General features: G+C 47.1%; 1 protein-coding gene across 1 annotated transcript; it reads right to left on the bottom strand.

Moving 5' to 3' along the window:
• Positions 1 to 15,914: 15,914 nt before the first annotated feature.
• LOC124973929 (phosphatidylinositol 3,4,5-trisphosphate-dependent Rac exchanger 1 protein-like) lies at positions 15,915 to 61,371 on the bottom strand. Its single transcript, XM_047537561.1, is given in 31 exon segments — positions 15,915 to 16,596; positions 17,258 to 17,480; positions 17,651 to 17,750; positions 18,948 to 19,120; positions 19,972 to 20,038; positions 21,171 to 21,285; positions 21,379 to 21,522; positions 23,186 to 23,281; positions 24,722 to 24,810; positions 24,812 to 24,944; positions 25,788 to 25,856; positions 27,276 to 27,404; positions 28,163 to 28,230; positions 29,205 to 29,513; positions 31,258 to 31,455; positions 33,015 to 33,288; positions 33,875 to 34,085; positions 34,739 to 34,900; positions 35,126 to 35,210; positions 35,212 to 35,267; positions 41,666 to 41,802; positions 43,592 to 43,677; positions 44,311 to 44,324; positions 45,033 to 45,176; positions 45,830 to 45,922; positions 47,189 to 47,331; positions 50,391 to 50,463; positions 59,935 to 60,106; positions 60,283 to 60,382; positions 60,658 to 60,836; positions 61,070 to 61,371. Coding segments are annotated over 30 exon segments (3,993 nt in total). The 3' UTR covers positions 15,915 to 16,596; positions 17,258 to 17,408.
• Between the last annotated feature and the right edge of the window lie 10,718 nt (positions 61,372 to 72,089).

Below are 72,089 nucleotides of genomic sequence, written 5' to 3'. Positions count from 1 at the left end.
AATTAAATGCTGATTGGAAATATTCAAGTGACCAGAAATCTGATTCTTGGTATTTTTCCTTCTCAAAATACTTTAACTATACTCTAGATCTACATACTAAAAATGGAAAGATAATTTTTTTGATAGATCAAAATGCTCTATGCAGGAACCACTGTAGAAATGGAAGTACAACTCTCAAAGTACTGTCTCATGCTGTGTGTGTTCTTGAAATTAGTAGTTTAGTTAGAAAACATGTTCCAAAGAGCAGCAAACCCCCACCTTATTTTAATGTTACTTGACCAGTGTTAAAGTGATATGGTTGAAGTTTATTAGAACTATACAACCTGAGTGCCATCCTCGCTATAGACGTCTCTGGGAGTTGCAGGATTCATAGTCACCCAGGCACCTCTAAGGATTCTGGGCAGTGTTGTGTGGTGTTCTTCCCATGCATCCCTCACCACAGAGACATGTGGCTGGTGTAGGCCCCCAAAGACCATGAACATTCTAGCACAGTGTTATGTTGGTGTAGCCCACACAATAGTGACTCCTTGGAGCTCTGAGACCCCAGGAATTCTCAGTATTGTAATTCACTCTAAGGTAGCACTGACATCAGTGGTCTGGAGACTAGCAGGTCATTGATTATTCAGAATAGTACAGTTGATCATAAATAGAACTCACCATCAAGACTCCCAGGATCTGAACACTGAAAGCCTGCCTCTATACCCTGAGGAGACTGGATAGTGCAATGCAAAGCCTATACATGTAGCCTTCAATAGGAAGTTGTCTAGGAGCTACAGGCCGTGAGGTAATGTGGCCTTCTGCCTGCAGAGCCCTCACTGTGGGGACCTCTGTGAGTGGTAGGCCACACAGGCACCTGAGCCCTTCCAAGAATCTTGGGTAGTGTAGTTTATTTTTAAAACCTGCAGTCCTTACCAATGAGGATCCTAGGAGATTCTGGTCCCTTAGGATTCTGGGCAAGGTAGTCTCAGTGACCTTGTCTCAGAATGAAAACATACAGGGTTGGGCATATAGTTCAGTGGAAAAGTGACCCTGGACAGATATGGAAAACCTAGTACCAAAAGAAGAAAAAAAAAAAGCAGTGCTGTTTTCAGAGATGCAGTCTGGAGGGAATATTACTGTATTTAGAAATCCGTAGGACAGGCCTTGACTGGCAAAAGCTGAGGTAGTGTGTCTGTAAACAAGGCACTGCCCTACCTCATGGCTTGCACACAGCACAATGCAATCCAAGTGACTCTTGGGGTATACCTCTTCAGGAGGAAAGGTTCAGGACACTATGGTGGGGGATGTGGCACAAGGAAGCTGCCTGCCTCTGCTGACACAACACTTGTACACAGACTCTCTTCCAGGTACAAATTATGTGAACTGCTGCTGGGGTGGGTTGGTAAATCCTGCAAGTGAAGGAAGTCCACAATCCATTGGTGGGAGCAGGAGTATGGTCCATGTTTGGCACTACACAGTCTCAAGTGGGGAGGCAGACAGCATCCAGCCCACTATCCTGGGCCCCTAGAGACAGGCTCAGCATGTTTGGCCTCCACCTACCCCTCTCGAAGTATCTGTCCCAACATTGATCCCAGAAGCTTCCTCAGGATTCCAGAGACCAAATTATCATTTGATCCACTGACTTTCAACTGTGTTCTGACACCTCAGTTTCTCTCTGAAAAAGTGCCACTGAGCCAGGATCCACTCTGCACTCCCTTCCACCACCATGAAGATGTGCAGTAATCTTGCCATCCTCCTTTGGCAGGTGCACAGGAACCTGGCCACCAGCCACTAAGTTGTCCATTTTCTCCACTCACACTTGGTCTCTCTGAGGTAAAAACTATCACTGCCTCACCATGCCTCACCCTGTCTTTCTCTCCCTGTAAGATGTGTCTGAGAATATCTCAGAATTTGCTTCACTCTTAAAAAGGAGCTGTCATGACTTGTTCAGCTCTGAGTGTACATAGGTGTAAGAGGAAAGGGCTGGACAAGGCAGGTTTCTCTCCTCCCTAAGCAAATAAGGCAGGGCAATCAGCTTTGATCTTGTGTCCTCAGATATAGAACCCAGGACTTTGGAGGAAATTGTACTGGCCCCTCTCCTGCCACAAATGTGACAAGATTCCCTTGTGTACAGCTGCCTAAGACCTGTCTGATCACCTGGTATGTGGCTCTGCTCCTGCTTTTTCTGCATGCTCTTTCATCAGAATTTGGAGTGTACTCTGAGAGACAGAAGCAGAGTACAACCACAACCTGTAGTCAGGAAGCAGGAGCAGGCCCACAGCCTTGGGGCAGCTGAATGGGAACAATACAAGAAGACACCCAGGGATTAAAGGAGACTTAGTTTTAAGCTGAAAGGTGTAACAAGAAGACAATTCAAAAGTCCAATCCAGGACCTCCAATGTGAAGATTCAGAACAGTAATATGTGTAGGAACCCAAAAGCTCTGAGCAGGCAAAGGCAGGTTTTCTGTCAAGAACTGAATACCTTGCTTAACAACACAAACTTCTTTTAAAAAGTGACTTTTTTTTATATTTCTGAAGGGAAGTGTTTCCAGCTCAGAATTCTGCCCCTGCCAATTGGTTAGTCTAGTTGGAGGGTTAATTTCAGACATTTTTATGACATTCAACAATTCAGAAAATTTATTTTCTTGGTGATTTGTTGTAAAAGCTAAGTTTTCCATTTTCTCCACTCACACTTGGTCTCTCTGAGGTAAAAACTATCACTGCCTCACCATGCCTCTAAGGATGTTCTCTAAGGAAACAAGGGAGTCAAGGAAAAAAGAAAAAGGTTGCATTCAGCAAGCACTGGAGCAAACCAGGGATAAAAACTCCAGTCATTGTGATGCCACCCCACCCAGTCCTGGAAGGTAACCCTTGCAGTGGCAACAGGAAGAGGAGGCCCCATGCAGAGAATTCTCAGAAGGGGTTCTTGAAACCCTGGGAGAGTTTATGAGTGTGATAAAAGTAGATGTGTCAAAATAAAGAAAAAAGGCATATAGAAGGCAGGTGTGATGGTGTGCACCCATAATCCCAGTGTCTGGAATGCAGATGCAGGAGAATCTTGAGTTCAAAGTCAGCCTCAACAGTTTAGAGATACCTTAAGCAACTCAGCGAGACCCTGTCTCTATACAAAATATTAAAAGGGCTGGGGATGTGGCTCAGTGGTAAAAGGAGTGCCTCTGGGTTCAATATCTGGTATCAAAAATAAAAATAAAATAAAATAAAGAAAAGAAAAAATAAAAATGCATACAGAAACTTCATGAAAAGAAAAAGGTAAAGGGAAAATATTATACAAAGGACACTAAGAAATGCAGTTGAATCAGTATTCTATAAGGGAGGTCACAGACTCTATTGGATTTAGAAGACAAAATGCACATGTAAATGATAACCATAAATAAAACTAGAAAAAAATTTCTGCCCTGGGTTGTGTGGGTAAGTGGAAGGAGTATGGACTCCTCTGTGGCATGGTCCTGGCTGGTGAGGCAGATGACTGCAGTGAGGAGAATAGGAGGAACTGATAGGAAGACCCTTTGCCTACACTCTGCCCCTCAAAATAAACCCAAGGTGCTAACACTTCCTATGCAGAACATCAAGGTCTGTGCTAAGGGAACTTACATGCAGTGCCAGGATCACCAATGAAAGCAGTTGCCATGGTGACTTCAGTAGAACTCATCACAGAATGCAGTCCATGATGGTGGAAGTCCTGCCTGTTGTAGAAGCACACTTCCTTGGAGGATGTCAGTGGAAGGTCCAACAGCCACACCATGAGGGCAGTAAGGAAGGGCTACAACCCATTACTGCTGGCAGTCAAAGGGCAGAGACCAGGCCCATGGCAGATGTGAACAAGGGTGGTAGGATAGTGGTCATTTTCTCCTGGTATATCTCACAACTCTCTAGTGGTCTGGAGGGCACAGCAGAGGCTGCCTCAGGCTTCAGCAGCTTCCTAGGAGGAAACTCCAGACAAGCTCAGTGGGTGTCCCAAAATGAGTGGCCCTGAAAGGCATGGCACCCAGCACCCACTTCACTGCCTGGACCCTCCCCTGTGGCTACAAAGGCAAGGGTTGAGCTCCAGTGAGCCAGGAAACAAGAGTACTCAGAGGAGACCAATACTACATCCTAAAATACCTTAGAAGTTTATCTATAATTTTCTGCAAAGTATTGAAAACTGGAAGCATTTAGCAAGAGTCTGAGAGCTGAGTAAATTACACAGAAGCTGGTCATAATGCAATGATTTACACTGGTGACCACTCACCTCTCTGGTGCTGCTCCTGTGTTTCCAGTAAACAGCTATTTGACTTTCTTGTAGCAGCCAGAGCAGCAGGCCCTGTCATCATCCCCATGTCTTTGATAGGTGGTCATGGGAACATACCTGAGGCCACACACCTGGATGGAACTGGGCCTGGATATAAGCATGTCTTGGCTTAACTCATGGGAGATGCTAATGTCACAATCATGCACAGAAAAGGAGAGAAGTGTACACAATCCAGTGACCAAACCAATTGGGGGCTGCCCTGAGCACCAGCTCCACACTGAATAGCCTGGGCTGCCCATGATAACCTTATCCTTATCCTAGATCATGCCTCAGGATATTTGAGCATGGAGGAAAGTGAGATGGCTCAATAATACTGGTGATAAGTAGAACCTCTGGCCACTGCTGACTTCATGAAATAAGAAACTGATCCCCAAAGGGAAATGAGTCCCAGAGACAGCTGGATCTCTAGGTTGTAGGTATATATGCTTTTCTCTCCAAAATTATCACCAGTATCTCTGAAATACACATGAAGCCATGGATATGAGGTCAGCAGCAAGGAGCAAGCATGACAGCAGAGGAAGCTGCCACTTCCAGGTCCCTGATATGGGTTCCTTGTTAGCAACATCCTCACCACCACCTGGGGTCATACCTCTCTCTGACCAGGTGCCAGAGTGAGCACACAGAATACTCATATCCACTCAAAACCCTGGTCTACACCTAAGGAAGGAAGGGCACTGAATAGGGATGATGGTCCTACAGCCTGAGGAGATGACACTCTCTGGCAGCCAGTGGCCTTGGGTTGTGAGGATCCAGGAATATCTTGGGCCAGGGCCAAAGATTCCATAATCCTGGGTTGGTCTCTGGGAACTGTGGAGACTCAGTTTCCTCATATCCTGCTGAAAAGAGATCAGAGGAGGAAAGGCTTAGTGGGCCTGCAAGTCAGCATGTGAGTGCAGCTGTATTGAGAAACAGGAGTGTCCACTGGGCACCTGCACATCCTGCCTTTGTCCCTTCATCTGACTTTGAGCTGATCCTTTCCTATAATTATGAGCCCAGGACCCCAAAAACCTACAGCTTGGCTCAATTCTCAGATCTATTCACTGTCTCTTCCCTCTGGCAACATGATGCCCCTGTCTCCAAACTGACTCCTGAACTCACTGTCACAGTTCCACCTGAGTCCTCCCAATCAGCCTGTCCCTGTAACAAATCAGACCTAGGGTCAATGAGTAGGAACCTTTGGCCACTCACCTGTCCACTGAGGCCTGTAAATGTAGCGAGAATTGTCAAGGCAGCTGCCTGAGTTCCACAGGGGCTCAGAACTCTCCTCATCACTGGAAAGTTCTGTGAGTTCTGCTTGGCCTGTCAGCCTGACAGCACATGCTTGAAAAGTATCTTTTGGTGCCATTGGTAATAGGCAAAACAGTTGTACACATGCTCAGTAGTCAAGCCTGTCTCTGAAGGCAAATTCTCCTGCCCAACAATACTTCTATCTCTGGATTACAGAGATGCACAGAGTTAGCTGGGACAACTCATGTCCACCAAATAAGTGGTGGGAGCCCTGCTAAGCTTTCCAAGGACAGCAAAGCAATAGGTCATGTAGCTTCTCACTGGAGAGAGGGTTGTGTGTTGAGTATGTGCTGGAGAGGCAGAGCAGGTTCCTGTGGACAGGAAACATGGGCCCCAATTCCTGTGCTGACCCACTCCCAGTCAGATGTGGAACCTGTCTCCCAAGCTGACCCCAACCCTACCCAGCTGAACTCCAGAGCACCCAAAGGCCAGGTGTAGGAAAACCCTGCACCCCTGCAGAGGCAGGGCCTGCAGATGCTCCAGGTCAGAGTCACTTACTTGCCTGGAATTACCATAAGCCTAGTTTTCTAAGGTTCATCTCAGCTCTGAGAACCCCTGCTGATTAGCCAGGGTGAGAAGAAGGCACAACCTGTGTGAGAAAACAACACTGGAGGGAAGAGTTCAAGGGGACATGGCACCAGTATCAGGGGTAATTAACCTTTAAGGGAACTGGGGTCCCAGACAGAGGACTGAAAATTGGGCAGGACCAGAGACAGTCCCTGTGTGTCCTGCCAGATGTATGCCTTCTCTTTACAAATCCCTCTGTCTGTTGGATGTACTTAGCAAGGCCCTAAGCAACTTAGTGTGTACCTGTCTCAAAATTAAAAATAAAAATAAATAAAAAGGTTTGGAATGTGGCTCAGTGGTTTAGTGTCCGTGGGTTCAAACCCTGGTACCAAACATATCCACTTTGTGCCAGACATATCACTATTTGGAACCTGCCCTGCATCACCCAGACACACTTTAATCATGTACACCACTGTTTAGAGAGGAGCATGAAGCACAATCCTCATAGTAGATAGGCAAGTAAAGATTACATGTGACTTTCTATCAATAAAGTCAGGTTGTGATGCCAAACATGCTGAGATCCAAGGTACCACCAGATGACTGGAGAGACACTTCTGGTCTTCAGAGTGTAAGAAATGGAAGGTCTGGTAGTTCATTTTCAGAATCTAGTATTCAGCCTTAATTGAATCCAACTGTAACACTTCCCTTTTCCCTGCTCTAATTGTAAAATTATTCAACTGAGTAGACTATAACCCCAAACTCCTCAAGTCAGAGTGAAGGGCAGCACTGCATTAGGTTAGAGATAAAAGCAGGTGGAGAGCCCACCCAGGCACGTGCTAGGCAGGTTTTGGTAGCATAGCCTTCTACCATAAGTATAGGTTTTCCTACTCACTTCTGGGCATGGTTTCATTTTGAGTGGCACCTCCTTATTTTTAAAAAGACTTACTACAGATTGAGATCCTGGGTTTACAAGATAAGGAGATAGCTCTCCAAAGGTGGACCATGTCTTATCCATTGATTTTTTTTTCATTATTTAGCACAGTGTAGCACAGGATGACCACTGAACATGGACTTGATGATTAGGTAGTTTACTTCCTGTTTCCCAACCAGTTAAAGTTGATCCAGTGAGAGTAGGTCACCCTGACTGAGTTCATGTCCTTTTGGGTATAGTAGAATCAGTCTCCAACTCTCTCTGCACCCTACCCCACCACACAGGCTTACCTCTAGAAGCCAGAAGTCTGCCTGCAGTTTCTCCTGCTAGACCAGGACACACGCAAACAACAGGACCACATCCACATTGTCCAGGAGGTGCAGGTAGAGTTGGCTCTCCAGAACAGCTTCAACCAAAGGCTGTGCTTGGCAAGGTCATCCTGCATGTCTTGGCACAGCATGCCTGCTAGGATCACCTGCTCTGATGGGGGCTGTTAGCAGCCCTCACACTCCTTCTGTTGTGCCAGTAATCTCTGCATCCTCTCCATCACAGAGGATAATAAGCCAAATTTTCAACTCTATATCAGGATTTATCAATCTACATTACAAAGAATATCTACTTTTCCAAAAATACCAAGCCTTAACAGAAAGGTACCTTGTTTCACTGTTAGAGAAAGTTTACAAAACTCTGCATTATGTATTCTGTATTACAGGTATATCTTTGCCACTGCTTAACAGTTATTTCACATTGATTTTTCATAGCAAACATTTAAATATGAAGAACTAAATTTTGCAATTATAGGCTTTTCAATAACATGGATGTTTCCTCCATGTTACTCAAGTCCTCTTGATTCTGTTCCATTTATGGTGTCAGAATTCCAGATATCAGTATCAGACACTAGTGCTCCCAATGATTCACAAAGAAATTGGGCTCTGAATTGAAAAGATAAGACTAAGTAGACTCTTGCTTTTCCTTAATTTGTTCCTGTGTTTTCTGTTATTATTAGATGGAAGATATTTACCTTATAAGTTAGAAAACTGAATACAAAAATATATTCTCCCTGGAGAATGGGTGGAAATCATTTCTAGCTACTCCACCAATAGGGTTAAATATCCAGCATACATAACTCAGAAAACTTCATGCACCCCAAAAATAACCTAACAAATAAATGGGTAAAAATACTGAGAAGAAATTTATTAAAAGATGAAGCACGAATGGACAACCATACAAAGAATGTTCAACATCTCTAGCAATCAGGGAAATGATACAATAAGATTTAAGATCACTCCAGTTAGAATGGTAATGATCAAGAATACAATGATAAATGCTGGTAAGACTGTGGAGAGAAAGGAAACTTGTGCATTGTTGGAAGCATTGTAGACTAGTACAATCACTCTGGAAAGCAGTTTAAATATTCCTCAGAAAACTAGAAATGGAACCACAACATCCCACTCCTATTTATTTTTTTAAAATAACAAAAATCAGCATACTATAGTGATACATCTCCTTCAATATTTATAGTAATCCAATTCATAAGAATTGCATTATAAAATCAATCCAGACATCCATCAATGGATGAAAGGATTAAAAAATTGTTGTATACATACACAATGTCATCCTACTTACCATATAGTAGAATTAAACTATGTCAACTGCTAGTGAATTGGTGGAAATGGAGAATACCATGTTAAGTAAAAAAGTCAAACTGAGAATCTCAAAGGTCAAATGTATTCTCTCCTAAGTGGAAGATAGAGTAAATCAAAGGAAAGGAGGTGGAAAGGATATAATTATGAGAAGATATAGGGAAGATCATGGTGTAGAAAAATGTTGAGGGACCAACTGGAAGGACTAGAAAGAAAAGGCAATGGAGAATGCACTGTTCAAAAATCATGGTATGTGCATGCATAAATAAAGAACATAGAATTTCACTGTTATGTATAAGTAAAAAGAACCAATAAAAACCAGATAAATACACAAGGGAAAGGATCTCTATCAGAGAGGAGGAAAGAGAAAATGGAGGGGAGGAGGGACAGAGAGAAAGAGGGCAGAAAAGGAACTGAATCATGAACTAAAATCAAATTCCATGCATGCATGTGTAATTTTGTTGGGATAAACTTGACAACAGTACTATGTACAACAATGACTATCTATACATTATGTATTCAACTCCTGTGTGTAACTATTAAGATCAAATAAAAATAAGACTATGAAATATGTTCTCAGTCTTAATGCAATTCTAGGACTCTAACACACATCTATTTTCAAAATTCTTTTACTCTGATGACATTTTAGTTGCTACTTAATGTGATTTAGAAATTTGGGCAAATTTAATTCAGAAATTGTGCATATCAATGAGCTTAATAACAATCAATAATTATGAACTATTGTTTGCATAATTAAAGACATTAAATTATTTTCATTTTTAATGGACAAAGCTGAGGAGAAAGAGAAGGTGTTGCTTGCAATGGACATAATATTTCAGTTTCTAAAAATATGTAAACTAACAAGGCTTAAAATATTACAATGGGAAAATGATATTTGTAGTAAAAATGAGAAAATGTTTTATAAATGCTAATTTCTGAGACTTGGAAGACAGCAGAGTAGAGGAAGCTGCATTCCAAGCTGTAAGACCAAAGCAGTGGGTGTGAAGCTTCTCAGCCTAGGTGGGTGAAGGAGAGATTTCACCAAAATTAAATACTAAACACTCAAAGAGCCTTATAGACTCAGAAATATGACTATGAAAACCAGAAAAATAAAAAACACCATAGCACACCACCACTGACTGCTGGAGTGAATCTGGCACAGCTTTGTCATTTACGAGCGTGAGCATGGGAGGCTAAATTACAACTTGCACCTTGGAGTGTCTTGGTACAGAGAAATCTGACATCAAAAACACTGCCTAAACTTACAAAACTCAGAGACTGCACTATATACTGGTGCATAAAAACCATACTTTGGTGCTTAAAAATCAAGCTCTGTGTCTGAACTAGCCATGAAGAGCTGAGGTGGAGCCATTTGGGGATAAGTGGGCCACTATGTCATCTGCAGGACCTGTGACATTAGGAAACACACAGTATGCATGTGTGCACACAGATACATGCACACACACACACAAACACACACACACACACACATACACATATAAATGCACAGCTGCGATATCATAGAGGGTGACTGTTAAGGGGCCTAGGCTGTGCCTGACAGAATATGAGAGAAATGGACAGAGTAGACTGTACATAATGGGATTCAAGTTGAAAGGGGGATTGGGGTTCTACTCATTTCTCCTTTGTGTTTGGCAGTTCAAAGACCATCTGAAAGGGGCCAACAGTATGAGCAGGTGAGGGTGAATTCACTCAAGGCTTAAATCCAGAGAGACTTGCCCATGGGCTGCAGCGAGTGGAGAATCAGCCCCATGAACCATCACTGGATTTCTTGGGAGGTTCCTGAGTACCAGTTCCATGGAATTGACTGGCTGCTGTGTAGCCCAGAAGCAGGTTGATTAATTCTCTCCAAATAAGTTCGCATCAAGCAAATCCTGATTAGACCTGAAGCCAATTAGATCTCACTGCCAGCTGCTGGAACATCCCTTAAATAAAGCTGCAGAAGAGGTAGCCTGGGAGCACATTAAACTGGTCATAATGGATAATAAGACAACTGCATTAAGCCCTAACATATTCCACTACATGCAGGAGAAGAAAGTCTGTCTTAAATAAAACAGCTTCAGTCTTAGAACACATCAAATGGTAACACAAAAACAGGAAAGGGTTAACACCTCCTTCCCTTGTGCTATCAGTACATAACTCAAGAAAAACTAAAAAGAAATACTATTGGAAATAGAAAAGGGCCACCCATTCCAGTCAAATATTTGACCACCTCAGTGGAGAAGTTTTCTTCATTTGTCTTTTAAGATTTTGGATATTTTAACCTTTTTGTTATGTCTTATTACTTTATATTCTGTTCATGTGTGTGGGTGCCTCTGAGTTCCAGCTGTGCTGATTGATTCAGGAACATACATAAATACACATATTTGTCTCTTTTTCTCTCATATATAAATAATGTAACATAATTATTTGCTTTCAGCATTTCTTCTGTGGGATCAGTTTTTTGGATTGTATATCATGGGGGTGTTTTGTATTATTTTTTTATTTTTCAACATTCATTCTCTTTTTAAAAAAATTAGTTGTAGATAGACACAATATCTCTATTTAATTCATAATTATTTGGTGCTGAGGATAAAATCCAGTGCCTCGCATGTGCTAGGCAAGTGCTCCACCATTGACATCAATCCCAACCCTCTCATTCTCTCTTATCTTCTAGTAACAAATTCTATCGTTCTCTTTCCGTCTTGCCCAAAACCTTGTTTCTTCTATATATCCCATTCTTTTATGAACATTACCTACCAAATATATTCTGTGTTCTCTGCTCACTTTCTTATAAATCTTAACAAACTTTGTGAGACACATTCTTTTTACCTAATTAACTGTATTTTTACATTGTAACTCCTGCCCCCACCATTAATGCTACTACAATCATTACTGTTGTTAGTGATATGGCTGACACCTGTTATTGGCTTTAAAGCTATAGCTACTTCATGGTTATTGGTTTTACTTTTAACAATTACTGAATTCACTGTTCTACTTTATTGGTACCAACTAATGTTTAAGACATCAATGTAGGATCTGGGATTTTATTTTAACTCTATGGTATGTCTGCAATAGCAATCACTACTGTCTATTTCACCACTATTCCATGATGTGGTGGGAACCCATAATGACACCAAGAGTTCACAGTTGGAGAGATTCTGCTGCTGAACAAAACATTCCCTGACATTATTTCAACTAAAAAAAGGGAGGAGACAAAACACCCAAACCATTAAAAATAATCCAAGGAGGAAAAAATGAGAGGAAACTGGGGTCAACTCCTCAGCATCTACTCATATTAAAAACAGAGATGTCCAAGAACAAATAAATAATTACACATAAAAGGACATGTGGAAAAAGAGAACGAGAAGTCCACCATAATTGGTACACAAAACCAAGACCTCTGAAAACATGAGAAAACAGACAACTATAATCTCCCCAAATTCACAATCCCCAAAGTTCCCACTGATGAGGTAGACTAAAACCCAGGGGAAGAGTGTTTTAATAAACCTTATTATCAAAATGATCAAAGAACTAGAAGAAAATATGAGGGAGAAATTAAGAGAGAAATTATAGGAAATGAAAGACAACTTTAATAAAGAAATATAAATATTGAAAAGAAACAAAACAGGACTCCTAGAAATGAAAGGCATGATCAATCAAGTTAAAATTTCACTTGAAAGCATCACTTAACAGATTAGATTGCAAAGAAAATAGAAACTCAGTCCTTGAAGACTGGACTTCAGGCATTGAAGATAAACTGTATGTTCTTGAGGACACAGAAGGTACTACAGGAAAAAACTGTAGAACATGACCATGACATGCAAGAACTCAGGGACAACTTTAAAATATCAAACATGATAATCATTGAGATAAAAGAGAATATGAAGATACAAATTAAAGGCCTTAGTAACATTTTCAAAGAGGTAGTTGCAGAAAACTTTTCCCATAGGAGAAATGAGATAGACATCCACAAAAACAAGACTTACAGGACAACAAAGAGGAGGCTTACAGTAAAAAGAGAAGCTTGCTGAGAAATATAATCAAAATACCTAGCATATAGAAAAAGGAAAGAATATAAAAAGCCACAAGAGAGAAACATCAGGTCACAAATTATAGACAACTCAATAAGGTTCACTTCTGATTTATCAGTTAAGATCTAAATATAAAGAAGTTCTGCATGAGATATTCCAAGCCCTAAAAGAAAACAACTGTCAGCAAAGGTTACTATATACAGCAAAACACAGTTTAATATTTGAGGGGGAAATAAAAACATTCAGTGACAAGAATTTCTGTAGATTAAATACAAGTGAAATATTTTTACAGTAAAAAAGAGAATAAAATAAAAGAATTCATGGGGACTAAGCCAGCATTACAATGGAAACTCAAAGATATACTAACACAGAGGAACTAAAAAACAATTCTCAATGACCATGAGCAGAGGAAGTTAAACAGAAGAATAATCCAGTAAATGAGAATCAAATCAGGATAAAATATAACAAAAATTATGACAGGAAACAGCAAACACATATCCATACTAACAATAAATGTTAAGGGTCTTAATTTCTCAATTAAAAGACACAGATTAGTAGAATGTGTCAAAACCAGAATACAACTCTATAATGCTAAGAAAAGACTCAGCTTATAGGCAAAAACAATCCCAGACTGAAGGTAAAAGGATGGCAAAATATATATATTTCCCAGGCATATCGTCAAAGAAAACTGGCAGGAATAGCTATTTCTGAATTCTGGTAAAATAAATTTCAAGCAAAAATTATTCAGAAGAGACAAAGAAGGTCACTTTATCCCAGTAATATGAACAATCCAACAAGAAGTCACAAGAATAATAAATATCTATGCCACAAATGTGAAAATACACAATTACATAAAAGAAATATTACATAATAACATAATACTACATATTATGCTAAATGAGTTAAATCCAAACCCCCCAAACTGGGTGATTTCAAAACACCCCTGTCACCAAAATATCAAATATAATTTAAGCCTAATCAACACTATAATAAAGTGGACCTAACTGATAACCAACCTAATATTCCAATCTCAAAGAGTTGAATTTATCTCAGCAACACTGAAACTGTTTCCAAAATAGATCATATTCATGGCTAAAAATCAAATATTAGTGAGTCAAAATCTGATGTAATCTCATGTATTCTATTAGAAAAGAAAAAAATGTAAATGACATAAATACAGAGAGGTTGAGCAATGTTCACCTAACTGAAGAACTGATCAAAAAAGAAATGAGAATAGAAATTAAGAAATTCTTTGGAACTAATGAGACCAAAGAGGGCATATCAATGTATCTGGGATTGTATAAAAGCAGTTCTAAGAGAAAAATTTATGGCACTGTTTGCCTCCATTTAAAGACTTGACAGATGCCAAATAAATAAGCCTGTATTCCACCTCAAGCCCTTGAGAAAAAAAAAAAAAAAACAGACTAAACTCCAAAACCATTAGAAGACAGGAAATAATAAAGATCAAAGGGGAAAAAATCAATGAAACTGAGAATAATTGAACAATAAACAGGATCAATGTAATGAAGAGTTACAAAATCATAAAAAATGAATAATCACTTCTTCTAGCAAAATGTGTTAGACCTGAAAGAGTGCACACTATCAAAATAAAAATATTCCCTCAGAGTGGATCACACACCTAGACTATCATGAAGAGTATTGCCTCATCATAAATCATGTTCATCTTAAGCATACATCAAAACAACAAAAGAGCCTTTACTGACTGTTGACAAGGGAAAAAGGACATGGTCTAGTTTAGGAAAGGACACATTAGAAGTATATGATACTGACATCAAATCCTCCAGGACAAGCATATGATACTGACATCAAATCCTCCAGGAAAATCCAGGCACTTTGACATGTCTGTTACCCCAGCACTTGGCAGACTAAGGAAGAGGGATGACATATTTGGGACCCACCTGGCCAATTAGGCAAGACCCTGTCTCAAAATAAAACATTTAAATGGCTAGGTATGTATATAGCTCAGTGCTTGCCTAGCACATGCTACAATGGTCACTTGGTTCAATTCTCACTGCTAAAAAATGGTGCAGGCCAAACATTTGATCACAGAGCAGGGCAGAAGTCATTATTCCAACCTCCCAAAATGATCAAACTAAATTGCACTGTGTTCAGCTCATAAGATAACATGTCAAACCACTGCTTCTACTAATTCAAATTTGATGACCTTTTAAACACAATAAAAATTGTATTTTCTTTGTTAATAAATTCAACAAATATGAGCGGTATACATGACTTTGAACTGAAAGTCATAGGGGCACTGGTATTATGATAAAACCTAGTCATGGTACTTCCTGTGACAATAGGCCCATCACCTTGATGACATGGAATAAGAGAAAAACCTTTGGATGAATGTACAACTTTAGGAAGACAAATGGATACACTAAGTTTGAAAATTAGAAAAGAAAATGATTTTCAAAAGATTGTTTTTATAAATATATCAGAATTACAAAAACAACTGCTGTCTTGTCTCCTAAATACTATAATGATTTGAGTCCTGAGGAAATTTCATAGAGTGGTTTTAAATATCATGCCATATAATAGCTGACATTAAACATATCACCATTCTGCTTCTATCTTCTAAAAAGGATTTGAAAAGTTTTATTAGAATAAAGTCATCTGAATTAGGAAGATTTATTGTGGCTGTGTGTGTGTGTGTGTGCCGTGCTGCTGAGAACCAAGCCAGGGTTTCTCACATGCTAAGTTAGTGTTCTGACACAGGAATGTGCACACATTTGACCCACCCTGAGCAGCCTTCTGGTAATGCCCCATGTCACTCCACCCCCCCATGCCACACCCAACCCCCCAACCCACTCTGCTCTGCCTCGCTATTCCTTGCCCAGCCTTGCACTGCCTTGCCCTGCCTGGCCTTGCCCTGACTGGAGAGTGGCCTGACCTGAGGGCAGCGACCTTACCAACAGATGGTGCATCACCAATGGTGGTCACTGCCACAGGATGGGTCAAGCATGTGGAGTCCCTGGCCTCCTGTCTGTTGTCCAAACCCTGGCTTGGTTCTCAGCAGCACGTGCACATACAATAAATCTTCCTAATTCAGATGACTTTATTCTAATAAAAATTTTCAAATCCTTTTTAGAAGATAGAAGCATTCCTGGAGGCCTCCCTGTCCCGGACCCCAGACCTCCAGGCCCAGGCCCTGGGGTTGGTCTCAGATCACGCTTCTGCCACCCCACGACATACCAACCTGAGACCCCATGGAGGGTGGAGGCCTTCCCGCAGGGCGGCCTGACCCAGGGGCGGCGGGAGGGGGCCTTCCCCTAGGTCAGCTGCATTACCCAGGCGGACTTACCTGAGTGTGGCAGTAGGCGGTGTTACCCAGAGGCAGCAGACTTACTGGAAGAAAGCTGCCTTTCCTGAGAGCAGCCTTTCCCAGGGGTAGGGCGGCAGTCTGGCGACTGCAGCCCACAGCAGCATGTGTCCAGGCAATATGTCTCCGCCAGTGCTGAAGCAGCCAGACGCCAACACCAGGACACCATGACAAGGCTTCCAGAGAGCCAGCTCACGCGGAGTGGGTGGGTCCGGATCTGCACTGTGCATCTGCCTGTCCAGCCCTGCCTGCCTCAGCAGCCTGAGAGCTGGGCATGTGCAAAAAGTAAGGCAGCCTGGGAAGTCCCCACCTGGCTCCGCCCACTGTGGACTCCCCATGTGTGTCTGAGTCCTAAACCACATGAGGTCTGCTTTAGGGACCAGAGGTGGCCAGGGGAAGAGATTTCTCCAGAGCAAAGTGCTGTCTCCAGCCCTCCTGCCCTTGTCTGGGCACTGGAAACCACATGGTCACTGCGTGGTCTGTAGAGAGTTGCTGCAGAGGTCCTGGGGATGAAGATGCCTCCACGCCCCCGCTACAACCCAGGGATGGAATCTCACTGCTGGGTCTGCAGCAGGACAGGTGACCAGAAGGATACGAGGGGTCATGACTGTGGAGGCAGGAGTGCCACTCATAGGCCACCATCCAGGGGAAAGCAGAGCCTCCAGGTGGTTCAGAACCCAGCTCTACCATCTCCTAGCTGTGTGAACTTGAACAAGGTACTTAACTTCTCTGGGCCTGAGCACTCCCATCTGCCAACTGGGGATAATAGCAGGACCTTGCTCACAGGACTCCTATTTGGGTCAAATGGGCCCCCACGGGTTAAGAGATGGGCCCAGGGTCTGGGGCAGGGAAACCACAAAAAAAATTAGAAAAAGAGGCTGAGAGAGCATGTGTGGAGACTCTCAAGGTACAAACGAGGTTTGAAAGGGGTTCTGCAAGGGCAGCCTGGTCTGACCCAGTGCTGGGGCCACAGGAGATGTGGCTAATTGGGAAGCCGAAGGGTGTGCAGGAATGCCACACTACTTTTGCATACCCAAAGGGTGTACAGGAATGCCACACTACTTTTGCGTGCTTGAACTACTTCAAAATAAAACATTACTTAAAGCTTACAGGCAGATTTTGATGAGGAACAGGGCATGTGTGGAAAGTGGAGACTGGTTGAAATGAGCCCAGATCCCAGGGTTGCAGAGTGGCTGAACACCACAGGGAGACACCCTTTGGCTCACCTCAGGGCCTGCAGGTGCCCTTGTGAGGGTACAGATTGGACCAGGCTTGGTGCTTCCAAAGCAGAGTCCTCAAAAGCAGAGTGGGGCCTGGGGCAGCACCAGGAGTCTGCCAGTGTCGATGGTCCCCTGGAGGAGGAGGGGCAGGGTCCACTCACCATGGTTCACCCTGGGGCATCTGATCCTTGACTCAGATGTTTTTGGCCAGAATCTCCACTCTGGGGCCCTGGAAGGAAAGAGCTGTCAGGCCTGGGGCCCCTGGAGGAGCTCAGGACATGCAGGAACACCTGGCTGAGGGGTGCGGTGCTCCAGAAGCTGGACTGAGGGCGCCCAGTCCCACATGGCCTCACCCCACACAGGGTGCATGCAGCTGCCCTCAGCCCAGCCTGGCCTCACCTGCTTTTGCATGTCTGTGGCCTGCATCATGCACTTGGGCAGCAGCCCATGGCTCTGTGCCAGGACAGCTACCTGCTCCAGGGACACACTCAGGATGCTCCTGTGCGGGGGTGGAGAGGACATGGGACAGCGGCCACCACCACCAGGTCTCACCCCTCCCTCTACAACTGTGCAGGACACCCCCCCTGCATCCTCTCCGTGCTGACCTTCCCCACCTATCTGCTCCTCCCTATCAGCCCCTCCCAGCAGCCTCCACCCCTAGGCCTGTTCCTGCAGGGGTCTGCACCCAGGGCAGCAGCACAGCCAGGCAGGGCCCTGCTCTCTGTCAGTTGAATGGGGTGACTCCTGAGGCCTGGCCCCTGCTCAGTGGCCCTGGCACAGCCCCATGGCTCGGGCTATTAGAACATGGCTCTGTGCCAGGCCTGGGACTCCAAGCCACCCTGCACCCTTCTCCCTGTGGCCCTGACAGATGAGTCAACCTCTGGGCACCCCAGTCTCCCTGACTAGAGTCAGGACTGGAGTAGCACTGACAGGGGACCAGAAAGAGACTGTCCCATGCACTGTGGGATGCTGAGCACCAGCCCCCACCAACTAGATGCCACAGCCCCTGGCTGTGATGACCACAAATGTCTCCAGACACAGCCAACATCCCCTGGGGAGCAAAAATGCCCATGGCTGACAACCTCTCGAATAGACCCTTCTGCACCAGCCCACAGCAGGGGACACAAGGCTGGGGGCACAGACACCACAGTGCCTGGCAGGCAGGAGCCTGCCCACCACTTGAGGAGACATGACTGAATGCCTGTCCACCAGACCCATCAGTGCCAGGCACCAGTCCACTGGGCATGACAGAAAACAGAAGCCCCGCCCTCACAGGAGGCCTGCACTAGGGTGGCAGAGCCTGTTGGATCCCCATGAATAAGTGGCATGAGAGGCAAGCATAACTACTCATGTCCAGGAAGGGCTCCCAGGAAAGGAGCTCTCTTTCCCTGGGGCCAGCAGCCAGGCAGAGGACAGAGGAGGAGTGTCCAGGGAGGCCAGAGGCAGTTCTGCCCTGCAGGTGAGCCATCCCACTTGCAGCAGGGATGGAGGCTCTGAGATCAGTCTCCCTCACACCTTCCAGCCCAGGAACCAGGAAGTCCACAGCCCTCCCACCCGCCAACTGCCACAGATGACCCCATTTCACAGATGACCTGGGGTCCAGAGAGGGGATGCCCTGTCCAGGTCCACAAGCCAGGAGGTCCAGGACATGGGCGCAGCCTTCCCACCTCCTGTCCCAGGTGCTGGCGTGGCCCACCTCTGCATGCCGGTGCTGCACATGGCCATCTGGCAGGCCCCCAGGTGGTAGCAGAGCTCAGAGGAGACAGGGAGGAGGTCAGTGCCCATGCTCCTGCTGGTGCCAGGCTTGGAGTGCACGAAGGACTTCACGAGGTGGCAGAGCTCATCTAGGGCATTGATGGGGCAGATCAGCTACAGGCATGGGACAGAAACATGGGATGTTTGGGTGCAGCCGAGGGTAAGTTCTCTTTCATGACTCCTGCTCAAGAGCAATCTGTGGCTCCCCACTACACTGCAGTTGGCGCTCGATGTTCACCGTGTATTTCAGTTCTCGCCTTCTGGATTGCTCTCTTCACCTGCCCAGTGTGTCCCTGACTAAGCACAAACAGGTCATGCCCTCCAAACCCTTATGAGGAGAAGCCCTCTCCTGCCCCTGCTTCCTCAACAACTTGTGGAGGTAAAGGTGGTGGCTCCTCCTTCCTGTGCCCTGTGAGATCCTGCCAGCCACATTAGAGTCCCAAAACACATGCCTACAACCTCTCTCAGAGCAGCCAAAGCCCCAAGACCAGCATGCCAGCCCAGGGTGAGGCCTGCCTTGATCCTGGAAGGCCACGGTACACTGAGCAGCAGGAACCAAGGTCAGCAGGGCCCAAGGGACAGCCACGACCAGCACAGGCCAAGCACAGAGAGTGGGAAGAAGCCCCAAAGCAGATCTCACATCTCTCCACTTCTCAAAAAAGCTGGAAGCCTCGGTTTCTATGAGATCTTTCAATTTCTAAGGGCTAGTAAAAATGTGAAGGAAGAAACCAGAGCAGGGCCCGGCCATGCCTGACATGGGTCCGCGGCTGCCTGCAGGGGCCCCAGCCCCAGAGAAACCTGCGATGACCACGGTGCATGGGAGAGAAAGAGGCCTCAGTGAGCATGAACCACCTCTGGGACTCCCTGGTCTGCAGGGCGTGGCCAGCGGGGTGTCTGGAGGAAAACCTGCCAGTGGAGTCATGACCCTGGGAGCCCGCCTGGCCAAGTTATGGACTGGGACACACCTGGTCGATCTTCATGGCTGTGGTGCTGGCATCCATGGGCAGGTTCAAAGGCTCCAGGTAAAAAGTCCTGAGGGAGAAAGATGGGCTTAAGGGGGCTCCACCCCATCTCCCAGCTGGGCAGCCTGGCCTCCATGCTCCAGGTAGAATCAGAGGCAGCCTGACATCCCTGTTCAGCTCTCCACCCAGCCTGCTTCTCCTCTCCTCCTTGGAGCCCTGTCCCCACCTGATGCTGAACACTGCTCCGTGCTCACTGGCTCCAAGTCTGTCCCACTCCACCACAGGGATTGTCTGACTGTAAAGTCCCAGCTCTGGGAACCAGGCAGTCTCAGGGACACTGCTCAGCTGGGCTGTGGAATGCAGTACAGGCCACAGACAGGTGGATAGCAGCAAGCTGCCCTCATGCTGATAAGTCTTTATTCACAGCAAGGGTGGGCTGGTCTTGGCGGCTCCTGTCCCAGAAGAGGATAGACTCCCACAGCATGGGGACAGTGTGTGTCCCACATAAGGTCCCAATGAACCCATTCTGAGTGAACAAGTGAATAACTAGAGCCTGTATTTAAAACACTCCACAAACAGCACAGAAAGAGACTTATGGCCTAGTCTATGCAAAAGGGTGCCAAGATGTTCTGGTCTAGCAAATGGACAGAAGCATCAGTCTCCCATTTCCAAATGCAAAACCAGGCTCGGAGAGGATAAAGTCCCTCTCAACCACCTTTTGTCACTGAGGCAGGACTCAGGAGGGTCTGTGGGCAAGCTGCTGGGGAAGTGGGAACTACTCCTCTGGACCTATGCTTCCTCCTGGCAAAATCTGTTCCTTTCACTTCTCCCTGCATGGGTTGTCAATGGGACGAGGCCCAGGGCACTACATCCCTTTCTCAAGGCCCAAGATGCCCAGGGCCACAATCTCAGCTCCTGTCCCCATGCACAGTGGACCGGCAGCTTGGCTTAGCACAGAGGACCTGCTTTGAAGCCAGACTGTTGGCCATGTGACCTTGGTCATGCTGTGTATGCTTCTGGGCCTCAGCTTCCCCATCTGTAAAATGGGTCAGCTTGACCTACTGAGCACACTGCCATCCAAACTCATGCAGACAAGGTGCTCCAGAATGAGTGTCTGACCCACTCCTCATGCTTAGCATCTGCCTGCCATCTGTTGTGGTGGCTTTCTGAATCCTGCCCCTGACGTAGGCCCAAGTACACACCTGAGCTTGTGGTAATACTGCTGGACATTCTCCAGTGACTGGGCATTGATCTCCTGCTGCAAATCCTCTGCTACCTGTCTGCCTGGAGGAGGAAGCCCTTCCACATTCTCCAGAGCTGTAGAGGAAGAGGAGGGAGGGCAGTGCTAGGTCCCAAGGGCCTGGTTGCCTTGGCTTGGCCCCTGTAGTATCCCCCCAGCCTGCAGCTAACCTTTAGTGAAAAGCACAGTGTGTGGTTGGAGGCTGGCCCTGTTCTCCTGGCGGGAGGGCAGCTTGGAGAAGTGGTAGCCATTGAGGTAGAAGACCACCTTCAGTGCCTGCTGACTGCCCTCTATGTGGTAGAAGACATTGGTGTCTGCAGGGGACAAGGAGGCAAGGGCCTCAGACCCCCAACCCCTCTGCCACAGCAGCTTTAGGGCTCCCTTCTCCAGGTGCCAGAGTGGCACCCTAGCACCTCCCTGTTCTCCCCACTCCAGAGGGATAGCCTCAGACCTCCCTGCCCTCCAACTCTACTCCAGAGAGATAGCCTCAGAACCCCTCTCCCCAGCCTCAGGATGGCACCCTGGGACTTCCATGTCCACTGATGTCAGAGTAGCATCCTGTGACCACATGTTCCCTCCAGACTAGAGGGGCAGCCTCAGACTTCCTGTCCCACACAGGTAGCCTCAGACAGCCCCACACTCTGCAGAGCAGCCTGTGACCTCCCTCTTGGATGACTTCAACAGGTGCTGTTCTTGGCCCTGACACTGACTACCCAGCAGGGGAGCCAGCAGTGTGTCATCAGAGCCCCACCACAGCGCTCTGGTCACCCCTTGGGTGGTAGCTCAGGGCCCCACCTAGCAAAAGCTGCCCTAAAACAACACCTGCATCTTATTCACCCCATGAGGAAGAGCTTAAGGCAGGGAGGGCAAAATATGGCAATCAGAGGCCCTGCTGCACCCTACAGTCATCGCTAGCTGATCGGGGTTCTCCTAAGCCCAGTCCAGCCCCAGACAGGCAGCCACTGTCAGTCAGCTCAAACTGGCTCCCAGAAGCTGACCCCCATGCAGCAGTCTGCATTTGTGGCAGGGCCACATGGCCCCAAGGAGGTACAAGTTGGTCCTTGAGGGAGGGCAGACCTCACAGAGTCAGACACACAGCACACAGACAAACAGGCTGCGGCAGTGCTGCAATTTCAAGGGGGTATGGCAGCGAGGAAAAGGGGTCTCAGGGGCTTTTCATGGAGTAAAATGAAAGAAAGGGAAATGCTGATCTAGAGTGTGGCCCTCAGCCTTGTGAGCACTGCAGTCGTGGGGATGGCTTGTGACATGGACACCCCAGTTCAACTCGAGTTTCTGAGGTAGGAGGTCTGGGATGGGTTCTGAGAATCAGCCTTTCTGACAAGTTCCTAGGACTCACACACAGCAGCAGAGCTCTGGAAGCAAGCACAGTGTTCTCATCCTCGGCTGGAGGTCACCTGGACAGCTACCCAGAGACCACAGGACACAGGGACCTTGTGCCCAGGCCCCACACCACAGCAGTTAGCAACTGGGATCTGCATCTGGGATGCCCCCAGCTGACTCCAGGTGAGACTCACAGGGAGGGCAGGACTGTGTCTGTGCTCCCTCCACTGTGTCCCCGAGTACTGAGTGCTCACTGTTACAGATGTGTGCTTGGTGGGTGGTGGGTAGTGGGTGGTCAGATGAATGGGGAGGCAGGACAAAGGGAGACAGAAAGGACTAAGGAATGTCAGTCAATTATGCCATAATCCTTAATCTGAATTCTTTGCTCCAAAGAAGGACAACTCCAGGGTTGAATTTTAAGGAGAAGTGCTGTGGACCTCTTTTAAGACCTGATGAAGACAGCTGGGTTGATGGGAGAGAACCCCTCTTTTTCCAATTGGGTCATGAGGCTTGACGTGCTCGGTTCAGGTTCACCTTGGGCAGCTGACCTGCACACAGGGGGAGACCAAGGTCCTAAGTGACCACTTTGGCCTCAGCGTCCCAACTCCCACAGTGTGGGTGGTAGTAATCACTCACTGGCCACACAGTTCTCGTCCAGTTGCTTAAAGGAGAAGGTGACACTGTCCAGCTCTGACAGGGTCACCCAGATGTCCTCCAGCATGGCCCATTCTCCTTCTGCAAGAAGACACGGTGAAGGGATCTCAGATGCCACCTACCCCAGGCTTTCAACTCGTGGTGCTGGGATCTGAATCTAGGCATGGGGCTACACTGGGGCCTCCTGAGCACCAGGTCCAGGTGTGGTCTGCGGGCAAAATCATGGCTCACCCCACAGTTTGCCCTGTGCGCCCCATGGGTCAGAACTCACCTCTGCTCTGATTTGTTGAGTGACCTGGTAAAGCCACCTCCTTCCTACCTGGACAATGGTTACTGACTTAACCATTCCCACCCACCTCCTGTGCTCCTCCAGGAGACCACAACAACTGATTTCTCTTTCCCCTCACCCATACACAAACAGGGCCAAGCCATGACAGGTGAACCATGCTCCACATACCCACCAAATTCCCAGCCACCCCCTAAAGGGGCATTGTCCATGTCCCAGAAGGTCCTCACACCTCCCCTTCCTCCTCCCCCATATAACCCACCTCTCCCTGGGCTCTTTCCTTTTTAAATGGAGCCCAAATCCCATTTCTCATCTTCCCCCAAGGCTGTAAGCCTCCTCTGCCCCAGAATAAAGCCCCAGGCCTACAGACAGGACTTGTGAACTCTCCTCCCAATGGCCTCACTGCTCCCAGGGCACACTGTCTCCGCTGGGGACCTGAGCACATGCCGCTCCCTCTGCCCTGCACTGTTCCTCTGAATTCACCTGACTAGCTCAAATGTCACCACTTCAACATGACCAGCTCTGACCCTGTGTTCCCAAGCAACTCTACGCAGAAACTTCCACATTTCCTGCTGTCTCCCCTCCCTCCTCCATCCTTTCTTCTAAATTTCCCCAACTGGAATGTGAGCTGCAGACCCCATGAATCAGCACCTGGCACCTCCTGACATCAGAGACCGAGTGGATGGGGCAGTCTCTGGCTCTGTGAATACACTGAGGACTGGTGTTCCCACTGCCTTTTGGGTCTAGGGAGAGCAGACCACTAGTCAGCAGAGCACCTGTGTGTGGATTTGGCCAAAAGAGGGCATTCCAAGGCCACAATTCCCACCTACCAGCCAGTGGCGGGGCCTGGCCAGCACAAAGCCAACCTTCAGGACAGGTATTTGTCCTGGGGACTGTGGTAGGACACTAAGCAATGTCCCTGACCTCTGCACACAAGGTGTCAGTAACACTACTCCCGGATCCCTCAGTTGCCAAAACTAAAAATGTCTCCAGATGTGGCCAGTGTCCCCTGCCTAGCTTGAGCACCACTGGTGTATGGCTTTGGTCTGTTTCTCTCCCACCAGGAGATAAGATCCCCAAGTACAGGGGCTGCTTTGATCACTGGTAGACCCCAGTTCTCTAACAGCAGTAACAGTAGGTGCTCAGTTAATAACTGTTGTTTGAACAGACTAGGCCATGGGCACCAGCTGGGAGGGACACTGGCAGAGGGGCCTCCCACCCACCTGGCCCACTCACCACCATGGCCATTGCAAGCAGGGACTGGGAGTGCATCAGGACCCCAGTGGCCACCACCAACTCCAACCACTTGTGGCTGACGTCGACTGCTCTCCTCATACTCGCCATTGCTGTTGTAGCCGTAGCTGAGGGCCTCCAGCAGCTGCTCAGAGAAGGTGCACATGGTGGCCACCAGGGCCTGGCAGAATTTTGCATACCTGTGCAGCTGCACCTCAGCATCTGCAGTGGGGACAGGCCGCTGGGCGATGCTGGCAACAAGTCGGCCAGTCCCCCTGCAGACCCCACGGGGCAAACTGGCCAAAGTTCACTTGAGGCCAAAAGCCAGGTCCACGAAACTCCCCTCCGTGACCAAGCCAAGTGGCCCCAATCCTAGACCCAAGCATCTGCCCAAGGGGTGGGCCTGTGGGTTCCCTGCAGTGCCCCCGGACCCCTCACACTCTCTGGGGTGCAGCAGTTCTTGGCCTGGTGGTCTCTATGCCTGTGGTGCTGCTCTGCCACCTAGTGCCACCCTTGAAGAACTGTGCCCTCCCCTTGCCACCCTGTTCTTGCCAGCCCTGCCCCACCCTCGTAGGCTCCACCCCCCCACCCACTTGAGGCACCTAGTTATTAGGGAATCATCTGCTGGAAGAAATTACTCACAACTTCTGGCCACTGAGTGCAGGGGTCTCTTTTGACCTGGACCCTCCCTTGACTGAAAATTTCTGGGAAGAAGGTAGGGATACCAGTCATCTCCCAGGTTCCCCCACCCCACCTACAGCCCTGGCTCCACTATCTGCTATGGCTGGAGTCCTACTGATAAAGACCCTCCCCACCCTTCATCCTCCATCCTGTGTCCTTGTCAGTAGTCGCCCAGGTAGCAAGTGGCCCAAGACAGGGCTCCCAGCTCCAGGGTCCTGAGACTTGTCCCTTGGACATGAGGTTCAAGTCATTCCTGGAGGGGCAGGAGGTCAAAATATTGCTTTTCCCAGTTCAGGTTCTAATGGACCAAGGACAAGTCACCTTGGCCACAGAAGAGGCCTCCAGGACTGTGCTCATGGATGACCACAGCCAGGAGGGCCTTGCTGGTACACCTGGGCACATGCACACACCTGTGCATTTTAAGCAAGGCCAGGAGCAGCTGGTTCTTCCCATCTGGAAGGAGGGGGACAAGAGGGAGGGCACTAAGTAGGGTTGGCAGGGGACAGCCGAGCTGGCCCAGCCCATGTGCCTGACCCTCACAGGAGAACAGTTCTAAGGGTGCACTCTGGTGGTTTTTACTGAAGGCTGGTGCAGGTCCCCATCCAGCAGGGACTACAACCAGCACTTCTGTCTCTGGAGCCAGAGCCCCTACAGACATGTACACACATGCACACACATATGTGATATACCCACTCACACCAGCAGACCTTTAGTGTACACAAGTGCACACACGTGCTCAAGCTTTCTTGTCCTGGACTGCACAGCTGCCCTGGGGAGAAGGACCTCACTCCTCAGGCCGCCAGCCAGGCGCCTCTCTTTCAAAGGTGCCCTGGGGCCAGAAAAGCCTTCAAAGGAAAGTCTGAATGGCCTCCATGTTGCTTGAGGTACTGTCTTTCCTAGGCCAGAGGGAGGCCCGGTCATGTGTGGCAACAGAGCAGACACCTTACTGAGGGCATGCCCCCATCAGGCAGGGCACTAAGTGCTAATGGATACAGAATGGTTTATCCTCATGAATTCACAGTGCTGGAAGGAGTCCTGGGGATGCACATGGGCAGACATGGAGGCTGGAGAAGTCAAGGGTGTGCCAAGGTCAGATGGCCAAAGGTGCGTGGCTTGGCGTTCAAGCCCTCGCCCTCTGGTTACTAATCCCATAACCTTTATCAATCACAGTTTTGTAAACAGGACAGTTCAGGGTCCACAGAGATTCCAGCTCAGAGGCAGCTACTCCCTGGGGGTTACCTCCAGCTCTCCTGCTCCAATGTCCCCTGGCCTGGGTACTTCCAACCCAGGAGACCTAGACTCAAATGCCAGTGAGGACCAAGGCAGTGACATCAGAGGTGTAACACAGACACCAGGATGGGGGAACTGGACAGCACCCCTCTCCACCCAAAAGGGGAGTCGCCACTCATCTCCTGCCCCACATGAGCACAGGACAGCCAGCCTCTGCCACCTTGAGCAGCCAGGAGAAATCCAGCTTCCCGGGGAAACCTGACTGGGCACCAGTGCTCCCTGTTCTGATGCTGCAGCATCAACTCCCTGTTCTGATGCTGCCAGCTGGGACCTCAAGTATAAACAAAAGGACTGAACCAAGCCGCATTTGGAAGCTGTGAAGAACAGCTCAGCCTATGCAGCCTTGATTCATGAGAAAGTCTCAGCATGACCAGCCACTGGTATCAGCAGCCCCCTGGCAAAGGGCACACAGCCCAGACCTGCCATAGCAGCTCACTCAGCTGAGAAAGCGTACCTACTCTTCTTGCCCATCCCTCAGCATGCACAGGAAGGGGCATGGAGATGGACTCTGGCAGGACCCTGCTGCATTCGAGCCCAAGGCAAAGGCCACAACCCCCACCATGACACTCCCTGCCTGCTGACCTTCCACATATCTCTGGCTGTTAACCACCAGGGTCATGATGGAACTCGGGAGGTTCCAGGGATCCTCCTGGATGCTGATCTGGATCAAGATCCATCCACAGGCCATACACTCTTCTTTCTGTTTGAACTCTAGGGCAGAAAAGTAACATGAGAACCAGGGAAGGGACAGAGGTTGCTTTGGAGAACAGTGGCACAAAATCCCATGCCCCATCACCAGATTCCAAAGCTCATAACCCTAGATCCAGGGAGTTAGCAGGACTCTAGGATATAATCCAGGCCTCAGAGGATAAGTATATGGTAAGTGTGCTATGATTTCAATGTGTCATTCCCATTGTAGACATCACTAATCAATCTTAGCACCCTTCCTGCTGGTCAGAGGCCATGATCCACACCTACAACCAACCCAGTGCAGACAGCACAAATCAATTTTCGCAGTCTTTGCTCCCATATCTGGACATTGTAGCCACAGAAGACTTCTCAAGTACTAGGTCCTCAAACCACAACCAACTGAGTTGTTTCCTTATTCTAACCCTTCCCTATACAGAGGAGGAAGCCCAGGCACAGTGACTTCCCTAAAGTCACACAGGGTAGTGGGAGAAATGGGAATTGAACATGACCTTAACAGGGTCAAAGGCCAGACAGACACAGGTCACTGTTCTCTTGGCCTCTTCCTCCATTTCTGAGGTATGTGTGGTTTGGGACCCTCCCTGCTTTTCTTCCTGAGATTCACCCCTGGACAGGGGTCCTGACATAGCAGAGGACCAGCTGAGCAGGAACTGACTCCTGCCTGGAAGTAGCTGCTGTCTGCATTCCCATCTCCTACACACCACTGGGAGCCCGTGAGGCCAGCAGTGTCCATTCTTCTCAGGATCACCAGCACTCAGCACCAGGCCTGGCATGAGCTGGCTCTGGGAAACTATTTACTGACTGCAGAGCTGCATGGATGAACTGGCAGCTGGGGGACAGAAGGGTGGACTGAAGGTGGGCAGGAGGATGAGTGAGTGGGAGGAAAGGTGGGAGGACATAGAAATTCCAGTTCTCATCTCAATCATTGCAAGAAGAAAGTCTCAGCTTGGTGCTGGTACAGTCTTAGCTGTCAGCTCACAGAGCCCTCTTCTGAGGAGGCCCCAGGCAGGTAATGGTACCAAACTGCAGTGCAATGATGGTGTTGCTGTCTCCTTTAAATTCTTCATTATGATTGTCATTAATTTATGGCCTACTACATTGGTTCTGAGGTGTCAATATTCCCACTCCACAAATGAGGCCACTGAGAACAAAGACCTGGATCACAAATCCAGTGGGTCACTGGCCCCTGTTCCAGTAAAGTCAGTTGCCACTGAACCTCCCTGGGGATGGACTTCAGTGGCCTGATCTGTCACAAGACATTCAAGTCCAGTGACATATTCTGTCTTCCTGATCTTCCTTTTATTCTGCTAAAGTGATGTATGATAAAGTTAAATTTTATGCAGATTTCCTCTGGTGGGACCCAGCAGTGACAGTGGGAGGGACTTGCCGCCTGGCCCACCCTGGGCATTTTAATCATGGACCATGAGGATGCCTGACCTATTTACTCACAAAGCACATTTTTAAGCCTGAGTGAATGAGATTAAAATCAAAAAAAAGATTAGGCTTTTAGTTAATGCTGCAAGCACAGTGTGCCCTACTTTGTATCATTTGTCTGTCTGCCCATCCATCGGCCTGCCTCCATACATAAGCCCATGGCCTCCAGGTACCCTTGGTGGGCACACTTGGGGGCATGAGGGTTCAGGGCCGAGGGGACTTGGTCTTAGAACCTGTCTGTGCTGCCTGGACCTCTGGTTGGCATGTGCATCATTTCTGCGGGTCCCCTCCATTTCCAGAGTCTGAGGGACCTCACAGCACCTGCCATGCCCATACCCTGCAAGACCATGCACCATCATGCATGATCACCTGAGGGTCTCTATCTGCTCTGTTTCTGGGATCTTGGTTTCACTCACTAAGTGTCCCAGCACCCAGAGCATGCCAGGTGCTTGATTAAGTACCTGATGAATGAGCAGACAAAAGGAGACTTCAGTGTGACTCAAAGGAACACAATGCAAACATGGAAGTAGGCTCAGATACCCACTAAGCCAATGGACCGAGGCCCTCCCTGTGCTGGGTGGCCATTCATCAGACCCCATCTTGTCACTGCCCAGGTAGGAGTTGTTGCTTCTCACTCTGGTGTAGGACAGGACCAAGTCCCGGTTGCTGTTGTACTTGCTGCATGGGGTGAGAGATGGCAAAGTCACCCTCTGCTTCCACCCCTGGTCCCAGACACAGAGCCCCTTTCAGGGTGTGGTTGAAAACCTGGCCCATGGGTATGACCACCCAGGGGTCCTTCCTATCTGAGGGTGGGGAGGCACTTTGTGTCTGGCATGGAAATGCAGAAAGAGGAGAAATGAGCTACTTCCATGCACCTGTCACCACTACCCAGGTCCCACACTCAACTGTCACCATGCCCAGGTCCCACACTCACCTGTCACCACTGCCCAGGGTCCCACACTCACCTGTCACCACTGCCCAGGGTCCCACACTCACCTATCACCACTGCCCAGGGTCCCACACTCACCTGTCACCATACCCAGGTCCCACACTTGCCTGTCAGCACTGCCCAGGTCCTAAACTCATCTGTCACCACTGTCCAGGGTCCCACACTCACCTGTCACCACTGCCAAGGGTCCCACACTCACCTCTCACCACTGCCCAGGGTCCAACATTCACCTGTCACCATATCCAGGTCCCACACTTGCCTGTCACCACTTCCCAGGTCCTACACTCATCTGTCACCACTGTCCAGGGTCTCACACTCACCTGTCACCACTGCCCAGGGTACCACATACCTGTCACCACTGCCCAGGGTCCCATACATGCCTGTCACCACTGCCCAGGGTCCCACATTCATCTGTCACCACTGCCCAGGGTCTCCAGTGCTCCCTGAGTGCCTGATTCTTCTCAGAGGACAATGCTGCCCTGGACATGACCTTCCCACCCACCTAACCAAGGAGCTCCAGAATCAAAAGTCACCATCCCACAATTGCTTCCCACCACTGGTTGTCAATTAAAGGAAAAACCCAAGGACTCAGAGATGTAAGAAGGAAAACCCAGAGACCCAGAAAAACCGTGGCCCTCGAAGCTCCCAGGACCTGGGTGCAGAGGCAGCCAGGATGCCCCATCTACAGACTCCAGGAATCTGGGCACCAGGACAGGGCAGGGCCCTGAGGACAGCAAGTATATTCACTGGCCACATTTCCCCTGTGGCCCCAGGTGCACCCACGGCCTGAGCTTCCTAAGACACCCCCTAGCAGCAGGTGGAGGTGGCTCAGCTCTGGCTGGGCTGAGATGAGGAGGTATCCACACCCAGTGTGGGGTGAGGATGGGACCCAGCTCTAGTCCACTTAACCCACTAACCAAGGTCCGACTGATCTTGTTACAATTACTCTTACCAACAGCAATACAGCTCATGGCCCCTCAGGAGAAAAAGAAAACCACCTTATTCCTTGGATCAAGTAAAAATAAATAGTGTTTGCTGCAAAAACCATGGAACCCAGGACTGCTCAACAACTGAGCTACACCCCAGTCCTTTCTGTTCATCTTTTTATTTATCCACCTATCTGTCTACTGATTTTGAGACAGGGTCTCACTAAGCTGACTAGGCTGGTCTTGAACTCAGGATTCCCCTGCCTCAGCCTCCCCAGCTCTGGGATCACAGGCATGTGTCCCTGTACCTGTCAAAAACCACAGTCTTATGGGAGTCTGAAAGTATATCATGCAGTTATCAGACCCCTTCTCTGACACTCCATCAGCACATACAGCTGCACAGGTAGCATCTGCCAGGCTAAGCTAGAAGCGCCAGCCTGGACAGGAAGCTGGGGGCCCTCTGGGGTGTGCCTTGGCTTCCCCAGGGGTCAGATGCTCAACTGTCCTACTGACTGTCCCATCCAGCCCCAGGCAAAGGTGGCCACACCCATGGTAGCTCATGGTGTTATGGCCTGAGTCTTCCAGGTTTTCCTCAGACAGCTTGAAGCACACTTTCTTGATGCCCCTGTGGTCAGTCCTGTCCATCTCACTGTCCACACTGACCATCAGGGAGGAAGATGCCTCCTTAGCTAGGTGTGGGTAACAGGCCCCATTGGGAGTGGGCTCCATGATGGTGGACAGCAGCCTGCAGGGCAAGGACTCAAAGTGAAGACCCAAGCCATGGCTTCACTGGTCTTTGACCTTCAATCCTGCACAGGGGGAGCTGTGTCCCTCCCCTGAAAGGCCCACTGCAACTCTGATATGCCCAGCTAGGCACCCGCCGGGGCCAAGACACAAAGGTCTGTGGCTCCTGGTGAAGCTCAGGCTCTGGCTTCTGTGCACAGGTCGGAACTGCTGGACAAGACCCAGAGAGCAAGGCTTTCAGTCAGCAGGCTGTGGAGCCTCAGGACCACCCCTGCACTCTGCCACCATGGATGAAAGCTCCCAGGTCAGCTGGCAGGTAAACACATGGCATAACTAGATCACAAGGAAGTGTCATTCAAAAGGCAGTTTTAGCCCTAAGGCCATCACTTCCTGACTAAGATGCCTAAAGCAAATTGCTCAGCCTCTGAGACTCAACCTGTAAAATGTGATAATTCACATGTGCCTCCAGGGTTGCGGGAGATGAGAGGAATAGAACACAGAACAGAACAGCGTCCAGTGCCTCACAGGATCCACAAGCCTGGGCTAGACACCACCCCACCTCTCATGATGTCAGTGTCACAACTGACTCCACTCTACAGATGAGGAGACCGAGGGTCAGAGAGGTTGCCCAATGTCACACAGCCAACAGGTAGTGGGCCAGGAGTAAAGCCCATGCCTTGGGCTTCAGAGCCTGCAGCCCAGCCTCCTACATGGGGAAACCAACCCACAAAGCAGAGAGAAGGCACACAGAGCATACAGGCTCTGCAGCTTCCCACCCAGACAGCAAGGCCCTACACATCCCCTGCAGTGTCTCCGACATGCAGGCCTGTTCAGCAATGCTTCTTCCCCAGAGAAATGTGCATCAAGGGGACACTGTTGAGACAGCCTGTTTGTCACCACAGGGAACACACTTGCTGGACCCCTGGCAGGTGGAGGCCAGAAATGCTGCCCAAGGTGGTCTTACCACATAGAACGACTCACCTAAAAAGCCAAGAGGCTCAAAGTAGATGCCCTTACCATACAGAACAGAATCAGCTCCTTAGCAGCCCTGGGACCCCATCCTTGTTTAAGTGTCCCAGATTGTCACAAATTATCTCCTCCAGGAGGTGTGTCAGAGGCAGGTCCCTAGCCCCATCCAGAGGCTGCTTCTGGTGGCTTCATCTCCGGGGTCCTAATGGCTAATTGCCCTGTCTCCTCCCACAAGAGTCACTGTGCTGCATGATGGCCCACCTCTGGCCTGGCCACAAACATGTGTGTCCTGTAGTATCACAGCAAGGTGGCCTCAGGTCCAGTGGCCCACCTTCTTGCAATGTTTAATTCCTGAGCCTTTTGCCAGGCAACCTCAGCCCCCCTGAGGATGTTGCAGCCTTCACTGCTAATTGGAGGGTGACCTACTCCTAGGGGCACCTGGCCAAGTCTGCAGATGGTTTGGGTGTCACGGTAGGGTGGGAGCCCGGGCACCTGAGTGTGCAGGCCAGGGCCACTGCTGGCAGCCAGTGTGATGGGACAACTCCCCTCCAAGGCACCCATACAAAGGCATGCAGGTTGGGCCAGGCTCACCTGTTAATCTGGGTGACAAAGTGCTTCATCTCCTTGAAGGCCATGTCCAGCTTGGTGAAGAGCTGCAGGTAGGCATCTTGCACCTCATGGTCCTCCTGCTTGAGCAGGGAGCTCAGGCCCTGGTCCTCCTGGCAGACGGACCCACTGGCTGGCCCAGAGCTGTCACTGTGAGTCTGCCTTTGAGGCTCCCCATCCACCACAGGCAAGCTCTTCCAGGATGGGGCAGCCATGGTGGTAATGCAGTGCTAGGTGTAGGACATGGGGTTCAGGTGGCCTGCAGGTGGAGAGCAGTCCTGTGAGGCAGGGCTAGGGCCTCCCAGGACCCAGGAAAGAGAACTTCCTGAACAGGACTTGGGTTTTTTGGGGTACCAGGGATGGAATTGAGAACCTCATGCATGCCAGGCAAGTGCTCCACCACTAGTTCTGCCTCAGTCTTTTATTTTCTAATGTTGGGACAGAGTCTCACTAAGTAGCCAAGGCTGTCTTCAAACTTGGTGGTCATTCTGTCTGTTTCCCCATCAGCTGGAGTCGTAGGCATGTGCCACAGTGCCCGACCTCCCCTTTCGGAACTCAATCCACTAAGTTACCCCAAGAAGAGAGTTTCAGTTTGATACTGATACACCTTTAACCAGTGACTTTTCCTGCCTGGAAATGCAGACACGGTGGCTGGTACCCCAGCAGCCACACTCTACCATGAGGCACCCTGAAAGTCAGAGGCCCCATCTAGAGATGGGGTCCAGAAAGAGAGTAGGGCCTGGACCCTGACACCTATGCAGACACATTATGTCCCTGGACTGTTGGCCCTTAGACACTTTTCTGGGAGGGTGGAAGCACCATCTCTAACAGACACAGACAAGTACCTTGCTTGGGGTCAAGGCCAATGAGGGAGGGCTTGCGCCCGAATTGGATGTTGAAGGACTTGCCCACGGAGGAGGTCATCTTGGGGTTGAACACCTCCATGAGGTTGACATGGCAGTTGGTGGGCCAGAAGTTCAGGCTGCACAGCACGTGGGGCTCCACGGCAGCCTGCTTGAAGGCGGGGCTGACACGGCTCTTCAACTGAACTGCAAACTGAGAACAGACCATGGGCTATGAGCTGGGGCGGGGTCTGGAACACCTCTCAGACACACTCCATCCTGGTTGTGGCCAGACATCCCAAATCAGATGGTCAGGAGCTTGATGTCCCTCCTGGGTCACAGGAAGGCCCTGGGAAGGCCAGGAGTGAAGACCTCCCTACTTAGCTGCACCCATTACTTGAGGTCAGCTGCTGCCCCTGAGCTGCACATGGGCTGCACCTGAGCTATCTTGAGCGAATGATCTCTCTGACCCCAGTGCCCCAGGTTCAGGCAGGGCTGCCTTTCCACCCAGCAGAGACCAGATAAGCCAGGCAATGGGACAGGGCCAAGTCAGCAAGAGCTCCCTTTGAGTCAATTTCTGAAGGGATCCTGCAAACCACTATCTCATTGCCCAAGAGAGAAGCCAACATGGGGAACAAAGCTGAGGGAGGGAGAGCAGCCGTACTCTTGCATTAGTGTAATGTCTGATTAAGAGCCTGGATATAGTCATGACTGAGGTTCACCTCTGCACTTTTCAGTGACAGAAACCTATAAAATTTCCCATTTGTTTCAACAAAGTCAGACTGGACTGTGATACCTATAACAACAGCACCCCAGGTGAGATCCCACACCTAGAAGCTGTGGCGGGACACCAAAGGGAGCAGATACCTGCTGGTAGCAGGTGATCCTCTGGTCAATGCTCTCCAGCTTGGTGTTGAAGATGTTGCAGAAGTCATAGTGGGACATGATCATAATGGCAGTGCTCATGGCCAAGAGCCACCCGCAGTTCTGCAAGAAGGCACTGTCATCTGCAGCTAAGGCCTCTAGGATCTGCAGAGACAGCAGTAGTGACTAAGCGCTCACTGGGCCATGAGAGGCCTGGTGCTCTGCCCACATTGCCAGGTCGGGCCTGCTGCCCATGCCACAGACTAGACTGAAGGGACAGTCACCCTACTCAGCCCCACAGTCACCAAGGGCAGGGACAAGGATGAGATCCAAGTAAGGACACACAGTGAGTGGTGCCCAACATGGGAGAACTGCCCCTCCTCCAGGCACCTTGGCGGTGAGGCCAAAGCAGCCTCAGGGCTCTATGATCCTCTCCAGCATGTGGTACCAGATGCCCATGTTGCTCACATACTCACATCACCCCAGGTTCCAGGTCCATGTTGTCCACTGTCAGGCTGACCACTGGGCCATCCTCTCACAGGATCAGCTAGGGGCCCTGTCTGCAAGCCAAGGGCAGGCAATGCTGAGGAGAGCACCATGCCATGGCCAGCCAGGCCCTGCCACCCGCACAGCCAGTGGGAGTGTGGACATCCCGAGCACTGTCTGCCTCTGCTGCCTGCCACTGTGTGCCACTGTCCTGGAGGAGTCTCCTCTAGAATTGACCCCTATGGGATATTCTCAGTCTGTGTGACTCAGAAGGGGCCCCGCCTGCCCCCTATCCCTGAAGTTCATTCCCACAGGTGGGCAGAACTCTGGTGGATCTGGGATTCTGCTGGACCTACAAATGGACTTACAGAGGTCTCTGAAAAGAGATCTGAATGAGGACAGGTACGTAAGTGAAGTGGAACTGTGGAATTTTCCAGGCAGTGAGAACAGCAAGTGCAAAGGCCCTGGGGCAGGGATATATTCAGCTGGAGCAGATGGAGCAGAGGGAAAGCACGAGAGTGCTGGGAGGGGAGGTTGGAGAGCCAGACTGCAGCTGGCCAAGACAGGGAATTTGATCTCTGCCCTGAGCAGGAAGGTGTCATCCAGAGGTCTGCTGTCCTGTTTTGGGGGTGCCCTAGGAGGAGGTGTGAGCAGGCTACTGCAACCATCCTGGTGAAAAGTCATGGCAATACAGGGAAGTGTTCAGATGCTGAGGGCAGGAGGAAGTGGATGGATGAGGGTGTTGCTGGGATTGAAGTGTGAGGGTAGGAGAAAGGAAGGTTTAGAGGACTCTGGGTGGGGCCGAGAATCTGAAAATATGGAAGGACAGGTCCTAAAGTGAGGCTCCTTTAAGCATCCGGTGGGGAGGCAGAGTGGACAGGTGGACAGCCTGGGCTCAGGCTGAGGTGGCTGCAGTGGCACTGAAGCCTCCCCTGGACTGTGTGAGCACAGTGCAGTGCGAGCAGCCCCCAGAGGAGTGGAAGACCTGCACCAGGAGTATCTGACCACCCACAGGTCCCCAGGGGACCAAAGGGACCTCAAGCCATGACACGGGGCCTCATGGCAGTGGAACCACAACACAGCAAAAGAAATGCAGGAGTATCACTGCCCTCCGCCGGCGGAGGCAATGATAACGCGTATGCTTCCTTTTCACACGAACAAAAAAGACCAAAAGACAAAGACCAATGAACGACGAACAATGAACGACGAACAATGCCCAACAAACAAAATGCTCTTTATTCGAGGAAGTGTCTGGGTCATATAGCAAGCATAAGCCAATCAGAATCAGCCTGAGATCAGTCTCTAGGCAGTTACAAGAATCACCTCATATACAGCAGCCAATCAGAGTTACTGAGCATGTGGGGAGAGCATGATAACAATGTAATACAATAAGGGCAACAAGAAGGCACGCAGCGAGCATGAGTCAGCAGTGTTAGCTGTTTGTTGCAAACCAGGGGCCCCAGACTGAGGTCCTCGATGTTGCAAACTGGGCCACCCCGACTCAGTGCCAGACTAGGGTGGGGTCCGCGGTACCCCGACAGCTCCCCCTTTCCTTTATTAAAAGAAAAGGCTTGAGACCATGCCTGTCTTAGGTTGAGGGGTCAGCTCATGTCCTTACCCGTCATCAAAGACTGTAGAGCATGCTACAGCTTCTGTCTTAGGTTGGTACATGGCCACCTCCTTCATTACCCGTCATTGACTACCGGTCCAGCATAGAAAGCCAAACTTGAGGGGAACTGCCAGCCTCTAGGGCGGTCATGGCCTGATGAAAAATAATCCGGTCTTTTTGTTGGGTGGCTCATAGTTGTACAACTACCAAGGAGGAGTAAAAACCCCAAAGTATCAAGGCTTGCCCACTGTTGTACAAAATTGAAAGCAGAAGAAAACCACTTAGCCGGCTCAGACATAGAAGAAATTTGTACCCTAGTAGAATTAACTTTGACAATTTCAGCCCTAAGCTGTGAGGTAAGATTATCAAATTGAGACGATCAAGTAGGCTGGCAATTTTCTAGATAACCCAGCTATGGTGCTGGAATTATCATATACAATGGAAGTAACACAGACAGTTCTTAAAGAGTAAACACATCCCAGTCCCAAAAGTTCTTGTAATATGTCCACTTGTTCTTGTAATAGGTCCACTCTCTGATCTACAAGGAGTATGCCTGCTGTTAGATGTTGGTTTAGGGTCTCTTTAGTCTATAAGGCTGCAGCTGTATTTTCGGCCAAGTGATTGTTGTTGCTGTCTGTATGGTCTGTATGGTTGCGTCAATGCTGCTGGTGCAGTGACTGCTACCGTGGCGATCACGGCCGTTATGATGCCAAAATCTCTCCTGTTTCTTGATAATAGTACTCTGTACCTGTAACAAAGACTGGGACTGGTAGGAAGGTAGGAACACACATTAAGACTGCCTGTGAGAACCTAGAAGCATTCCAACATTGAGAGAGATTGAGAGAAACATCTTTTTTGTTTGTTAGCTGAAACATAAAAGGGGAGAAAACACAAACTGGCGTAGGTGGAAACATAATATTTCTGGTTCTCCTAAGAGAGCAAAGAAAGGTTGTAAGTTAGTATATAAAGAGGAGGTATTAGTTAAAGGCAGAGGATATGGCCAAGCTCTAACTATAGCCCATAAGTTCCGAGTCTGGCTGTCCAGTTGTATCCTTATTGTTGTCGGGAATCCAGACCGGAGTTTGTTGATCCTGTGGAAAGACACAAACCGAGCCTTGGCTCCAGTAAAGAAAAATTTAGACTCTATAACGTAGTACAATACTCTAACAGTTTCTTAACCATAATTGTATAAACCCCTATTTTTTAAGACTAATTGTTCTAAAGAATAAAACTTAACAGACACAAAGTTAAGAGTAAATTAGTGTTTCTAAGAAATCCTTGTTATTTTACCATGTCATTTTACCATGTAGATTAAACTTTGGTTTATATTAGAACATTAGTAATTCACCTTAGGAAAAACCTTAAATAGCTTTAAATATTTCACATACATATAACCATCTTAGTTACATGCAAACTTGTTGAAACTTGCCCTTTACTTACATAGACTTTCTTAGCATCACACAAGCACTTTCTTAGCCAGAAACATTTCTTTTTCCCTTTTATTAAATATATTTCCATACCCAGAACCTTTTATTTTCTCTTTCCTATTTATTGACCCCTTTTTGTTCACATTCTGAAACAACTCTTATGAAATTTCTGAATTCAGATAAATTACTCTATTTTAATAAGACTAAATCTTTTGTTGTTTATAGTACTCTAATTGAAACACAGTTGAAACTTTTGGGACCCTTTGTATATAGAATTGCACTTGTTAGGACATAACTCTTAGTAACCTTGTTTTTATAGTAGTGAGGATACAAAGTAATTGTAAGCCTTTTTATTTACCAACCTATGAAAACACCAATAATGTTTAAGTATGTTACCCCATGTAATTTAAAGAGTTAAAAGTACTCGATGTTATTTAACAATTAGCATTTTAACTTTGTAAATTAATCAGATGTCTCTACAAAAACATTTGAGTAATACCATACATGTTAACTCTAATTCACTTATTCTGCAAAAACCAAGATATCAGACAAGTATCCTGAACAGTATTTGTTGTCTCTTTCCTGTTGAAGAAAAGTCCTAGAAACAATTTATATTAGACATTTTATTAACATCAATATTTTATTAGCTTGACCACCTAGAGACTTGCAAGTTATTTTCAAAGACATTTTACTTTTCTTAGTTTACCCAATTTGAATTGAACCTTTAAATCACGTGAATTAAAAGTATCTGGATCCATTTTTAAATTTTAATTTTAGGAGCGCTCAGTTTTGATACAGACAAAACATGACATCAGACAGCACAACATACATATAACACAAAATCAAAGGCCTTGAAATTTTATAGGTGAATCTCCATTGCAATGTAACAGATGTTCAAAAACTCTAGTTGAATCAAAAAAAAAATCATGAGCTCAAAAAAACATAATTAAAAAAGAACAAAAGTCCTGGAAAAATGATATGGCCGTTCCTGGTTAGTAATCAATTCAGGTTTGGACGCAGAAAATTGTGAAACAACTATCTCCCAATATTTGTGGGGACTGGGGCTACTATATTATACTCCTTAATAGGACATGCCACTGATGGTTGGGCTGGTTCTAAGAGCTGAGAGTGCAGGGTCACCATGTGTGGTGTGTGTTTGCCCCATCTCTTCTTTAGTCTACACAGTAAATCCTCCTCTTCATCTGAACTATCCTCACATCCAGTTTCATTTTCCTTGTCTGTCTCTGATCATATTGACGCCCTTTCTAATGCTTTTATTTCCTCCAAAACTTGACTTCCCTCTGTAAGGGGCTCAAGAAATTTGTCCTTATTTGTGTCTAGACACCCTCTCACTAAAGACCATATAGCCATAGTTCCATCAGGCAGTGGATCTTGTCGATCTGCCCTATGAAGATCCTCTCCAAGATGTTCCCACTGTGGAATATTTAATAATCCTTCATCTAAAAACCAAGGAGCTACCTTCTCTATTGTATCTAAAAATGTTCTAGCAGTTTTAATTTTTAAAGGTGTACCATTGGCCTGTAAGGGTTGTTGCATACGAACTTTTGATTTTTCAGACCCCATCTTGTACAATGTAAGCTGCGTTCCATGTGCTTATCTAGTCCTTGAACCACCTTTCCAGGGTGTAGCCGCCTTTCGCGGGCTACCTTCACTTTAATACCTTTAATGTGGACCGCCTTTCGCTTAGTCCAGGTAGCTGCCTTTCGCGTGCTACTTTCACTTTAATACCTTTAATGTGGACCGCCTTTCGCTTAGTCCAGGTAGCCGCCTTTCGCGTGCTACTTTCACTTTAATATGGACCACCTTTCGCTTAGTCCGGATAGTCGTGTACCGCGAACGTCAAGGCTGCCTTTCACCTGTTTACTTTTGCTTCTGGATAGTTGCGTACCGCGAACGTCAAGGCTGCCTTTCAAGGCTGCCTTTCACCTGTTTATTTTTTGACCTTTTTATAACCGGTTTAACTTGTTAAAAAATTTTAAAATATCTTACCTTGTTTTCTTTATAAAGTTTTCAGTTTCCCGGGTTTTGGCACCACTTATCACTGCCCTCCGCCAGCGGAGGCAATGATAACGTGTACACTTCCTTTTCACATGAACAAAAAAGCCCAAAAGACAAAGACCAATGAACGACGAACAATGAACGACGAACAATGCCCAACAAACAAAATGCTCTTTATTCGAGGAAGTGTCTGGGTTATATAGCAAGCATAAGCCAATCAGAATCAGCCTGAGATCAGTCTCTAGGCAGTTACAAGAATCACCTCATATACAGCAGCCAATCAGAGTTACTGAGCATGTGGGGAGAGCATGATAACAATGTAATACAATAAGGGCAACAAGAAGGCACGCAGCGAGCATGAGTCAGCAGTGTTAGCTGTTTGTTGCACACCAGGGGCCCCAGACTGAGGTCCTCGATGTTGCAAACTGGGCCACCCCGGCTCAGTGCCAGACTAGGGTGGGGTCCGCGGTACCCCGACACAGGAGCTTCCAGGAGCCCAGGCAGGTGAGGACACAGATACCCAAGCCCAGAAAGCACACAGCCCTCAGCCACCTGGGCTGAGCCTGGAGACTCCCATCCAGAGCATACAATGGTGTCACCCTGAGCCTTGGGATCTGTGGGTCTGGGAGCCCCAGGGAATGGGTACAGAACTGCAGCTGTGGAGACCCAGAGGCCAGGCATGGAGGACACACCCCAGTCCCTCCCTGTCACCCCCACCTCCCTGCTACCTAAGGCAGGCTGATCTTCCTCTGGGGCCTCCTTGCAACAGGAGTCCTCACTGGGGGTCTCCTGGCTGGCTCACACCTCCTGGGCATCCCTATGGGTGTGGAGGATCTAGTGGATGAGGCCCTGAGGAAAGCCACTGTCAGAGGATGTCCAGGAAGGGAGGACAGGAACCAGCTGCCTGGGGACCAGCTGTGCTCAGGCCTGCCAGGGACGCCACCTTGAAGCATCCCCCAGATGCCACCTGAGTCTCCCAGAGCCTCCAGCGTGGACTGTGACTGCCCCTGGCATCAGCACCGAGAGGGGAACCTTTGGAAAATGTCAGGCTTCCAGTGTCCCCAGGGCCAAGTGACAGCCTGGAGCACAGTAATTGCCTCAGGAACACCTCAAGATCCAGGGGATGGTTGATGGAGAAGCTGCCCTCCCACAGCCCCAGATCCAGCCCCACCAAGGACACACGGGCCGTCACCACCACTCTGCCACCATGCCAGGGGTGAGGAGGGAGGTCCTCTTCTGCCACCCGGGTGCTGGATACCAGGTCATGGGGGGATCAGGCTCCTCCCCTGCCCAGTGGACAGGGCCCCCAGGGTTGCCCATGCCTCTAGGGGCAGCCACCACCCCACTGCCCCCAGCAGGGCTCCCCTCACCCAGCCACTGGCCACTTACCAGCGCCTCTTGGCCGCAACTCTGGAATGCCTGGAAGTGCTTCAGGATGCCCAGGTCACCCTCACTGGCAATGCTGCTGCAGTTGACCTTCAGGATGCACTGGCCAGCACTCAGTCCTGCAGCCTCAGACTTGGAGCCTGAGGACAGGAGTAAACAGGGTGTGGTGGGCAAGGCAGGCTGCCAGGTGAACTGCAACCACCCCAACTCCCTAGACACCCAGGGTACCTCCCTCCCTGGAGCTGATGGATCCCTCATGGGCAGCAAGGGAGCTGGCACCCCATTCAGCAGAAGAAGTGGCTCAGAGAGGGGGCAGCTAGCCAAGGTCACATGGCAGGGGCATCCCGCTCTGGACCCAGGCTCAAGTCACTAGAGCTTTGTCTCCTTCAAGGTCCTGCATGACCTTGTGGTCCTGGACCAGGGTCAGCCCTGTGTGGCAGAGGAAGCAAGGCCTCATGGAGGAACAGCAACCCCCTAGGTCTCAGGGTCAGAAGCCATAACTCGAGCCAGTGCTGCCAGTCACCAGGTGCACATCGTCCCTCCCATGGTTCCTGAGCACCAGGCCTGCCCCTAGGGCCTCGGGGTTGATGTGACATGCAATCTCTGCCTTGGCAGGCAAGGTGACAAGGGCACCCGGCTTATGGGCTGGGTCACACCCTGCTCTCCACTGTCCTTCATCCAGCACTACTCAACATACTGGGCTCCAGGTCCTCATCTCCAAGACAGGACATCAACACAACCACTCATGGGGTTCCTGAGGGATCCAGGGAGTTGAAAAGGGAAAAGGTTCACCAGCAAGTGGCTCTTGGCAAGGGCTCAGGAAACACCAGTGCTTTGCTATACTTGACTGCCAGGCCAGGACCTGGACTGTCCCCCAAAGGCTTGGACCCACCTGGGTGCTTTCTCAGAGAGGGTGGAAACATAAAGAGGGGGCCAAGGCCACACTGCCAGTCCTTTCTATTGTGAGACAGGGTCTCACAAATCTGCTGAGCTAGTCTTACCTTTGTGATCCTCCCATCTCAGCCTCCTGAGGGACTGGGATCACAGGCATGTGCAGTGCCCAGCCAACCTTTCCTCCTATGAGTCGATGGCTCTGAGTGTTTCATCATAGCAGGTGCAAAGATCACTGACACCCACTCACACTATCGCAGAAGGCTCCACATGCACTAGCGCCATCGGGACTGAAGGGCCACCCTGAGCACTATGGGATGCCAGCAGCATTCTGGTCTGACCCAGATCTAATGACAATCCTCCTCAGTACTGCCAGATGTCATGTGGAGAAGGAGGCAAGTCACCCCCAGTCAAGAATCGCTGCTTTAAAGGTAAATGACCCCTTCAAAATGACATTGACTTTTCAGGAGCCTTCTGTCATGATTTGCACTTTCTTAGAGAACAGATTCTAGAAGCATAACTCTAACCTCAAAAGTGACAATTAATCTTGAAACTTTAAATGGGGACTATGTGTACAATGCTGGCCCAGCACTGTGGACCTGCTTGGTTTCCTCTCCAAGGCAGAGGGCCCCTGAGGCCACAGAAGGCAGTGCAGGGGCAGAGTCCTGGAGTTGGTGGCCTGGGGCTGCAGCTTGCACCTGTGGGACAAAGATTCACATTTCTGGCTCCTCTCAACAAGCCCAGTCTGGCAGGAGTGGGCCCAATTTCTGCCTGGGAATACGGAGCCTGAAGGGTGTCAGCTTCTTCATGGAGGGACAGGTGCTCTCTGCTGAGCCATTCTCTCTGCTCACTGCATCCCTCTGGGCTCACTCCACCCAGGTGTGATCAGTGTCTGAAACCTCTACTTCAGGAAGGACACAAATGCCATGACTCACTAGCAAACCGAGCCAGGCAGTAAGGGTCCAGGCCACTCGGAAATTGTATGATGCAGACAGCCTATCCCCAGGGCTGCTGCCAGTCAGCAGGGATCCCACTCACCTCTCCCCATGGCATAAAAACAGGGTGGGGCAGCTCCCCAGATCTGGAAGCACAGGGCCTCAGGGTGGTCAGGATCTTTGATGGTCCTGAAGCAGGCACCAGGGACAGGTAAGGCATAGGAAAGCAGCAACACTTCCCACAACCCAGGGCCACCTCGGGGCCCTGCCTCTGAGGCTTCTGGGAAACTCAGCCCAGGCTTGGCACTTCCACAGGAGGAGAAATGCAGTTGACCAGAGTCCACACCACCAATCCTGGGCCTGAGAGTTCCAAAATTCCACCAGGCTGCCCACACCATTCCCTATCCCAGGAGCCCCTGGTGGCCAGACCAGTACCCCACCAGCAGGTGCTGACTCACTATGGAAAAGGCAGGGTGAGAAGTGGCCCAGCTCAGCTTGCTGCTGTCCCCAGAGAAGCACCCAGTGGGGCTCCTAGTGAGGGGCTGGAGAGGCCTGTTGCAGCCACACTGAGGCCCGCTCCCCACCATGGCAGAGAGGGTCATACCTGCCAGGGTGGGTGGTGGGTGTCCTCTGTCCAGGACACCCCTACCCAGGATGTGTCCCCAGTCCTGCCTTCATCCCTCCTGTTCCCACCTGCTCAATGAAGCAATCCCATGATCCTGTGCCCCAGCCCCAGGTGCTTCAGAACTTTGTAGAGATGGTCATGCCTGGTGCCCTCTGCCACTGGCACAGTCAACCACACAGGGACCTGACTTCCTGAACCAGCTCGCCTTTGACTGAAATAACCACATTCAAAATACCCACACTCCCACAGGGGAACACTGGCCTTGAGTAAAAGGGAGACTTGGACAACAGGTGCGTGATTTGAAAGTAGAGGACTCGCCCTCAACCTCGACCTACCCCACCTGCAGCCACCGAAACCCAGAACCTCCAGCTGTTCTCCAGAGGGCTCACATGGGCACAGGGCCCCCACAGCCGGGCCCCCACAGGCTGGCACCCACTGCCTGGCTGTTTTCCTCACCCTGTCACTCGGTTGCACCCCTCAGCTTCCTTGCTGGTCCTCAAACATGCCAGGGACAGCCCTACCGCAGGTCTATGCACCTCTGTCTGGAACTTCCTCCCCCAGAATCCCTGCAAGGAGTCCCAGTTCCTGGCAGCCTCTCTGTGTCCACCACACAGCCCAGTCCACTCACAGCTCTGTCTGTTCACAGCTCACTAGTCGCCCAGCTTGGGACATATCTCACACCCCTACCTGTGTACTTTTTCCCTTACCCTGTCCCCCAACTTGATTGGAGGCCCACAAAGGGTAGAAACTGTGTCCACACCAACAGGTCCACATGCCCAGGGCCTGAAGGCCCCTAGGCACAGCCAGAGCTCATGTCCCATCGTGGCTGCAGGGACGGGACACCCACAGGGCCACCAGCTCTTGCCCCACCAGCACCCCAGCACGGCACCTCCTCAGCACACCAGCAGGTTTGGGGGACACTCACTATTAGGCCTTGGTGGTGCAGGGGGCAGTGGGAGCAGAAGCACTTGTTGAGGAGGGACTCCACCTTGGAGAAGGGCCGCAGCAACACCAGGTCCTTGTTGTTAGAGTACATCTTCCTGCCCTCCAGCAGGCCAGTCATATTGGGGACCACAGAGCAGATGGGCATGTGGTTATTAACCATGCTTTCCACAGCGAAGGACCCTCCCTGTGTTCATTAGGACAGGGCAGCCCTGCAGGCCACAGCGGCTCCCCTGCAGAAAGCACTGAAGGCACAAGTTCTGTACAGCAGCTGCGGAGGGTGGCCTGACTGGCGGGGCCAAGCTTGGCATCCAACGGGGTGGCCACCTGGTGACTGCTCCTCTCATGGGGGCTCCTGGCATGGCAGGTGCAGCCCCACCTCCCACCCAGGAGAAGCTTTGACCTGGGTCTCAGTCCCACCTCCCACCCGGCCCTCCTCCAGCCCTGCCCAGGAGGCCCTGCCTCCTCCAGGGCACAGCAAGGAACTCCTACTTGAGCTGCTGCTATTTGAGTTTTTTATCATCAAAGCTCTTTGGTAAACTACCTCAGAACGTGAGCGTTCCCAGTGCCTCTGTGCAGAGCCAGCAGTGGGCGCCAGTGGGCCACGCAGGAGCACACTGAGTTGGGGGGTGCCCTCCCACTCCCTGGTACTTGCAGGAGTCCTGGGCCCAGTTTCCCCAAGTAGACGAGAGAAGCAGCACCGATGTCCCCAGATCTGCCAAGCCGCCCCCTCCCACCTGCACACAGCCCCTGCCAGCAGCCAGGAGGCCTCACCTCTGCCAACGAGCCCCTCTGGATTAACTTCACCACCATGCCCTTGTTCTTCTTCTCATTGTTGAAGCCGTAGTCTTCCTCCTGGGGCAGGATCTGAGGGCCCGAAGCAGACCTGGTGAGGCACCCCACCCTGACCCCATGGCACTGAGATCCTGCCATCTCCTCATGTCCCAGGGCCACTGGGAAGGGGTGAAGATGGGGGGTCTGCAGGACAGCAGCCAGACTAGAAGTGAGACCATCACCCCACTCCCACCAGAGCCTGGTGTATTCATCCAATCTCTCACCCCTTCCTCCCGCCAGCCTAGGAACAGTCTCCTTCCTTCCATGTTACTGTCTCCTGTCCACTGGCAAACCATAGGTGCTCAATAAATGACTTAATGAATAAAACAGACCCAGAACATAGCCATGGATGTGGAAAAGCAGCTCAGAGAGCAGCAGCCCCTTCCTGCTGGAAGAAGGTCCTGGGGCTCTTTGGGGACAGAGTCCCTGCACCTCATATGTGCTAGGTGCTGCACAGGGTGGGAGATAGCTACTGGACATGGCAGACTCAACGGCCCTGCCCACTGCAGCTTTGCAGCTGATGGTCACAGGGGGCCAGACCTTGGCACGGAGGCATGTGCAGCCCAAATAAAAGCAAAGCAGCTACAGGCCAGGGCAAGGCGTGGGGCCACAGGGCTGCCCTGGAGCAGAGAGCTGGACACCACAGTGGGGGAATGCACCATGCAGCAGGCCGGAGTGCCACTGCCCAGTGAGGAGCAGGACCAAGGTGACTGGCATTGAGATGGAGCTGGGGAGGCAGGGTCTCCCAGGCCACTCAGCTTTTGCAGCCCACCCTACATGTGCTGGGGAGCCCTGGAGGAATTGGGGGAACAGCAGCCCCCACAAAGAAGGCAGTGGGCATCTTCCCATCCGGAAGACCAGCTCCACCTGGGCGGGAGTGAGGGACCCATTCTGAGCTCCTGTCCACCAACAGCTGAAGCCACACATTAGGAGGGGCTGGTGTTCACCAGCGGGCGGGCAGAGAACAGGGCTGTGGGGCTAGGTGGGCACACTTTCTGCACAGTTGTGAGACCTCCGGGAACTGCAGACAGTGACAGCCACTGAACACTGGCAGCACATGTCAGGCCAAAGGCCCTGGGGTGCAGGGGAGTGACTTTGGGAGGCCACCCCTGGGCTCAGCACAGGCTGGGCATGCAGGGAGGATAGGAGGAGCTGGAAGGCCAGGGTAGGTGCTCGGCAGCCCCAGCGTGAGTGAGGAGGACACTTGGCCAATGTAGTGAACTTGCCTCCGAGCCACCTAGAATCTCCAGGAGTGCTGGGAAGGAAGGAGGCTGACTCAGCCCTGCTCCAACCAGCAACCAGCAGCCACTTGGCCAGGATATTCTCTACAAGCTTGAAGTCACTGCAAAGCTGTTTGTTCTTGCTGCTGGTCCCCTCCATCTCCTCGTCAGCATGGAAGTGGAAGTACAGAGACTCATCCTTGAACTTGCTCGCCTACAGCACTGCAGACCTAGACACACAATTGGCACTCAGACTCCCCACCCACATGTCAGCCGCACTTGCCAGCTGGATAGCACTTGGATGTGTTTCCTTTTGCCCAAGCCCTAAATTTTGTTTTGTTTTGTTTTGTTTTGTTTGCAGTGCTGGAGATTGAACCTAGGACCTTGTGCTTGCTTGCAAGGTAAGCACTCTACCAACTGAGATATCTCAACAACCCTCAAGCCCTAACTTTATTAGAATGGAATCACATGCCAACACTAACCTACTAGAATATCTCACATAAGGAGCTGGATTTCTGCCTTCTCTTGAAAAAGCTGAACCTGCCCCACATGCTCTATAGAACAAACCAGGGTCACAAAAATAAACTGTGTGGGACTGGACAGAAGAAAGCAGGCACACAGGCAAAGGAGAAGAATCACTTAAGGGGACTGCATGTCCAGGGAACTCAGGATGTGATAGGTGGTAAAGTATTGTGGAGATCAACCCTGCAGAAGGGACTCTAACTCAGGAAAGAATAAACCAGATCCCTACCTCACACCACACACAACAGTGAACTGGGTGGAAGACCTGATGGTGAACAGTGAAACTAAAGCTGACCAAGCAAATGCTAGCTACCTCAGGGCTAATGCAGGTATCAGAAACAAATCAGGGGGTGGCAACTTGAGGCTCCAGGGCCATGTCTGGCCCACTGTCTGTTCTTACAAATAAAGTTTTATTGGAAACAGACCCATCCATCTGTGGACATAAGGTCTGCAACTGGCAGCTCTCAAGTCACAATGTCAAAGTTGAACGTGTGTGACAGATGTCATAAGGCACACAGGGCCTAAATTCCCACTATCTGTCCCTTTACAGAAATAATTGCTGATTTCTATACCAGAAAGAGCCAGGAAAATGAATAGGCATGACCAGTATGCAGCCTGACCCTTTTGGCCTGTGGTCCAGCAGACACCTACATGCCAGGCACTCGAGGGTGGCAGGGTGTGCTTAGCTCTTCTACTCCTTGGGCAGATAGAAAAATTTTGCATCCCTTTAACAGATGGAAAGACAGACTTAATAAATATGCCCAAGATCACAGAGCCAGCAGTCAGCTCTAGGACCCCACCCAGGCCCCTCTTTCCCTGTGCTACCCTCCAGGTCTATCAGTGGGGCTGGTGAAATACACACTGGGAAATTAAGGCTCAGTAAGGTTAGGGTGGCTGCCTAAGGCCAGCAGGTTCCTGAGACAAGGAGAACCAGCTACCTAGACTAGAGACATCTCATCCCTAAAGACAGGGCATCAGGTGACTGAAGGGAAGACAGAGGAAATGTCTCCTCCTCCTGGTCCCCAGGACACTCACCAGGACCTTACCTGTCTGGCCACCCTATCACCTCTTTGGAGAAAACAGACACATGAATTGCCACTTTCCCAGAGTTGGGGAGCCAGGCTCCAGGGGGCCGGCTGGTTTGGCCTCCACAGTAAACATGAAACTAGAAGATTCATGGAGTGTGAGGAAGAGCTTCAGAGCTATGGCCAGCTGACGGATCTGTGAAATGCCCTGGAATTCCTCAGGACCACGAGCTCAGCCAGGTGAGGCCCAACCTCCACCTCTCCATGGAGGTCACTGGCCAGGCCTTGTGAGCCGCACACCTGGTGTCTGATCCCTGCTCAGCCCCTTGCTGACCACATGTGTGTCCAGCCTCATTCACATGGAAAAGAGCACATGACTTTCCAGCTGTGAGGCTTAGGGTGGACCAACCTCTGGGTGCCTCCCTGGGACAGGTGGCTCCATGCCACAGGAGGTCTCCCAAGGCCCCCTCTGTACCCTGCCCTGCATTCTGCCAAGGCCACAATCCTGGGATTTGGCCCTTTTTCCTATTTTAGACTAATTTTAAGGTTGCAAGAGGGGCAGGGAAACAGGGCCTCACCCTGCAATTTTCCCCCAGGGCCCCAGAGGGCATCAAGACTGCCTGGGCGCCACCATGCGGAATGTCCTCCCTGCAACCTTCCCCAAATAGCATTGGGGGTGAAACCCAAATTATCCCTCACCTACAAACAAGAGTCCTGCCCAGCTGGCTGGTGGGAGAGCAGAGCTGGTGGAAGGCCCCACAGGGACTAGGGTGGCTCCTGGGAAACAGTGAGCCAGGGCAGCAGGAAGGAGTCCTGCCCCACAGAACCATGGCAGATGTCAAGGCCTCCAGCAGAAAGCTGAGGAAACTGGGGCTAGAGGGTGGGGCCCAGCCTAGGGGATCAGCAGAGGCAGCCCCACCTGTAGTCACAAGGCAGACCACAGGGCTGGAACAACACGGCCCACAGCTTTTTCCTTAAATAAAGTTTTATTGGCACATGGACATGCCCACTTGTTTGCACATTATCTGTACCTGCTTTTGTGCTACAAAGGCAGAGGTGAGCAGCTGTGCCAGAGACCTTGTGACCCCCAGAGACCTCAGCACTTACCCCCCAGCCCTTCACAGAGCTAAGAGTACCAAGCTCTGAGACAGATCAGAAAAGCAGCATCTATCAAGATCCCTGTGAGGCCCTGAGTCTCTTGACCCAACTCTTCTCCTACCTCTGCTGCTACCGCCCAGCCCGAGCCATGACACCTCAGCCCTAGACCTCCTTAAGGTCACTACCTCTGCCTTCCCATAGACCACACTCCACCTGCATGACACAGAAGGATCTAAAAGACAACCATATTACCTTGTCCCTCCTGTCCAGAACATTCTGGGACTCCACCTCATTTAGAGTAAGAGTCCAAGATCTCTCACATGCCACCATCCTGGAACATTCCAGAAGACACACTTCTTTGTGTCTGACTGGTACACACATGACTGTGACCTGTCCTGTTCACTGCTGCCTCAGCACTTAGCACCAAGCCTGGAACACGGTCGGCAACCAGCACAGTATGGAAGGACACGCAGGCTTGGCTGCAGGGAGAAAAGGCCCCTGAACCCCGGCCCCACAGGGAATGGCGCAGGGGGCTGGCTGGTAGCAGGAGCCTCACTCTGGTGCCAGGAGCAGAAGCTCTGAGTGACAGGCAGGGCAGACAGGGCATGCTGGGGCACAGGCCCAAGGAAGGGTTACCACCGTGCATGAAGCCATTGTTGCACAGGCCCACTCTGAGCACCACGGCCTCTTCCTGCATCTGGCAGTTCCCCTGGTGGGGAACAAGAAGGGGACAGCGGCATCAGGTGAGTTGTCAATTCTGAGTCGTAATCCCACCCAAGGCCACCTGTCCAACCTCCACACACGCCACCTCCCTTTAAGTCACCTTTCACTTGGGGCATTGTTCCTACAACTGAAAACCTGCCAAACTGGCACCATCAGAACCAGGGACATGGGTCCTCTCAGGGTTGTCAGGGAATGACCCACTTCCTCCCACAGAACCCTGCCCCCTGTACCACCAACCCCACAAAATTATCCAGCATCATTTCTGTTGCTTGCAACCCAAGTAATCTCAAAACAGTTGGCAAAGGGAGAGTGTGGAAGGGTAGCAGATGGAACAGCAGGGACAAAGAAGCAGAGGAGGAAGGAGCTCAAAACCACAGGAGAAACCAGGAGCAGCAGGGCCAGCCAGAGAACAGCCAGGCCAGGGCTGTGGGGGCTGGGAGCCTGCGGTGAGTCCCAAGTGCTGGGAACAGGGCCTACAGAGTCCACTCAGCACTGTGAACTGAGAAAGGGGCTGCCAGTGGGGGAGCTCAGATGCTGGCCAGAGGCCCCTCCAGCCTCCCCATCCAAACCACCAGCCCAGTGAGCAGCAGAGCATTCTGCTGCCCCTCCCTGTCGGCAGTCTGAGGGTGTGAAGGGCAATTTCCCAGGTGCAGGGGACAACTACTCTTTCAGAGGCTGCTGCTGCCAAGCACAGGTCAGACCTTGAGCAGAAACTGGGTCAGCTCTGGCCTCGAGGTTTACTGAGCTGCTGCGGTGCTGACTCAAGAGACAAACTGCTCCCCATGTACTCCAAGTCAGCCAGTAGCTGGAGAGCCAGTGAGCCAAGAACCAGGCCAAGTAAGGCACCCAGAGAGGCTGCATCTGGAGCAGCCACCCCCAGCTGTGTGGAAGAGCAGGAGGGACAGCTGGGGCACAGGTGGTGCAGGCCCAGTTCAGCAACCTGGGAGGCCAAGCCAGCATCTGGAGCCCACCTGGCTTCTGAGGTGCTCATGGCCTGGACCCCCCCATCAAAGGACCTGGGGCAGGTGACAAGCAAGGCCCTCACCCCAGCAGAGTGGACTCAGGTTAGAGTGGCAGGCCCTGGATTCCTCATCTGGATAGCAAGCCCGCCATCTCTGGTTGACAGCCACTACTGGTGGCGCTTTCTCCCCTCCAGGGTGAGGCACAAGCTGCACCAGGCTCACCAGGGTCCTCGGCCCTGTCTCCCCACTTGCTTGCCCATCCTCAGGCTCCAGCCACCTGGTCCCCTGCTGCTCATGCCACATACCCAGGGCCTGGGGCCTTGCTCTTTTCTCTAGGTGGAGTGTCCACCCCGGGCTTTCCAGGCCTGGACACCAGGTCGCCTGCTCCGAGTCCATCCCCTAACTTCCCTAGAGCATCCCCCACACCCTTCCCAGCATGTCTTCCCCAGGAACACTCAGCTCATCCCTCTCAATGCCAGCACGTTATCTACACTGCACAATCAGAAATGAATGCCTGTCTGCTCTGTTTAAAGTCTCTCTCCCCTGAGGGGTTGGCACTGTGCGGGCAGGGGCCTGGTGCCTTGCCCGTGCACCCTCACCACCTAGAAAAATTCTATCCCTGGACTTGCATAACACGTGGAAGCATGTAGCAGGAAGGAGGGGAAAGGAGGAAGGCAGGAGTGGGGCGAGGCTGGGCAGCTGACCCTGAGGCCCCCTCTATGTGGCTTCTGTGCCTCTAAAACAGGAATCATTGCATAACAGCCCAGAGCTCTTGGCAGCATGAAATGAGCCACTTCAGGGGGAACCCCTGGGATGGAGGCAGCAGAGGTACATCAAATGCCACCATGGGACAGTTGGGGAAAGAACCTCAGCATGAATCTGAGGACTCTATAAACATGCTAGATCCCGCTCACTCCTGATCACCTGTTGGTCTGGGTGCTCAAGCCAAAGGTCATCACTCTGATCGACCCACTTTATGGGGGGAAACTGAGGCACAGGCAGGCTGGGCAGGCTGTCCCAGGTGCACTGAGGCATGAAGGCCTTTCAGGGCAGGGTTCTCCCCACCACCATGTCATGGCTGGGGACACAGGTTCAAAGGACCTGGGGCAGGTCTGGTCTGTGGCCCAGAGCTATAGCCAGGACTCACATCCCCGTTCAGCTCTCCCACTCCAGCCCTCACCACCCACACTGGGAGCACTGCTGCCATCAGCACCCTCCTTCTGTCTGGAAGAGTGGCAGGTGGGCTGATGCAGTCTGCCGGGTCAGTGAAGGCGTCAGCACATCTGTGCTCTCCGTGCCTGGCTCCACAGCCTGGCCCTGCTCTCTCCAAATGCATCCCACCACCCCTGCCCCCACTGGGTGTCCTGGAGCCCAGGCAGTGCAGCGGCAGGAGTGAAGGAGTGTGACCTCCGCCCTGCTCTGGCTGTGGCCCTGGTAGTCAGTTCCTGGATCTCTCTACAAGGTCGGGCCCCACCCACATTTGTGTTCAGATTTGGAATCTGTACCAGAGGGGTCCATGTGTGGATCACCAGAGTCCTCGTCGGTACAGAGCATCTTACAGTTGAATTATTCTGAGACTGCTATTGTTGCTTTTAACAGGAAAGAAAAAATATCAGGCTACTATCAAAAGTCACACTTGGTCAGAGTGTACCTACTGGTATGGTAATTTACTTTTTACTATAGATTGGCTTTGCACAAGAACCAGAAAGACAACTTCTCTTCAGACACCAGTAACAATTCATAGAGGAACTATATTTCTTCCTGTACTGTATTTCATCTTTTACTCCCCAAACAGCTTTTTAACCAATGACTTTCAAACAGAGGGTGTAAATTATCAAAATCACTTAGGGGAATGTCCAATTCTGATGGCAGTTTGTTATTATATGAGGGGAATCTATTGGGGGTGATGTAATAAGAACCACTATTTCAGTTCCTTGTTTTAAGTATTCTAATTGAGAATCACAAAGCTGTATTAAGTGACTGCCAGACACAGAGACAAACAGATCCAACATCTTAAAGGAAGTAACTAATGATTCAGTGAAAGTCAGTGTGTGAACAGCTGACTCCCACAAAGCAAACTGATAATTTGCCTGCTGACTCCAAAGCACTGTACTGAAATGTTTTATCAGGCCATGTCTAGGACCTTGGTCAGAAGACCTTGTTAGTCCCAAGGTCAACCATGAGCAAAGAAACAGAAAAAAAGGTCCATGTACTATGGATTTGTATGCAGCTCACCATGATACAGTGTGATAAATGCTGTAAAAAAAGTACAAACAACGATGAGGTCTGTGTTTGTACCCCCATCCCCATGATGTCTAACTGAAATTCTAACTCCTGAGGTGATAGTCTTGGAGGTGGTGTCTCTGGGAGGGCTTAGGTTATGAAAGAAGAGTCCTTTTAGATGGGATGACTGCCCTTACAAAAGACCCCAGAAAGATGTCTCCACTCTTCCACTTGGTAAGGTAGCAATGGGAAGAGGACATCTGCCTATATGGAAGGAAGGGTGCCTCACCAGACACCCACTCTGTCAGAGCCCTGATCTTGGACATCCACCTCCAGAACTGTAAGAAGTAAAGTTCTGTTGTTTGTGAGTCACCCAGTCTACAATATTTTGTTACAGTAGCCCATGTGGACTAAGGCAAATCTAATAAACTGAAGAAAAGAAAAGAAAAATTAATTTTAGGAAGTTTTTCCAAAGGGGAAATATCAGGTAGACCTTAAGGCATGAGCACAATTTTGCAAAAATGACAGAACTCACAGTGTGTGCACCCATTCCACTATGGACACGGTTTCATACCTCACATCTACTGACTACTTTGACCTCACCAATAAACTATGAAGTAAAGGCTGCTGTTGTCACTCTTTCATAGGTAAATAAGGTAAAATATTAAAGAGTTAAATATCTGCTTCAAAGTTACATACAGAGTTGTTAAGTGGCAGAGCCAATATCTGAATCCATTTTGCCTGACTCTAGAACCTGGGCTTTTAAACCACCTTTCTAACCCACTACCTTCCAGCAAACAGGTGATAAAACTGACAGGCTTAATCTGGGTGGAGATGATACAAAGCTAATATGATGGACAAGGGCATGACTGGAAAGGGTCTGTGATGCAACTCTCCTGTGGACAAATTGAGGTCTTAAATCAGTGTACCAGTGTGATTCAATCTATGTTTTAGGAAGACATGTAAGGTAATTCTTCAATATAGGGATACTTCTCCACAGAAGGAGGAAAATTAAAAAGAAATTAAAATTTTCACCTCACAAAACTGGAGGTGCCAGCTAGACAGTAAACAGCTAAATACAATTTGCAAAATTTAAAGTGAAAAGATCATAAACCTGTATATAAACCTGTATATAAATGTGCACAGACAAAACAAAATATAGACTGATGACTGATTTTTATCCACTTGATTTAAGCATGTTTTATAAACAAATCAAACATGTAACCTACCTTGCATAAGGGACTCAAATGAGTCCATGATACTATGGCCTTGGCAAGATAGCCAATATTTTCTGTCCCTTTTTATACCTCCTGCCTTAGTTTATGTCAATAGTGAAGTGGCCATATCAGTCTAAAGTACCAAATAAATACATGAGTCAGCAAACAGAGATTTTCTTCCCTCTCATTCAAATACAAACACTTCACATGGATGGAAAAGAATGTACCCATCCAGCAAGGAACCACCACCAACCTACACCAACAGCCCTGAAAAATATAAGAAACTTTGTTCCAGAAGAAATTTACTCTAAGGAAATATTATAAAGTGAAAAGGGAAGAATGTTTCACACAATGATTTTTAAGAGAGAATGATTTACAACAGAAGAAAAGAGAAATTCTAACAGTCAGATAATAGCTGTCAACTATGTGAATCCACTCAATGGAATACTATGGAGCCCTTAAAATTATGTTCACAAAAACTAAATAATAGTTTTGAAAAGGGTTTGGGGCATAGCTCAGCAGTGAAGTGCTTGCCTGGCTTGTAAGAAACACCATACACACACAATAAAAAAATGTCTTTGTAGCCAAGCTTGGGAGTGCACACCTGTAATCTCCACAACACAGGAGGCTGAGGTAGAAGAATCACAAGTTTTAAGTCAGCCTCAGCAATCAAGCGAGACCTTCTCCTCCTTCTCAAAATAAACAAAAATAAAAGGATTAGGTGTTATAGCTCAGTGGTAAAGCACCCATGGAGTTCAATACCCAGTACCAAAAACTTAAAATAAATAACTTGGAGAAAACTATAAGCAAAATATAAATGTAATATATAACATGAACAACTATGTGCATATACTAAAGTAACAGAGGCTGAGTCTAGAAGATCAATTCTATTTTTCTAAACATTTCCAAGTTTTTGAGTGAAAAATTATAATTCTTTTTTTAAGTCCGTCTATGCCAACATTTGATAATTATAAAACACACACACACAAAGCAATTCATGAGCTAAAGACATGTATACATTCTACTCAGAAGTCAGGTTGACATCCCCTGTGCTCCAGTTCTGGAAGTAATAATGATGCAGCATAAAGCTGGCTTCTAATTCAGAATCCTTTCCCATGCAGTCTCTCCCAAGAGGAGGATTTCTATTAGGTCTGCTAGAAGATGTTCTTATAATACCTAGAAGATATCCTTATAATGCTCTTCCTTAGATATGGTATTATTTATTATTTAAAAGAAAAAAAATCAAGGAATTTTTAAATACTTCTAAGAGCTGTGTAACCAGCTTCATATTTAAAGAACACCTAATTAGCCATGGCATTCTTTCCACCATGGCCTCATCAAATAATGAAGCATGTAATTTTCCAACTGTGTGAGTGACAACAATACACTCTCCACTACTCCACACCTTACAGATCCCTGCTTCCCACAGGAAGTTCTAAAGGACAATTATTCCAGCTTGAGTCTGAAGGTACAGTTGGCCCTCAATGCCCTGGGGATCTGTACTTGTGGATTCAACCAACAGTAGATAGAAAAGAAAGAAAACACTGTATATACATTCAACATATATATGTTCCCTAAATGATACAACTATTTGCACAACACTTACTTTAAATGAGGTGTCACAGAGATGATTTAAAGCATAGGGAATGAGAAGCATGGGTTACATGCAAATTCTAGGCCATTTTATGTAGGGACTCAGGCATGCATATTTTGGTATCCTTGGGAATCCTGGATCCAACCACCCACAGATACCAGGGGACAACTGAAGCTTTAAGATAAAGATGAGTGGAGAGGAAGGCAAAAAATGACCAACACTCTCTCAGCTTCAGCAAGAGACTGTTTTATGATTCTTGCACTGGCATGGAAACCAGGTAACTAGACAGAATGAATGAGTCCATTAAATACTGAGGACACAATTATTCAGTAAGATAAAACATGGATCCAAAATATGACTAGGGAACAAAAACCAGACTCATACCTTATAAAAAAAGGCAACTGACCAAAGATGAGTGGCCTACAGTCACTGAAACAAGGGGCTCACCTTTCCCCTCACTTGTTCTTTGGTTCACTACTCTGACTTAAATAAGGGTAAAATATCATGGCATAAAGATCAAAATAATTAAGAAACAAAAACTCATGTTATCAATTAATTTGCTTTGAAACTGTTTAACAGCTGGATAAGTTATTCAAGAAAAACAGACAACTTCATACTAACTCAATAAACCAATTGAACACATATACCCAGGCTTATGCCAGGGAGCTACCTTCTTAAACAGATAAGACTGAAAAAGCATGCCTGAGCTCCTACAGCAGATGAACAAGGGGGCTTAACTGTGCTAATGAGCCAACTATTGAATTTTGTAGTTCAGTGTTTTTACAACATACAACCCTTCTGCCATATGCTTGCTAGATGTCATAGAGATGTAAAACACCTCAGGGTAGGAGGTAAGTTGCACAAAAGTGATCAGTGGTGATATTAATTAGCACTGAGGAAATGTATATGTGATCTAGTCTAGCATCCAATTTTAGAAAGGGTTCAAGGACTGATGAAGTTAATTCGTGACACCTAAGATACTTAAATTAAAACATCAAAAAGGGTCAAAGGGGAACAAACCAAGGCACCTGTAATGCAACTTCCATTACTGCTTGATTTCACTTAGGTACTGAAGTCAGTTGTGTAATTCTAACAATAGGAGAATTGTCAAAACAGATTATGATTCCCAAGGTTTTTTCCAGAGACATCCTAAAATTCCTGACACTCACAGAAACCACACACTAACAGAAGACTATACTAGAATGGGGATTCTCACAGGACTGCATCTTGCACTCAGTGGTGGAACATGTGACCCAATTCTGGGTACATGGGATAATGGTTGGGAGTGTACACTTTCATTAAGCAGTTCAGCTATATGATCAAAAATTTATTTTAACAAAAGAGAAAAAAGAAAGTTTTCTTCCCATTCAGTTCCCCTTTCTGCTAAAAATTCAAATATCCTTTGAAATTCTTAATGCATAAATTACTATGACAAAATGCTCTGCTTTATTCAAATATATCCAAGAGCAATTTGATTATGATTCTTTTCTAGTATACAAATTGGCACTTGGAAAAAATAAAATGTCTAGAAATCAACATTTAAATAACCACTGGGGGTAGGGGATGTTAAGATCAGCTAGATATCACCCTATGTGACAATCAATGACACCCGGTTTCCAACCTGCCAAAAGTTGGAGTGGACTAACAATTGTTCACTTGACCACCTCCAAAGCAGCCCTATTCCTGAGTAGTAAGAGCTCCCTCAAGCTATGAGCTAAAAGAAGAAAGTTCTCCCCTGCTTTTAGAAAACTAACCCTTCAGATATAGGTAAGCACTGTCCACAGAACCAGGAGGACCTGTACCATAAATCTAGGCCTTTGGTGCCTTCGATGCCAAGTTCAGTCCACTCCTATCCCATAACTTCCCTACAGTGACAGACTTACAGATCAGAACTGAAACAACAATGCACTGCTCTGCAAAGGTCTGAGAATCCAAGTTCTCCTCTTGTATGGGTTTGACATCTAAGACACCAACTAAAACTGAAAATATTATCTAAATGCTTACTACCAACATAAAAATGTACAAAATGAAGAGGAGAATGATACCTTTCCTACCACCGCCATGCTCACAGAAATAATGTGTACGTGAGAAGCATGGGGAAGCATCTAATAGGGTGTCCTGGGTAAGATCACAGCTGTATGATTGGGCTGCTCATCTATGGAGGAACACATGTTCAGGCACAATGGCCAACAGACAGTGCTGTTTCCTTTGCTACCATTGCATTCCATGAATCCCCAGCTTCATGTTGCTCATCTTGCAATGGAAATCTAAATGAGTTCAATTAACTATCAACCAGTCATCCTATGGGATATGAAAAATGGAATAGATATTCCCAAGCAGCCTCAGTAAAAATCAACTGCTGCTTTGGAATGCATTATGATTTAACCAAGAAATTTTTTAACTACTTCTATTTCTCTTAGAATGATAATAAAGCTGCTATGTAGACTAAGAAGACAGTAAATTTGACAGAACTGCCTGATGTAGATTCAAAACTTGCTGTGGAAAATGATGACCCCCATGTCATCCTGATTTTCACTTTGTACCACTTCAGTGCTGTAAATCAATTAAGATCTCAAGCAAATTGAAAAGGCTGGTAACGATGTTTTCTCTGCCATCTTTGTAGAGTCCACATTGTACACAACTTACATGATTTATAAAGCTTCAGCGATGCCTCCATTAGCCTTGTAAGATTACACAAACGAGTTCTTTTATACACACACAACTTGGCCTTAATTATGGAGGCTACTGCAGCTTAAATAGGCTACTCTAATTACACTCATTTATTCTTTTTCCACTCTACCAAGTTATTAAATTTTATCTTGATCCCAGAATTGCTAAAAATAAAAATTACAAACTGAATTTTTTTAACTAAAAATGTAGTAAATGTTGCTTGAAAAATGAGACTTACTTGCTCTTAATGTTTTAATGAACCTAACAGGAAAAAATTACTTAAGTCTCAAGAGGTCTAAGAGGTTAACATATTTAATTACCTAAAAACTGTCATTTCTCTAATATACAAAGATCATCAGCTCTGAAAAGGAAAAGAAAATGCAAAAGGAAAAATGTATTTCATTACATACCTATGGTCATAGGGGTCAAAACTAAATCAAGGACAAATCCCTACCCTCAGAAGAAATCTGATCCTGCCTAGGCCCTCCAGATACTTTGGCATCACCATCTTTAAAAAATCACCTTTCAAGATCCGGGTTACAGTTTCCTAAGAATTGCACTATTATACAAATGGTACACCACCTGCACAGAAATACCAAATAACTACAAATGGTAATGAGGGAGGGAGAGTGGAGTACAAACACTTTGATCAGCACAGTATATTTAGGTCTGGCACCTACATTGGAGCAACGCTGACGCAAAAACATTTACACCCATTGAAAATGCTGGGGCAGTGAACACAGGTTCTGCCTCGATTATTTTTAAAAAACACTCATTCCAATACAACTCACCTGCCACCAATACAATCTTAGGTTGTAGTTAGAAACAACAGGTAAAATCAACCTGGGCCAGGAAGTTTTCTCCTGGTGTTCCTGAAGTGTGGGCATGTTATTCAACACAGGCAATTTGAGCGAAAGATGTTCTTTCAGAAAAAAGGGCATTCTGTAATTCAGCTGCTGAGAGCTTCAACAACAGGAAGACAGAACAGGAATCATGCACCTTTTCTATCATTCCATACTTTGGGGGGAACCAAGGAAAGAGAAAGGGCAGGCTGTCAGTACTCAGGAAAAGGATGCTTTCTCCAGAGATGGCAGTCTCACTGGTTATCTTAAGGGAGTATTTTACAAAATTGTACGTACCTCAAAATAAAAGCCTCCACTGCAGTAGTTTTGATATCTGGCCGGCTTCTGTTCCTGCTGCCTCCCTGAAGAACATCAAGGAAATGTGCTCCCTTTAAGCCTGCAAAGGCATTCAGCAACCAGAAAAGCAGGTCCCCATTGGTCTCTCACAACCACCACTCCACCTTCCTCCAGAAACAACCCGAGAAACACTAACTAAGAGGGTCGCAGGGTAAAGGAACTCGTGGACACAGGTGCAGTGAGGCCAAGGAATCCGGTAATGGGAATGGATGGAAGAATTAGGAGACTAGGTGTTGTAGGCTGAAGAGGGGGTAATTACATGCCGCTGCCAACCCTTTGGATAAATAAAGAAAGACTTTCGGTGTAAGCTTTCACCGACAGGGACCCCAAAGAGCCCGGTGGTCACGGAAGGGAACCCGTGCAGGACGCCTGGGACCAGGGCACCAGGCGCCCCCTCCTGGGCACACCGCTTGGCTGGGCACAGAAAGGGCAGTGCCCACCGAGGTCCTCCCACCCCCGCGAGGGTCGGTGGATTGGCACGGGCCTCAGCAGGTCTGCAGAAATGGAAAGGGAAAGAGAGACATGGACCATGAGGGTCGCAACCTGACAAAGTGGCACAGGGAGCCCGTGGCGCGGGCACAAGGGGAGGCGAGTTGGCGGGTCTGTACCTGGAGCAGCCTGGAGGCGTCTTCACAGGGAAGCGCCCCTCCTGCACAGCCAGCGTCTTCCTGAGCTGAGACCAATGCTCTGGGAGGCCCAGGCCACCCAGCAGAGGGCAGAAACATACGTAGGGGAAAGCAGGTTTCGGGTCCTCTCTTTTTTACCGGCTTGGAGGCGCCCCGTCCACGCGGATGCATGAGTGGTCTGGCGAGCAGGGTCCCTCCCCTTGCCTGGGCCTGGGATCAGCCTCTGAGTCTCTATTTCCACCAGTCGCTGGTCCAGAGCCTGGATTGAACTGGTCGCGCTGGCGTCTGGGGGTTGCACTTGAGCAGGTCGAGCGACCAGGGATCTTCTCCAAATTCTGAGCCTGATGGAGAGCACAGGGGAGCTGCGGGAGCCACCTCTCCCAGTCCCCAGGCCCACACTCATGCCCAGCTCATTCCAAGGAGGATAAAAAGCACCCTGGCTTTCTGGCTTTCCCAGTCCCAACTCTAGTCCTGGTGGAGCAGGTTTGGTGCAGTATGTGCAAATAAGGCTCCCTGTGCTGTGTGTTTATTTCTGACATGGTCCTTAACCCATCATATCCAACATGAGCACTGATCTTTCTTAGAATGCAGATCACATTCTCTCACTCCATTTTATGTCTACTTTTCATTTCCCCTCATTCTCTCCACAAAGATATGCAGCCCCCAAAGTTGCTTGTATACAAAATTGGATAGCCTATTAACTATTGCAAAACCGGAGTCCATAGATGCATTTCCAACTCAGGATTCAATGGTTTGAATAGGGCCCTGTTGCTTCAAATAATGATAGAAGCCACAAGGAGGTAGCTCTTCATACTCTGCTTGTTTAATCTAATTTTTACGACCTTTTAGATGTCACAAACGTCTTCAGAACAAAAGTAAACTTATGTCTACCTGATTTGCATAGACATTGAAAAGATGTTTGTCCAAGAATCAACTTTTTTCATGGCCAGTTTCTGAAAGGTGTAATTGAATCTTCAGTAATTAGCATAATGTTGACTTGTGATTAGAGAAGAATTATTCTGAGGAGTAAATTTCATATCAACCAAAAGAATCGCTTCCAGCAACATTAACATCAAAAACCATGGTAAATGAATGTTCCTGCAATTATTCCTGTACCTGATGCATCAAGCATCCCATCTAATATTATTGTTTATTTATCAATTATTATATATTTCATATTTAATTATTCAAAGGAACAACAAATCATATAAAACCCATAAAATGTCATTTATAAGTGATATATAAGAATATGTCTGCTAAGTAAATTTTGAATCCCTTATTTGTTAAACTATTTGAGCATTTACAGGTCAATTTTTGGATCTCATCCTATTTTTTCTAAAAGCATTTATCAAAGTTGCTGATTTTCTGCTTCTTGGAGCAAGAGCTGGAGTTAGCCTTGTAGAATGCCACTGAGATTAGGTCTTCTGTTCAGAACCCTCCTTTGGTAAATAAAATGAGATATATCTAGACAAGGGAACATTATTTAGTCAGAAAAAGGAGCAGAATACTGACATTTGTTACTTGGATGACCCTTTAAATTATTGCAAGTGAAAGAAAGTAGACATAAAAGACCACATTTTGTTTGCTTCATTTATTTGAAATATCTAGAGGGACAAATTTAGAAAAATAGAAAGTACTTGGGAATTGAACGACCTGGGGACGATAGCCAAAGGTTGTAGAATGATGAAATTATTCGAAAATCAGTTTCCAGTAGTGGTTGCACAACTTTGAGTGTATAGCTATTGCATTTTATGCCTGAAATGAGTGGATTATATGGCATGTGAATTTTATCTCAACAAAGCTGTTAAAGGAAAGATGGAAGATATAACTAAATGCAGTATTATGATCCTTGATTGGATCCTGATGAGAGAAAAGGTATATATTGGCATTATAAAGCTGTTAAATGTTCTAAATCTATACATGGTCTTTCTTAGTGCAGTCCTAGTAGCCTCAAATGGTAATTATTATATAACACACACTATGAAATTTGATTTCACCCCTTGTGGAAGTTATTGTCTTAAAAGACAATAAAAATTTGGATATACTTTTAAAATGACATTATTGAGACAGTTATAAGAGCTTGAATATGGATTATATGTAAAAGTAATAAAAGGTTCTTCTTTGGCTCCCCATTTCATTCAGAATAAAATTCTCCCAATGTGTAGAGATCCTATATGATCTTCCCTCCCTAACCTCCTTTACTACTCCAAACTAGTCTCCTACTTTCCCTCTTGCTCCCTGCCTCAAGTCACCCTCGTCTCCTTATTCTTGTGGCACAATATGGGTACACTCCCACCTTAGTTCTTATTCACTAGCTGTTTCCTCCCTGGAAGGAGTTCCACATGCCTAACTCCATTCCTCCCCCACGTACTTTTTTTTTTTTTGGTGCTGGGGATTTGAACCCAGGGCCTTGTGCTTGCAAGGAAAGCACTCTACCAACTAAACTATATCCCCAGTCCCTCCCCCATGTCTTTAATCTGCATCTCAACAAGGCCACGACCTAAGGTTTCTCCTACACATACATTTTATATCCTCTCTCCCCATTTTGTTATATAGGTTTCTTGTACCAGTACCTGTACTGATTAGCTTTCCATTACAGTAGCAAATACCTGAGACAATCAACTTATAAAGAAAAAAGTTTCATTTTGGATCATGGATTCAGAGTTTTCTATTCATGGTCAGTTCGACCTATCATTTTTGAACCTATTGTTGAGGCAGTACATCATGGCAGGAAGTCTCTGGTGGAGCAAGCTGCTCAACCCATGAGAGTTGAAAGTGAGGAAGGTAGGGGAGGGGAGAAGAAAAACAGAGACTAAAAATCTACAATCCCCTTGAGAGCATGCCACCAATAACCTAAAACCTCCCACTACAACCCACCTCTTAAAGTTTCCTACACCTCCCAATAGGGCTAAGCTGAGAAGCAATTCACTGAGGTCTTTGGGGGTTAATCCAAATTCAAACTCTAGCATGACCTAACTACCTCCTAAAGAAAGCTCAGTTCTTGTCCTCTTGTGTTCATTGCTATAACCTCAGTGCCTGAAACTGCCTGGCATCTAACAGAACCTCATTAAACCCCTGATAGATTAATGAAGGAATGGAGTGAATGAATGAACCAATTAGTTTGTTAGTTTCAGGGGATATGATGGCAAAGAAAACCAATGAAAAACCATACCATCTTCAAGGGAGACATAATAAATACAAGGGCATCCTTGGTTCAATTCCTCATACAAAAAAGAAAAAAACGTAAAAAAATCTCACACTCAAGGGAATGTGTTTCTCGTTTCCTGAAGGATTCTTCCACTCTGCATCAGTGCATCCCCTAAGTTAGCTCATCTTTCAAAAGCAAAGCTAATGTTGCACTTGTCTATTTGAGACAAGGTGTTAAAGTTTGCTGGCCCAGTTAACAAAGGGATGCTCCACTTTGCCTAATAAAACTCCCCTTAATTTTGCACTTTGGGAATAACTGGTAGAAACCAATTTTTATCCATTTCAAATTTGCTGCAGTTATGTTGACACCCTGCCCCACAATCCATGGTTATTAAATGGGAGCATTTCTTTAAAACCATAGGACTGAGAACATGGAACACTAGCTAGAGAAGTTGTTGAGATGTGAAAGAATATTAACTTAGCCAGTATTTATTGAGCACCTACAGTGTGCTGGGCACAGTTCTTGGTACTAAGATGACTGTAGCAAATAGGACCTTTCATTTTAGATTGACAATTATATTTTCATTGGGGAGACAGCACAGGGGCACAAGATAAGATTTGATCATTGAAGCTGTGAATACAGTAAAACAGGTTAAGGTGACAGGGAAGTTAGGAATGGGGCAGGGTTCTATTTTAGACCAGATGGTCACAGAAAGCATCTCTGAGGAGACCTTTGAGATGAGGTCAATAGGAAAGATGCTGAGGAGTTAAATCCCATTTGTTACTCTCGCCAGAACTTCATATTTTATTCTGACTGCAGTAGAAAATCATACAATGGATCCAAGTGGGGAAACGTCCAGATGGGGTTGCCTTTCCCTGGTTTCTCAGTAGAAAATTGGGAGCTACAGCATCTAGAGGAAATGTAGGTGAATCAGGGAGGAGGTGACTGCAGTGGTCACAAGAGAAGATGGTGGCTTGGACAGGGTTGGTAGTGAGAGAATGGACCAAAAAGGAAAGGCTGCTTCTTTGACCATGAGATTCAAGAGGGCAAGTCAAGGGAAGTGTGGTCCCCTTCCTATAGTACTGAGGTTCCATGAATTTCAGGAAATATGTATTTTAAAACATTCTTTTCTCATGTTTATATTTCTCAATGCTGCTCTCAACAATTGCATGTATCTTCAAAAACAAAGAATTGCAGAATTTCCCCACCAGCAGTACCTTTTGTTTTCCTGTGGTCCTAACTAGAGTTGGTTTTGTCACCCAAATAATGAATATGATCCAATATCTTCAATCCTCAAAATACAAACACATGAATATTCATAAACATATAAAGACACAAAAATAGAGCCACTCATGGCCCTAAATATTTCCCTTTTTATACCCACTTTCTCAGTGTCTTTATCATCCATATTTCCCCCAAAAGTAGTTTACACTCCTGGATATCTCATTTCCAGAAAGCTCATTAACAACATCACCCAGTCAACTCCATACCTAAATTTTCAAGGCACATTGGGAGGATTCCAGGTCTGTTCCCTTGACTGACTTTCTTACATATCCAGTGTGTGGCTGGAGACAACACAATGCCAGAGATCACCTAAATTTTGCACAGGCAAAATCAACAGAAATTTTAACTTCTGACCTGGATGGGTTCCAGGAGTCCCATAGATAATAAAACCCAGGGATGCTTAAGTCATTCATAGCAAATGGTACAGCATTTGCATATAATGCATGCACACCCTCCTGCATGTTCTAAACCATCAGGACATTTCACAGAATATCCAGTAGAACAAAAACTCTATGAAAAAACGTAGGCAGTAATAACAAGGAAAATGTACCTATTTATATAGTACAGATGAAATTGTTTGGGTTTTGCAGCTAAGATTGTTTGAATATGAGTATGTGGAATTGGCATATATGGAGGACCAGCTGCAACCTAAACCCCTGAGAGACATAAATATCTAAACATTTAAACTCAGCAAAAGCAGGAGGGTGAGCCATAATAAAGTGGTGCTGACTTCCCTGACATCCCAGTGCCGGAGCTGAGTCCCATAGTTGCAGCCCCTGAGACATCTGCACAATCTGGTTGCAGCTGAGGTGTGTGATGAAGTCAGGTGGACCCAGCCCATCCCTTCCTAGAGGCTGGTTTTCTGCATACCCACAAAGTTATTGCACCTGGACAAGACTGGCAGTTTTCTGGGGGATAGGTAACATTCAGCCAGAAACATCTGGGTTCTGTCACTATGTGCTGCCTGATCCTGTGTCCCTAATTTTGTGCTCTTGTGTTCCTGGATTGTGAATCATCCTTTTTTTTAAACTTGTACAATAAATTGCTTTGTTTGACTTGTGGAAGGCTCTTCATTTAACAATGACTTTGGGATCTAAACTAAAATTTTATTAATTTAAATATAATTACTGGTCAGTGATATATCCTTGATGTTTGTAACCTATTTGCATGCCTAAGAAATTATTAATGTTTAAAAAAACTTGCTTATCTGAATGTTTGTGAAACAAACTATGATTTTGAAGATTTTGCCTTTTAAAAAATAGCAATATTTTATTTCAACAAGAAATTTAAAAACAAACATCATCCAAATCTTCTGAAAATAATCCAAATCTTATGAAGATTAAAAATTTCACTATTCGTGGGCTGGGGAGATAGCTCAATTGGTAAAGTACTTGCCTAACAAGCACTAAGGCCCTGGGTTCAATCCCCAGCACCGTCAAAAAAATATTCACTATTCATTTTTACAAATTCTGAGGGGAAAATAAATTTGAAACAGGAAATTACAGAAAATAATGCTGAAACTAGTCTTTGCCTTTTAGGACCCTGTTACTGACTTTGTCAAGTTTTATGCCAAATGCCATGCTAGTAGCATTTGCCTTGCATGATTCATCATTTTACATATTTTTTGATGAAGATTGGACCCAGGTCTGCGTGCATGCTAGGTGATCTAACACTGAGCTATACCTCAGTTCCTAATGTTAACTTTTAAAACAGATTCTGTGCATTTCACCTAATATCGTTTTACAAATCCTAGGTATTGTCCAGTTTTCTATGTTTTAAGAACTTAAGTTATAGCACTTAAGCACCAACAGTGCAATAGAAACAACTCATAATTTCATGAACCAGAAAAGGAAGGAATGGAGATTACAAAGGCAGTCTTGAAGCAGAATTCATTATTAAATCAGCATTAGTATTATTTGCATATAATAAGATTACCTTCTTGATGCTCTAATGATTAAATGTTGGACAAAGGGGGTTTGGTAGACATCTAGATTAATGATGTACCCAAAAGCATCTTTCCTTTTTCCCTCATTCTGTTTCTTTTTTTTTTGTCTTTTTTTTATTGTAAACAAATGGGATACATGTTGTTTCTCTGTCTGTACATGGCGTAAAGGCATACCATTTGTGTAATCATAAATTTACATAGGGTAATGTTGTTTGATTCATTCTGCCATTTTTTCCCTTCCCCCCACCCCTCCCACCCCTCCCCCCTCCCCTCCATCTATACAGTCCTCCCTTCTCCATTCCTGCCCCCCTCCCTAAACCCAACTCCAACCCCAACACTAACCCTTCCCAACCCCCATTAGTGTCATCATCCACTTATTAGCGATATCATTCTTCCTTTGGTTTTTTGAGATTGGCTTATCTCACTTAGCATGATATTCTCCAGTTTCATCCATTTGCCTGCAAATGCCATAATTTTATCATTCTTTATGGCTGAGTAATATTCCATTGTATATATATATGTACCACATTTTCTTTATCCATTCATCAATTGAAGGACATCTAGGTTGGTTCCACAATCTGGCTATTGTGAACTGAGCAGCTATGAACATTGATGTGGCTGTATCTCTGTAATATGCTGATTTTAAGTCCTTTGGGTATAGGCCAAGGAGTGGGATAGCTGGGTCAAATGGTGGTTCCATTCCAAGTTTTCTAAGGAATCTCCACACTGCTTTCCAGAGTGGCTGCACTAATTTGCAGCCCACCAGCAATGTAAGAGTGTACCTTTCTCCCCACATCCTTGCCAACACCTGTTGTTGCTTGTATTCTTGATAATCGCCATTCTAATTGGGGTGAGATGGAATCTTAAGGTGGTTTTGATTTGCATTTCTCTTATTACTAGAGATGTTGAACATTTTTCCATATGTTTGTTGATTACTTGTATATCTTCTTCTGTGAAGTGTCTATTCATTTCTTTAGCCCATTTGTCAATTGGATTATTTGCATTCTTGGTGTAGAGTTTTTTGAGTTCTTTATAGATTCTGGAGATTAGTGCTCTATCTGAAGTATGATTGGCAAAGATTTTCTCCCACTCTGTAGGCTCTTTCTTCGCATTGCTGATAGTTTCCTTTGCTGAGAGAAAGCTTTTTAGTTTGAATCTATCCCAGTTATTAATTCTTGCTTTTATTTCTTGTGCTATGGGAGTCCTGTTGAGGAAGTCTGGTCCTAAGCTGACATGTTGAAGCTCTGGACCTACTTTTTCTTCTATAAGATGCAAGGTCTCTGGTCTGATTCCGAGATCCTTAATCCATTTTGAGTTTAGTTTCGTGCATGGTGAGAGATATGGGTTTAGTTTCATTCTGTTGCATATGGATTTCCAATTCTCCCAGCACCATTTGTTGAAGAGGCTATCTTTTCTCCATTGCATATTTTGGGCCCCTTTGTCTAGTATGAGAAAATTGTATTTATTTGGGTTTGTGTCCATGTCCTCTATTCTGTACCATTGATCCACCTTTCTATTTTGGTACCAATACCATGCCGTTTTTGTTACTATTGCTTTGTAGTAGAGTTGAAGATCTGGTATTGCGATACCCCCTGCTTCACTCTTTCTGCCAAGGATTGCTTTAGCTATTCTGGGTTTTTTATTCTTCCAGATGAATTTCATAATTGCTTGCTCTATTTCTGTAAGGTACATCATTGGGATTTTAATTGGAATTGCATTGAATCTGTATAGCACTTTTGGTAGTATGGCCATTTTGACAATATTAATTCTTCCTATCCAAGAACATGGGAGATCTTTCCATCTTCTAAGGTTTTCTTTAATTTCTTTCTTTATTGTTCTGTAGTTCTCATTGTATAGGTCTTTCACCTCTTTTGTGAGATTGATTCCCAAATACTTTATTTTTTTCGAAGCTATTGTGAATGGGGTAGTTTTCCTAATTTCTCTTTCTGAAGATTCATCGCTTATGTATAAAAATGCCTTAGATTTATGTGCATTGATCTTATATCCCGCTACTTTACTGAATTCACTTATGAGATCTAAAAGTTTTCTGGTGGAATTTCCTGGTTCCTCTAAGTATACAATCATATCATCAGCAAATAGGGATAGTTTGAGTTCTTCTTTTCCTATTCGTATCCCTTTAATTTCTTTGGTCTGTCTAATTGCTCTGGCTAGAGTTTCAAGGACGATATTGAATAGAAGTGGTGAAAGAGGGCATCCCTGCCTTGTTCCAGTTTTTAGAGGGAATTCTTTCAGTTTTTCACCATTTAGAATGATATTAGCCATGGGTTTAGCGTAGATGGCCTTTACAATGTTAAGGAAAGTTCCCACTATCCCTATTTTTTCTAGTGTTTTGAGCATGAAGGGGTGCTGTATTTTATCAAATGCTTTTTCTGCATCTATTGAAATAATCATGTGATTCTTGACTTTAAGTCTATTGATATGGTGAATTACATTTATTGATTTCCTGATGTTGAACCAACCTTGCATCCCTGGGATGAAACCCACTTGATCATGGTGCACTATCTTTTTAATATGTTTTTGTATGCGATTTGCTAAAATTTTGTTGAGAATTATTGCGTCGATGTTCATTAAGGATATTGGTCTGAAATTTTCTTTCCTTGATGTGTCTCTGTCTGGCTTAGGAATCAGGGTAATATTGGCTTCATAGAATGAGTTTGGGAGAGTTCCCTCCTCTTCTATTTTATGGAATACTTTGAGAAGTATTGGAATGAGCTCTTCTTTAAAAGTTTTGTAGAACTCGGCTGAGAACCCATCTGGTCCTGGACTTTTCTTTGTTGGAAGGCTTTTGATGACTTCTTCTATTTCATTACTTGAAATTGGTCTATTTAAATTGTGTATGTCCTCCTCGTTCAGTTTAGGCAATTCATATATCTCTAGAAACCTGTTGATGTGTTTGAAATTTTCTATTTTGTTGGAGTATAGATTTTCAAAATAGCTTCTAATTATGTTTTGTATTTCAGTCGTGTCTGTTGTGATATTTCCTTGTTCATTCCGAATTTTAGTGATTTGGGTTTTCTCTCGTCTTCTCTTTGTTAGTGTGGCTAAAGGTTTATCAATTTTGTTTATTTTTTGGAAGAACCAACTATTTATTTTGTCAATTTTTTGTATTGTTTCTTTCGTTTCAATTTCGTTGATTTCAGCTCTCAGTTTAACTATTTCCTGTCTTCTACTACTTTTGGTGTTGGTCTGTTCTTCTTTTTCTAGGGCTTTGAGCTGTAGTGTTAGGTCATTTATTTGTTGAGTTTTACTTCTTTTATTAAATGCGCTCCATGAAATAAATCTTCCTCTAAGTACTGCTTTCATAGTGTCCCAGAGATTTTGATATGATGTTTCTTTGTTCTCGTTTACCTCTAAGAATTTTTTAATTTCCTTCCTAATATCTTCTGTTATCCATTCATCATATAGTAGCATATTGTTTAATCTCCAGGTGTTGGAGTAGTTTCTGTTTTTTACTCTTTCATTAATTTGTAACTTCAATCCATTATGATCTGATAGAATACAAGGTAGTGTCTCTATCTTCTTGTATTTGCTGACATTAGCTTTGTGGCATAATATATGGTCTATTTTAGAGAAGGATCCATGTGCTGCTGAGAAGAAAGTGTATTCGCTCTTGGTTGGATGGTATATTCTATAAATGTCTGTTAAGTCTAAATTATTGATTGTGTTATTGAGATCTATGATTTCCTTGTTCAATTTTTGTTTGGAATATCTGTCCAGTGGTGAAAGAGGCGTGTTAAAGTCACCTAGTATTATTGTGTTATGGTCTATTTGGTTTCTAAAATTGAGAAGGATTTGTTTAACATACATGGATGAGCCACTGTTTGGGGCATAGATGTTTATGATTGTTATATCTTGCTGATTTATGCTTCCCTTAAGCAGTATGAAATGTCCTTCTTTATGCCTTCTGACTAACATTGGCTTGAAGTCCACATTATCTGAAATGAGGATGTATACTCCAGCTTTTTTGCTGAGTCCATGTGCATGGTATGTTTTTCCCCATCCTTTCACCTTTAGTCTATGGGTATCTCTTTCTATGAGGTGAGTCTCTTGCAGGCAACATATTGTTGGATCTTTCTTTTTAATCCAATCTGCCAGTCTATGTCTTTTGATTGATGAATTCAGGCCATTAACATTCAGGGTTATTATTGAGATATGATTTGTATTCCCGGTCATTTGGTTCATATTTAAAATTTTTGACACATCTTGGTTCCTCCTTTATTTGACAGTTCCTTTAGGATAATTCCTCCCTTTGCTGATTTGCTTCTTTGTTTTTTATCTCTTCCTCATGAAATATTTTGCTGAGAATGTTCTGTAATGCTGGCTTTCTTTTTGTAAATTCTTTTAGCTTTTGTTTATCATGGAATGCTTTTATTTCATCGTCAAATTTGAAGGTAAGTTTTGCTGGGTTTAAGATTCTTGGTTGGCATCCATTTTCTTTCAGAGCTTGAAAAATGTTGTTCCAGGCCCTTCTAGCTTTTAGGGTCTGGATTGAAAAATCTGCTGATATCCGTATTGGCTTCCCCCTGAATGTAATTTGGTTCTTTTCTCTCACAGCCTTTAAAATTCTGTCTTTATTTTGTATGTTAGGTATTTTCATTATAATGTGCCTTGGTGTGGGTCTGTTGTAATTTTGTGTATTTGGAGTCCTATAAGCCTCTTGGACTTGATTTTCCATTTCATTCTTCAGATTTGGGAAATTTTCTGATATTATTTCATTGAATAG

The sequence above is a fragment of the Sciurus carolinensis genome, unplaced genomic scaffold (assembly GCF_902686445.1).
Source record: "Sciurus carolinensis unplaced genomic scaffold, mSciCar1.2, whole genome shotgun sequence".
In the NCBI taxonomy this organism is placed as follows: domain Eukaryota; kingdom Metazoa; phylum Chordata; class Mammalia; order Rodentia; family Sciuridae; genus Sciurus; species Sciurus carolinensis.
This window is presented reverse-complemented; position numbering and strand designations above follow the sequence as displayed.